This window comes from Sceloporus undulatus, chromosome 3, assembly GCF_019175285.1.
Source record: "Sceloporus undulatus isolate JIND9_A2432 ecotype Alabama chromosome 3, SceUnd_v1.1, whole genome shotgun sequence".
NCBI lineage: Eukaryota > Metazoa > Chordata > Lepidosauria > Squamata > Phrynosomatidae > Sceloporus > Sceloporus undulatus.
In genome coordinates, this window is record NC_056524.1 from 68883374 (window position 1) to 68955462 (window position 72089).

Here is a 72089-nt window from a genome sequence, read left to right on the forward strand (position 1 = left end):
ATTTGCCCTGAATCCTGCTATCCAGTTAGACTTTATAACTGCAAAATAAACCAATCCTGGACTAGATCAGAGGTGAATCCTACAGTTCTTTGATTTCCCCAATCAATAGTGCTACTTCATTTTGAACCCCTTCTTACTCCCCGAGTTTTAACTGCATACAATCTATTTTTCTATTTGTCCTTAAATAATATTTGTCCTAATAGTGAATATATAACATATACAACATTCTCTTTCTGCTTCTTCTTCTTCATCATCTTGATTGATTTGTCACAGATGGGGTATGGCAAAACTAAAAAAATCCTCAAACAGGGAACTGAGAAGCAGGCTTTGATGATACATCTTGATAAAGTATGGCTTGCACTGTGGTCCTCTTACAACCAGCCAGATGCGATCCTTAGAGCTGTTCAGGGCATGGATGAGGAACATGTGTGAGTAATGTCTATATGTCTGACTCTGACAAAGGGAAAAAAAAACGGCCACAGTTTGTTTATATCCTCTTAAATATAAGGCAGCTGGATCTTTTGGAATGGACTCCATATCTAACCATAAGAACAGCAGCATTCCAGACCTCTGGGTTCCTACAGTTGCATATTGATGACATTATTAATATCTGATTGCTGATGCAGTTTTGGAGAGAAACAATCTTTTGCTGGCATGTCCTTTTTTCCTTTATGAAAACCTCTCCAGACAACACAACACAATCCTATATATGTGTACATAGAAGAATATGTCCCATTGAAATCAATAGGATTGAACACTCTGTTAAGTGAATATAAGATTTCAGCTTTTCCAATTGCCTAACAAAAACCAAGCTGTAATTATTCTTAGAATACCTGGCTTGAAAGAAGGACCCCCCACCACAGTACTTTGTTCTGGGCTTTACTTGTTTATGTACTTTGCCTGTTGATGTGAAACAGGGGGCTTCCTGTTAGAGTCTGCACGTATAGCAAGGAGGCATGCTGGAAGGTACCGCAAGATAGCCTGGATCCCTGCCCAAGCCAAGTCTCAATTCAAAATATAAACTGGAATTTCCCTCCAATTTCCCCATTGTGATGTATTTGCACTTTCCAGAGATGTTGGGCAACCCTATCTGTATTTGAAAGTGGGTAAATGTCTATACTTAATTGGCTTTGTCTTATGTATGCCGCTCCATTGTTCTTAACTCCCAGACAATCTAAAAGTCATTATTAGTGCTCAGAGGTCATGGTAACATCTGCCATTTTGCACATGAGTTGCAAGCTTTGTACTTGACAGTTTAAGTACATGTTTTGGGCTTTTGAACCCTTCATACAACCATGACACCATGTTTTGCCTCACCCAGAGGCATCCTCTTCACTTCAGATGACAGGCCCTAAGTGAAGAAAAAGATTAAATATAGGCAAAGTGGCAAACCAAGAATTCACACCCAGGCACACACTCATACATGCACATAGAGACACATAAAGATGCAGAGACAGATGCAGAGAGAGATTCTCCAGGGTCTTCGTTTTGAATCCCCAACATGGCCATCTTCATCCCTATGTTCTCCAGCTATCCAGACTACGTAGACCAGGGGTCAGCAACCTACGGCCCGTGGGCCAGATCCGGCCCGGCGAGGCCTTGGGACCAGCTCCAGCTCGGTCCTGCCCCCGATTGCTGCCTCCGCTGCAGCTTCTGCGCCGCTCTGGGCGCCATTTTGAGTTCAGCCCCCCAGTTGTCTGAGGGACAGCAACCTGGGCCCTGGCTCAAAAAGGTTGCCTACCCCTGATGTAGACCCTTCATGCTGGAGAGTAAGAAAATCCATGTGTGTGTTGCAGAGACCACCAGAATAATCTATATTCAGTGCAAGCTGTTTCTCCAAGTAAGCAAGGGTAAAAATAGCACAGGTGCTAAAACCTTACTCCTAACCAATCTAAGGGGGCTAGAAGGGTGTAACTAATCTTAAGAGAATACAGTCTCTTAAACTTAGCTACACCCCTTTAAGAGGAATACCTTACTTTTCCTCTTTACCTCATTCTCACCTGGAGTCACCCTGGTTAATTGTCTGTTCTTAAAACCTTCAGCCATGAAGCTTCTGCAGGGAGTTAGTGCTTGTAGGAGTTTTTCTTTCAAATCAGTAAACTCAGTGCACTGCTCGTAAGATTTTTGTCCAGTATTTTGCTTAGTTTTTAATTAATTTCTCCTCCCCACCTTTCTGGTTCCATTAGATATTATTGTGTTCTTGGTTTCATTGCATGTTTATGTAGTTTTTATGTGGTGACTTTTTAGGCCATGAAGTACCATTCAAATACTTGTATAAAACAAATAAGTCAATGATAGAACAAATACATGGAAAGATGTGTATCAGTGAATAATATTCAAGAGCCACAAGACAGAGACTTTCTAAGGTGAGTGAATGTCTTCCCTTTCACTCTGAAATTTACAGAGTCATTTCTGGGAATCCCATCAACACCAGAATGTGCCTAAGGCATACTGGAGGCTTTACGGATGGCAAAATATAGCTCGCTCTTTCTTTATACTCAGTGTTTTCCAGTGTTTAATTTTGATGTCTTGTAAATAACAAAGGAAATGCCACACATAAAAGCTCAGAGAGAAACAGTGGTGCCAGCAATCAGCTGGGAACCATTGATATTCTGGGATATCAACTATGTTCATGCATGTTAAAAGAGCAACACATGAAACTAGACTCACTGTGCATTTGTTTCAGGACCAACCTTTTGTTCTCTTAAAGAGCACTTTTTTGTCTTTTTTTTTTTTTTACAGAATAATTTGAATTAAGATTTAACCAAAGTATTTTTAAACTTTGTTTATTTGGGCACAATAATGTCTTGAAGGGACTTTGATCAAATTTCTTCAAAGATTAACTGACACTCTCTAAAACTACATCAGTTTCTTTTTAAGCAGGTATTTGCTCAGCTCATAGCAGGGTGTTGAATTCTAATAGAGTTATACAGTTTCCTGGGCTTCGTCGTAGATTTCCTTAAGACATAACTGCTGACATCACAAAGTCTCTCAGATTCCTTCCCCTCCCTCTGGCTACTTCATTCAGGTAATTCCAACTCAAAACTCTTAGTAACTTGTTTTTGACTGACAGTGAGGATAGGAAGATTTAGGGTGGGGTGAAAAGGAAGGAGGGCTTTCAGAAGCATACATATATACATTACCTGAAGAACACGCCTTCAGTGAAGAACCAACTGGCTTGTCATGAGAGTCATTTCAAGAAAAGAATCTGAACCTTGCTCCTTTACAGGTAAGAGGAAATTATTGAGAGGAATGCATTGTTGCTTCATAATACTTGAAAAACTTTACACAGAAATGCAGAGCTGGCAAATTAAGACTTATGTTCAATAATGATTTGTTTAAAAAAATTCTTTTAAAGTTATGCAGAACACCATGGAGGGAAAGCGTATTGAGATCTGATTTTCTCTTTGGAAGAAGCACAAATGTAAGTAGTTCTTAATGGGAAGGCAAAAAAAAAGGGCTGTAATGCTTTCTTTTATTGATGTGAGGTGCAGCTGATATGCTTCTTGGTGCTGCTGCTGCTGGTGAAATCTAGGACTTCCCTATTCTTGGGGCACTGATTTTCCACCCAAATGTTTATTCTGCTCAAAAAATTCTGGTGCTCTTTTTATCTTTTCTTTTCACCCCTACCTTATTTAAAAAAAGTCAAATTAATGGTTGTATTTCTTAATTTGATCAGACCATTGTAAAGTTTCTATCCTAGTACAAGTAAATATTCAGCAACAGGTTTTGTACCAACTGTAATGATTTTTTTTCAAAAGAAAAGAAAAGAAAAGAAAACTTTAACATGGAGAACAAGATTATTTTACCTCTAAGCTCCAACTTGCTCTAATATTCCTGCTGTTATTTATCCTTTTAGAGTATATGCCTTAAAACAACTTATAGTTAAATTACTGTTTTCTACGTTTGCAAGTTCCTGACTTTTTTCCATGTAAAGCACAAAGATGCATGCAACACTTAATTTAAACTAATAATCTTTTTTCCTATTTGCCCTATTGTTAGTAATTATGCCCTTTTGTGTGCAAATATTTCAGAAAAAGTCTTTCAGAAAAAAATTAATATGTATATTTTAAGCCATCAACCTGAGTCAACTGGGGAAGGAGTATTTGTAAAGAGTACAGATCTCAATGTACCATCTACTTTTAGTTCTCATTCATTTCGATGGTAGAGTTGAATGAATGGGATTAAAGTTGTTCTGCAGTTATTACCCTGTTTTTTCTAATATATGTATAAAAGTGAGAAAGACTCACTAATCTGTGTTGTGGAAATAATGCACTTTGACACCACTTTAACTGCCAGGGCTCAATACTATGGAATTTTGGGATTTGTAGTTTTGAGAGAGTCTATCTTAGCCTTCTCTGCCAGAGAGCTGTGGTGCCACAACAAACTAAAATTCTAGGATTCTATAGCACTGAGTCATGGCAGTTAAAGTGGTATCAAACTGCATTATTTCTGCAGTGCAGATCAAACCTTATCAAGTTCAGTTTAATAATATAAAATTGTGTCAGTACGCTATAATCTTCTTGCATCAGTTTTGTTACCTGGGGATCAAACAAGGTCTAGAATAAATCAGATGGCCTATTTTTTTTTTAAATGTTTGATCTGAGACACACATGCAAGTGGATAGGTGTATTTTTGTGTCTGAGATCAGTTAAGTCCACGCATTCAGCTCTTCTGGATGGGCAAATGTGTAAGAGCCATCCTGTATATTACATAAGATAAGGTAGAAGGATGAGGTGGTAAGTTCCCCATTCTGCCCAAGACAACACCCTTCTCAAATTCTGCAGTGAGATAATGCAGAATTCTGCCATGCTATTTTGCTGCTTCATTCTGCATACCTATTATCTATTTATTTTAAAATGTTTATGCTCTATCTTTCAGAGGAATGATTTTCAAGGCAGTTTCTAACACATTAAAACAAAACAAAATTTTAAGAAAAATGGTCCTTGTTCCTTGTGGAGCAATTCTTCATTTGATGCTGAACCATAGCTCTCATAATCAGATTAAATATGATTAATAATCAAGGATGAAGTGTCACCTGGGAGACACTATTAGAATCAATCCATTGTGTGGCAGAATCAAGAATATGTTCCATTATTTTCAGAAAACCTATCCAGGGGTAGCCATGTTGGCTATATATAGCAGAGTACAGTAACTCCCAAAATCTACAAAACAATTATACCTTTTTGGGCCAACTAAAATGCACTTTGAAAACTTACAGCATATATATTGTGCATTTTGGTTGGTCCAGTAAAGGTATTAATGTTTCCCTTATTTTGTAATGTGTAAAATAGTTTCTGGTAAACAATATTTGGGCAGGGGGATGGAATTGTTCTTGAATTTCTAACTGAAAAATGCATTATTTCCAGCAAGAATGCAAACAACCAAAGTCTGTACAAGTTCTAGGATTTGGCCTGAACATACCCAGAAATGTGCAAGGTTCAGGCTTTCCAACCAATCCTGGTTAAAACAGGTTAAGACAGCACTTTTAAACTTGATCAGTCAAGCAAAGAAACAAGTCAGTGTGACAGTCATGAACTCAGAACTCAACAAACTTTTTTTTGTTTGCTTTGATTTTACTGATAGTGCTGTTTCTTACATTTTATTGCCTTGGAGATATTTAGTTAACACAGACAGCCTGTAGCCTCTGGTAACTTGTAGAGAGCTAAACCTCAAAGTGCCAGACTGTGTTGAGGTTCTGAGCCAAAAAACAACAGAGCTTAACTATTCTACTCACTGAACCTGTGAGTGTATTTTCAAATCAAGTTTGATTTAAAAAACAACAACATCAAAAACACAGATAAACTAGGCAATATCTGGGATTTTGATAATATTATTCACTGTCTGTTTTGCACAAAGGTGCAGAATGGTTCTGTATAAATATATAAAAGGACAAACATACTCTATACTAAAAAAATACATTTCTGTAGGAAATAGTTAATATCAAACTTTGCTGTTTCACAGAGTATGCTAAAATGTCAAGTGCATGAAAGCTGCTGTCCTGCTGTTCTGTTCTTAATCTACTGGAAAGCAAGAACACTCATGTATGAGTTACTACAGTCTCAAGCATAACTTTGAGGTCTGAGTAGGTGACTTGTGAGAATGCAGTCAGTCATAGGGTGGAGGGAACTGAAAAGAAATCATCATCAGATTCTCCTAGTTGCTCTGTAGCACAATGGCCTAAGAGGATTTGGGTTTAGGATAGGGCAAATATTTCTTAAACCAGAGATTCTCCCCCCCCACACACCAAGGGTCAGATTCTCTTGGACACTATCTATCAAGGGCTGCTTGCTGAAAATGGGTAGGACCAGAGCTAAAAGTAGGTCAACTTTTTTGGCCAATTTTTGCTCTCCCTCCACCTCTGAAAATAAGACTTGGAACATTATAGACTTGAAGACAAATAGTTCTCTTCTGTCTTGTACTCTCCAGTATCACACATGTGTGCTCCCATCAAATGTTTGGGAATGTGTGGAAGGAAATTGTTGTTGCATGCATACAGTCAGCCCTTCTTATACACGGATTTTTTATACACGGATTCAAGCATATACGGTTTGAAAATGTTCCAAAAAAGTTTAAATTTACCTTGATGTTCCATTTTTTATTAGGGACACCATTTTGCTATGTCATTGTACTTAATGGGACTTGAGCATACACGGATTTTGTTATACACGGGGGATCTTGGAACCAAACCCCAGCGTATAACAAGGATCCACTGTATTTGTCCACTCTAAGGTATTTAAGTTTTAAGTAGTTCTGCTGTTTCCTTCATCATTTAAATAGTCATTGGCAAAAGAAATTAATTTGGATTAGGGAACATGCTTTTTCCTTCCAGACCCAATAAACCATAACTTCCAACATTGCAAAGATGATAACTGGAACAACAGTCAAGCAACATCAGAGTATCATCAAGAGTTATTAATGAGGATGGACACATGTGCTAGGAATTGTTGCAGCAGTCTGCTTTTGTTCAACTACTTTGAATCCAGTTGGCAGCAGCTGAAGTAAGCCAAGGACAAAAAGGGAAAGTGGGAGGAGAGAGAAACTGGGACATTTTACAAGCAGCTTAAATAGTGGGACAACAAAGAATTAACTGAGATTCTTTTTGCCAAATTGGGACAGTTGGGCATATGATAAACTACCCACAAAAGGCCTTTTAAATTGGGAAGGAGGCAACCTGCTTAAGACTAGGAAACTGGAGCAAGTAAACTGGAGTTTGGACATGCCAATCCTGACCCCACTTTCCCTCATTCCATCAAATCTTAGAACTTTATCATATGGAGGGAAATCGGGATGTGGGGGTGGGTGGGTGGGAGTTTAAACGGACATTAGCCCGTGAAAATTACACGATCACATTAAAGATTTTCACACACATCATGATTAAAGAGGACTTATCCTGACAATAAACAGGTAATAATCCGTGAATGATTTGTTGCTGGTTATTATCTGTTTATTGCTGGGTTAAGTCCTGTTTAATCCAGACATCATGTGAAAATCTTCACCACAATCATGTGATTTTCATGGGTTAAAATCTGTTTAAACCCTCGCTTTTTCCTGATTTTCCCCTTGTGATAAAGTCGATAGGTACACTGCTCTGGGTGGGAGTTACAAGTGCAACAAGCTCTCCACCAAGTACTTAGCCTGAGCTGTGCAGCACCACCACTACATTATTCAAGGACTAGGCTTAGGGTTGCCATAACTATCTACCTCCAAACTGGGACAAATGTAAAAAATATAGGAGAAATGTAGGACAAAGTGTAGGATATATTTTGTAAATGGAGGAAACAAACAACTAAAAAACAAAAAAATTAATAAATTAAAAAGCATTAATAATAATAATAATAACAACTACTTTATTACAGCCATTTGGCCAGCACAAAAAAGCATTAATATAAATGCATGCTTCTTAGGCATGCTCAAAATGGAGGACATTTTGACATTCTTCCTGGTCCTGGATAGAAGTTTAGGATGTAGCTTTGTGTGTTGGACTAGGACTCTGGAGACCAGGGTTCATTTCCCAGGGTTCATTTCCCTGCCTATTGGGTGACCTCAAGCTCAAGCAAGTCACACGCTCTCAGCTTCCTCAGCAGAAAACACTAGCAAATCTCCCCTGAACAAACCTTGCCAAACAAACCCCAGGATAAGTTTGCTTTAGGGTCTCCATAAGGTGGAAAACAACTTGAAGGCAAACAATAACAAAAAATAACTGAGTACTGTACCTTTTACCTTTAAGTGCAGTGGAGGGTTGAGCATGGTGAAGTGGCCTAGGACAATGGGAGAACAGGGTTCAAATCCCAGCTCGGCCATGGAAAACCACTGGGTGACTTTGGGCAGCAAGTCACACTCTCTCAGCCTCTCAGGGGAAGGTAAAGGCAACGCCCCCTGAAGAAACGTGCCAGGGAAACTCTTTAGGGTTGCCATAAGTTGGAAAGGGGCTGAAGGCACCCAACAACAACAACAGAGGAGGAAGAAGGAGGGAGAAGAAAAATGAAGGAGAAGGAGCAAGAAGAAGAATAGGAAAAAGAAGATAAAAATAAGAGGAGGGGAAGAAGAAAAGGAGGAGGAAGAGGGGAAGAAGAAGAGGGGGAAGAAGAAGATGAGAAGGAAGGAGGAGAAAGAAGAAAAGTAGGAGAAAGAAAAGACGATAACAATAAGAGGAGGAGGAGGGGAAGAAGAAGAAGAGGAGGAAGAGGGGAAGAAGAAGGGGAGGAGGAGGAGGAAGAGGAGAAGGAAGAAGAAGAAGAGGAGGAGGAGGAGAAAGAAAGAGAGGAAGAGGGGAAAAAAGTAGAAGAGGAGGTAAAAGAGGCCCTAACCCCCCCCCCCCCACCACCACCAGCGAGAGGCCCATAGGCCTTTGCTCCATGGCTGCTGCTGCGCCAAAAGCACAGCAGCAGCCATGGAGGCCCCCAACACCCCTGAAGCAGTGAAGCCTAGAAAGAACTCTTGCCGGTTGCCGCTGACTGCCTCACCTTGACACCTCTTGCGTGCCCAGCGTGCGCTCTGCTGGAGGAGGAGAGGCTCAAGTTCCTCCTCTTCTTGAGGCTGGCCAATTGGGGGCAGGCAGACTGCAGGCCTGCCCCTTGCCAGCACTCACGGGGACCTGTGCTTGCCCTTGCCATTAGGCAAGGGTGAGAGGGAGCCAGGAGCCCTGGCCACCCGGGACAATCAAGGAAGCAGGATGGGACCGTGCCGCTTCCTTATAAACTGTAAAAGTCCCATCTTTTCCCGGGATATGGCAACCCTAATGGGCTTCTTACTTAGCACTTAACCTGAGTGATATAGCATGGAGGGGGAGGTATTTTTATATCACCATGCTTAGTCCCCTGTAATGATTCAGAACACTGTGAGCTCTTAGGCTTTCTGCTCTCTTTCTAGTTCAAAGAGGCATTCAAAAGATTTACACCAAGGCTGGGGAACATGGGGTCTTCTAGATGTTGGACAGCAACTACTGTCATCCCACGACAGCATAGTCAAAAGTGAGAGCTCATGGGATTCAGTCCAACAATGGGCCCTTTCACATCATGCAGTAGCATGATGAATCTGCTTTAACTGCCATGGTTTCATCAGACAGAATCCTGGGGTTTTTTTGGTCTTGTTATCATAGAATCATAAAGTTAGAAGAGACCACAAGGGTCATCCAATCCAACCCCCGACATGCAAGAATATACAATCAAGGCACCCACACCATTCAGCCTCTGTTTAAAAATCTCCAAAGAAGGAGGCTTCACCACTCTCCTAGCCAGTGTGCCTTCAAGCCATTTGTAGGGGTTTTATCACATGAAGCTCTTCCAAAAATGCTATAGAATTGCTATCGTTTCGTTCCTATCATACTTTGATAGTGCCTTATCAAACAAAAATCAGCTGAACTCCATAGCATGCAGCCATGGCAATTACAGAAAGAATCAGAGTGCTTAACTGTATAATGTGAAAGGGCCCAGTATATAGAGGACCATATGCCCGCTGCCACTGCTGGCTTATAAGAACTTGCAGAAGTACTCTTTCTTTCAGTCCCATTTATCATCACAAACGAGTGTTGTAAAGGTGGTAGATGCCCTAGAACAGTAGTTCTCCAACTGTGGGGTGGGACCCCAGGGGTTCCAAGAATTGGTCGGGGTGTTTGAAACTTGGAGGACCTGGTCCCACCTGCTGCTCCTCTGCTTCCCAAATCTTTTCTGTCCTGGAGGAAAAGAGAAAGGTGAGAAGGGCACTGGGAGCACCTGCTTCTGAGTATGGAGTAAAGGAAGAGGAAAACAGGGAAGGTTGCTGATTCATGGCCTCTGGCAGGGACCATCCTGAGATACTGCTTTTTCTTTCCTCATCCATCCTGTCACTGCTCTGGTTGTCAGGACCAGACACTGCTTCAGCATCAACCAGCACACCTACTCACTCCGGTGGCCTCTAGATACACACATGCACACACACACAAAGACTAAGTCACACCCTTACTCTGTTTTTTACATACATATGTGCTTGTGTACACTCACATATTTATAAGATAATGAATGTTTCTCTGTGACTGTGTGTCAGAGTAAATGAGTGTATGTGGGAGTAAATGAAAGAATGAAAGAGTATGACTGAGTGTGTACATTTGATGTATATGAGTGTGGCTGTGTGGGAGACAGTATGTATATGATTTACATGTGTTAAACATTTAACTAAAACTGGTATAATTTGAACTATGTTGTTTCTTTATAAAATGTTAAAATATGAATATATGTGAATGTGTGAATGAAAATATGCACACAAGGCAAACAAAACATTTTAATTAATTTACTACACATTGCTGTGCTTTTTGTACATCACGAGTGTGCCAATGGTGCACTCATGATGTACGCAATGCACCAAAAAAAGAACCTGGAAGGCCATGTGGTTTGGTGGCTGCGGCGTCCTTCTGCAGTTAAAATGGGAAACTCCAGTCTGCCATTTGGGGTCGGCCTGTGGTGCCCCTTAGTCAACTTTCTTTCAGAACAAGTTGGTAGATGAGCTTTGTTCAAAATGTGATAGATTGCCATATTTGGTGAGAAATTTTCTACTACCTGTGGAAAAGTCAAACGCAATTCTAGGCTGCATCAATAGACATATAGTGTCTAGATCAAGGCAAGTAACAATACAGTCAGCTCTTCTTTTCCACTGGCTTACCATCTGCATATTGGAACATCCACAAGTGGGCCTGCCTTGATCTTCTCAATGGCAGCACATGCCATGCCAACACAGTTGTGTACACATTACACCACCATTGAGGAGAACAGGACTTGAGGTCCCATGGAATTTGCCATCTGTGGTGTGTGTGTGTGTTGGAAACTGAACTCCTATGGAATGTACCCCTCTATTCTACTTTGGACAGGCCTCATCTGGAATACTGTGTCCAGTTCTGAGCACCACAATTCAAAAAAGATGTTGAGAAGCTAGAGCATGTCCAGAGGAGGGCAACCAAAATGGTGAAGGGTCTGGAAACCATGCCCTATGAGGAATGGCTTAGGGAGCTGGGCATGTTTAGCCTGGAGAAGAGAGGATTAAGAGGTGATATGATAGCCCTGCTTAAATATGTGAAGGAGTGTTATATTGAGGCTGGATCAAATTTGTTTTCTGCAGCTCCAGAGAATAGAACATGGAGCAATGAATTCAAATTACAGGAAAAGAGATTCTACCTAAACATTAAGAGGAACTTCCTGACAGTATAAGCTGTCTGACAGTGGAACACACTCCCTCAGAAGATGGGAGAATCTCCTTCTTTGGAGGTTTTTAAACAGAGGCTGGATGGCCGTCTGTCAAGGGTGCTTTAACTGTGTATTTCTGCATGGCTGAGGGATGGACTGAATGGGCATTGAGGTCTCTTCCAATTCTATGGTTTGATGATTCTATGACTGGCTGACTTGATCAAATAATCTGTAGCTTTTGTTCTTTATCCACCATAGTACCCAGCACCAAGGACCCTCTTTCCACTTCACTATCATGCTGCAGCCTATGGAACCCTGGGGTTTGGAGCACTCTGGTAAATTTAAATGACAGATTTTAGGATTTCATAAGATGTTGCCATGACAGTTAAAGTGGAATTGTGCAGTGTGAAAAAAAAAGCCCATTTTCTATGAATGAGATCTGTCTGAATGCATTCGTGTGACGGGACAGGAAGAATATGTGCAAAGAAGGTTTTAGCAGGTACAAGGGATGAAGAGGGAGGAAATTGGAGATAGAAAACTGCACTTCCTAAAATTCCTTCTTTTACACAAAGGTGTGGGGAAAAAACACAGTAGTTTTATGTCTCTTTGGTTCACTCCTGCTACTGCTGTATCACATACTTGCCCTATTTTTACATATAAGTATCCCTATTGGAACAGTAATTTCTCCTAAGAAATGTGAGACAGAGCATGTCATTGGGAAAAAAGGATCTGCTGTGAGGATTTTTCTATATTCATGTAACTTCTGTGCAAACAAGCAGGATTTATAACTACATGTGAATCTTGGAGAAATTATTTTTGGGCAGCTTCTAAAACCCACCACTTTAAGCATGCTGGCTTGAGTCTTCTGGGAGGTGTACTCCAAGAAAGTAACTTTTCCAAGCTCTTTCTACATGGATTGGATTCTGCCAGGATTGACTGTTCCAAATGATACAGAGAGGGAAGGTTGTGTGATTGTGTCCCTACTGTTCTCTTTCATGTAATTAGAATTGCACAGGGTGGGGTATTGGTTAATGGGGTGGTTGTTGCTTGTTATTACTTGTTATTGCTTTTACACACACACACACACACACAAATTAAAACTAAATCGCTTCAATGTATTGTCATTGTTGAACATTTACCACAGCCTGAATTTTCACTAGACACCAAAATGACTAAACTGAGACCATCATATATTGAATATGATATGACATGATTTAGTGGAAAAGACAATAATGATTGATGCAACTGAAGGTTAGACTCACCTAAATACAGTAAAGGCACCAGGTCCTGTCTGGCCTAAATACAGTAAAGGCACCAGGTCCTGTCTGATCTTGGAAGCTAAACAGGGTCAGCTCTAGTTAGTACTTGGACAGGAAACCTCCAATGAATACCACATGCTGAAGGCTATATTTTAGAGGAAGGAACTGGCAAAACCACCTCTGTATTCCTTGCCTAAGAAACCCCTATACGGTTCATGGAGTTGCCATGAGTTGACAGGTGACTTAAGAGGACACACAGACACAGTCACACACAAACACACACACGAAAAGGAAAAGAGGGTTTTCTTAATCAAGGAAGCCATAGCTGCCCCATGTTTCCAAGACCTGATTAGGGCTATTGATGAGGGATCATGGAAGTCTCTCATTCAAAGCTGCTGTTGTTGCTAATTGCCTTCAAGTCAACCCAATATATTTTTAAAATATGTTTTTATTGCCATTTAATCCAACATATATATTCACATATCAACATCAAACATAAAATATATACAACATGACATAAAACTTACATTTCATTCATTTTTATAAAAACACGTAACATAAAAGTTTGACTTCCTTCTACTAGGATCTCTTTTCCATTTCTTATTTTAATTTACTGTTTTATCTTAATATCTTTTGGTTGTGTAAACTGTACATTAATTTATATCCTTTTAGTTACATCATTTTAAATCATGATTATCAAGTTGAACCAATGTATGAGACCTTCATGTTGCCCTATCTTCAACTTCATTGCTTAGCTCCTGCAAACTCATGGCTGTGGCTTCTCTGATTGTGTCTAGCTATCTGGAATGCAGTCTTCCTCTTTTCCTAATGACCTCCACTTTACCAAGCATTATAGTCTTTTCTAGTAAGTCCTTTCTTCTTATGATATGACCAATATATGACAACCTCAGTTAAGTCATCTTTGCTTCCAGAGAGAGTTCAGGCCTGATTCATAGGGTTGCTGTAATTTGATTTGTTGATTTCTCCTTTGGTTCTTGGTTATTTGATTCTTTGATCCCATATAAGTTGTGTGTGGGGGTGGTGGTGGTGGAAATCACTGAGATAATTTTCAGTACATTTTGAAGCTTGACTTAGCAAGCACTCATTCAATGAATTTTATTGCATTCTGAATGTTCAGCCAACACAACTATGCTGTCACATCAGCATTAAGATTTAGTTCTCTCCACTGCTGCCCAACTCTCTTCCTCCAGCTGTTCATATCTCCACATCAACCATTATAGTATTTGGAAAAGACTAATATTTGTTGTTCTTTTGCAACAGGTGACTTTGAATAAACCAGTCACTTCCCACCTTCCTTAGGTCTGCAACAGTGAGTGAAACCGGTCATTAATTATTATTATTGTCATAGTACAATTCCCTGTTTCTGATTAAAGGAAAAACCTGTTGATCAAAAGTGAACAGTGCTGCATTATTTAGTGCAATAATTTCAGGATTCAAAGTTTGACATTCTCAAGACTGTTGAACTTCTGATTAGAGACAGGGCAGTAAAAGAACAGTAATAAAGATAAGATAATGTGGAATGTAAATAAACAAGCACTACCACACTGCTTCACTTGGTTGCACTTGATAATGTGGAGAGTTGGGTTTTTTGTTTTTTTTAAAAATTGTTTTCTGTTGAAAGGTAGCATTACAAAACTTTTTACAAAAGATGCTCATTTAGGCCTTGGTACTCAAATTATGTAACCAAAACCACACTCATACTTAGATTAGATGAATTCTCTGGAGGGAATTTTTGCTTTGTCCAGTTCATTGGACTTCTGTAGCAACTTTTTAAACCAACTGTTGTTTTCTCTAACTTCAGGCATTGATCATATGTGTCACAATAAGCATACATTTAACTGTTTTTCAATATGTTTTTTTTTCCAATATACTTTTCAATATGCAGTGGTTCAGTGGTTCACAGCTCTACACTGAGTGAACTTTGATAGTGAAAAAAAATGTTGAACACTGAAGTTCTCAATGACAGCATTCCCCATTCCCCAAACCCAGAAAAGGAAGTTGGGCATAGGAGCCATTGCACCCATTCCTAAAGAGAGGCAAGGCAGGACAATGAAGAGGGCAATGTGGATGTACACATCAACACAAGGGGACATATGACACATCTGCAATGGCTGCTTAATCTAAAGCATTATGCCCTGGATTGGCCCTGGGCCAACCATGGTGGTGATGATGCACACCAAGCTGAACCTGGTGCAATGCCATATTGTTGTGCACACAGGCCAGCTGGGCTGGCATTGCATGAGCCCTGCTGGTCCGTATCCTTGTTCTTCGTATCACTGCTACTGTAGCCTTGCAATGTGATCAATGAAGATTTTCACACAGTATCATTATATCGTTCCTTTAACGTCCCAAAGTGTAGTGGAATCGTCTTAACAGATAGACGATTCCAAAAGATTTTCACATGAAGCTGTTAGTGTTCTTAAAATGTTGATATATCAGAATTCAGCAATAAATGATTACAAAATGATTTCAAAACAGTTACATTCACACACTAGACACAGCAATGATTTAAGAACGATTTAAGAACACTAACAGCCTCATGTGAAAATCTTTTGGAATCGTCTATCTGTTAAGACGATTCCGTTACACTTTGGGACAATAAAGGAACAATATAACGATGCTGTGTGAAAATCTTCAATTAGAAGGGGGTCACTCTACCCTGTCCTTGTTGATCATACAGGTACCCTGTTCTGACCCCAACAGAAGCAGAGACAGCCAGACTCTTACAGGGAGCAATGGCCTGCTTTTCACTTCTTCACAAGCAGAGGTTCTATGTAAAGCCTGCCTGGCACACTGCCACTTCTCCTGAGGATAGAACTGTGTGGACAGACTTTTTCAGTCTTCTTCAAGAGTGTTCACTGATTAGGTTTTACATGGAGCTCCTACCTATGAGGAAGTGATGGTGGCTCTGAAAACAGGTAATTCCCTTTCCTTGCACTACTGAGTGCAGGGAAGGTGAATGGCACAGCTCTTTGTGTGTGGACAACAGATTGGGTAAAATCAAACCTGATCCAGCTGTCCACATATCAAAAGCACTGGAGGTTTCTGGGAAACAATGGGCTCTGCCATGACTTTGCTTAGTTTGGAGAAAGTTGGGTTAAGGGCCAAAAGCTGCAGTATCCTCCAGGATACATTTTTCTCCAGTGTAGACAAGCCTATAGATAAGGGTTCTTTGACTGCCAGTTCCCAAACTCATGGTGCCTTTTATCCCAACCAGTACAATGCAGTTGAAGGTATTGATTGATTTAGGTTGGAGTAGGAGTGTCTTTTAATCCACTGGATCTGAACAGCTTTGTTCTGTCTCTCTCTGTGTCTGCACCTGTCTGCCTGGCTAAAGCAAACTGAGTAAAGAGGTTTTAAGATGGGTGGGGTCAGTTTAAAAAGATTGGCCAGCCACATGATTGTGCAGGACAAGATAGCAGATCAAACTGCTTAGTGTCCTGAGGCCTTAAAAAAAAAAAGGATGGAAGAATTTTGTTAGGCTTGTTTTCACAAAGGCTGCTTAAAAGGAGAACCAGCCATATAACCTAAAATAAGAATTTAGCTTTTTTTTCTCAAGACTTTGAAGGAGATCACCTTGGACAGAATTTTCACTATTTTATCCCATCAGCCCATGCAAAAGGAACTGGGTACAGCCTGTTAACTAGGCAACAGTTTTGCCCTGAGGAAGCTGTTTTTCATTTTACACAAATTATGACTTTTCGGGCTGCCCTGCTTGTCTACTTTGAGCCCTTTTCATACTCTCCCTTTTCTTTCTTTTCTCATCTTTTAAAAAAGTACAGCAGGTGAATGGTTGCTTCAGGATATTCCAGGACAGGCAATTCATCCCTCCTCCTTTTTTGGCCAGAAAAAAACCAGTCCGGGGAATCTGGAGGAGTTGAGGTCCACAAAAAACAGTCTTAGAGAGCCACAGGGCTGCCTTTTGCTTCCTCTTCCTGCAGATCAGGGGTGGGCAATGTAGAGGGAGTGAGGCCAATTGCTGCACTGGCACACTTCGAATGGCCAGAAAAAATGTTGTATGTAATTTTTTTTCTTTTGATTTTGCATGGTTTTTGCCAATATGGAGGTCTTTTGGGGGTATTCATGGGACTTTAGGAATGCAAGTGGCAAAAACCCATTGCATTTTCCTGTGAGTTTGCATTGGTTGGGGGTCTGGAGGCAAAATCATTCCCCCAAATAATAATAATAATAATAATAATAATAATAATAATAATAATAATAAAAATATGTGGACTGATGTGTTGAGGGACTTCAGAGTGACTTTAGAGGATGCACTTTGAGAACCCAAGGGCTGCATGTGTCTCATGGGCCCCACTTTGTTGATCCCTGCATTAAACAATAGAGATTATCGCACTCTGGAATCCTGGTGGGAGAGACGCAGGATCTAAAAGACGAAAACGGGTGTTAGTGCATTTACCCATGTCCAGACTGTAGGCAACCCATACCCACTTGGACAGCCTGTCTGCAACCTGGCCCTCTCCTGTGGCTTTTTCAAGAATACGATTTTCCCACTCTTGAAAAAGTCATGGGAGAAGTCTGGATTTCAGAAAGGCTGCCCAAGTGGATACAGACTGTCTACAGCACAGACATGGGTAAATGTGATACCATCCATTTTCATCTTTTAGATCCCATGTTTCTCTCACTGGGATGTCTGACTGTAATTATCTCTTATCCCACTTCCACTGAAATCTTATTTCCCTAATCTTATTGGCTGCCATTCCCCACTTGTCTCCAGTGGTATTTCTGTATATTGCATCTGGCCTGAACATATAACATCACAACAGGCTTGGTGCATAACCTAGGACTCCTTCATTCAGGTTCTGCAAACTTGCCCTATTACTACAGTAATTCAACTTTTTTTCCCTAGCTTCTTGAGATGAAGGCAGAGCCCAGTAGCTTCAGCCACTTGACAAGGAGAAATCCTATTAGTGTCTTTTCTTCCTCAGCCATACATCACCTGTGATTCACTTTCGAGAACAGAATGTATGTTGCCACAAGGAAAGACACATTTTTAGAACTGGCTTGTCAGCTATGGCTGAAAAGTTTAAATCCAAGAAAATACACCCCCCGACACCACATGCATGAATCCTTATCTTATTCATTTTTATTTATTTTTTTGCTCAAATGCAGTCACACATTTTCTTTCTCTCACTCAGCACAATACATCATTCATTCCCTCATCTTCAATAGTATTGGCTCATGTAACAGGGATGGAGAGTCAGTGTAATATAGTGGTTTGAGTATTGGACTATGATTCTGAACCAGGATTTGAATCCCCATTCAGCCATTGAAACCACCAGGTGACCTTGAATAAGTAAAACTCTCAGCCTCAGAGGACAGAAAAGGCAAACTTCCGGTACAAATCTTGAAAAAAAAAACAAAAACCATGATACATTTTCCATAAGTCAGAAACAACTTGAAAGTGCACAGTAATAGAGGGATGGCCCATGACATTTCTCTGAATCAGGTGAAGGGCAAAATAGCACTTTCTGCCATTTCCATATAGAGAAATTGAATTAGGGTATCAACTGAATCATATTGTTCTTGGGACAAACTGGCCAGGATACTCTGTGGGCAGCCCAGAGTATCCTGGTCCTAGAGCTACCTTGACCTCTCCCCATTATCAGGCCCTCCATTCCGATGCCAGTTGGCTGTTGGCACACATGTCCTGCTCTGCCACCCAGTGTGCTGCTGCTGGTGAGTCACTCCTGATATCAGAACGAGGCACCCGCCATTGGTCTAATGGCTGGGTATCTTGTCTTATGTTAGAGCGAGCAATCCACTGCACCACAACTCTGGAGTGCAAGATGAGTTTCAAACAGCCACTTAGCATTGGAACAACCTACAGATCCCTGGTTTGTCGTAAGATTGCACAACCTATCCACTTTCTCTCTTGTATGCCTCCTTTGACTCCCAATTTCATGGTGACACTTGCACTGTCTTTGAGATTAGGTGACAGATGTTGTGTGATTTTGTAGGAAGGGAAGAATCTCTGCAAAAAAATTCTTGCCTCAAGACCAATCCTTTTGAAGTTCTGTCAGGAAAAAGTGAATTAGAGCAGTATTGGAAGTTTCTGGACTATATTTGTGTTGTTCTTATCTCCATATTTACACAGCATTTATGTGCTTACCTTCTGCTTGCTTGCTACATCTTCCAGAAGTGAGAAAGCTAATTAGATAAACCCACAAATGTCCAATTTAAGCCTCCCTCAGCATTTTACAATATCCATACAAACAGGAGAGAATGGTACTTGCCGCTCATTACAAATGCTATTCTTCACTATTCCTCTTTGGGATGCTCAAATAGTTGTTCATCTGATAGGTATCAGTTGGAAGACCAGCCAGAACATGACAGAGGGTAATGTTACTTTTTGCTTTTTCAAACATGTTAGCCTGAGAAGGTAGAAGCTGTCCAGGAGTTTAAAAAGAGGTGTGTGTGGGGAGGTGGTGGTGTGTGATGGAAAATGAGAATAGTGTAGTCATCTGAAAAGAGTGGCAATGAATGTGGGCATCTTCATTTAGGGTCCACAGCTTCCTCCATTTTGTCTCTTAGGCTTCAATTCACAAGGAAAGGAGAGCAGAGTGCTCTGTCTTTTGCAAAACGCAGACATCTATTAATATGTTTTTCATTAAAGAAAGGATGTGAGGTTGCAGCTGAAAGCTATCATTTCATTATACAATGGCCAATCATTTCCACCCTGTTGAACTTTACTGTTTTCACCTTCTTGTAAAACATCAGTGAACTCAAGAGTGTTATTGACATAGTATTGAAATGAAATAAGGAATCAATTGCACTCCTCCCATTTTATCATTATTTCAAGATCATTGTCACACTCTTTCCTCTTTGCTCTGTTTATTTCCAGACCTCATACCTAATGTCAAACAGAACAAGTTTCTTGTAGAATGAACTTAAATTCACCATTATAACCTGGACATCCATCTTAGCTAGGAAACACATTCAAGTTTCCAATTTGAAGTAACAGGTATATAACAAATTCCTCTGGAGGCCCTTCCTTCCTTTCTTCAAGAATGTTCAGAAATGGGGAAGAAAAAAAAGACGGGGCATTTTTCCATTAATTTCACGGAGAGCAAGATAACTTGGCACACTTACCAGGCATGTACTGGAATTTGGGTGTGTCTCGGAAAAAGCACAGACTTCAGTGGAAAACGTATATGGGTGTGTGTGTGTGAAAGTATTTTAAACCATAAATTGACCACATACATAGACTGGTGAGAAAAAATTATCATCCTCCAGAAAAGGACTATGAAATATTGCTAGCAGACAGGACTGAAATCAAAAAAGAGTTTCCTCCCAAGAAAGCACCATTGGCATTTTAGTAGTTCAGCTCTGAGGGGCGAAAGTTTACTACAGTACTTCTTAAAAAGGAAAAAAGAGACTATAGAGCGTTGAATATGTAAACAAAAAACAATGGCTAGAAATAGGGATGAACGAATCCATCTGTTTCCAGTCAGTGTCATTTTTGCACAGTCTCTCATTCATTTTTGTTCCATCTTGTTTCTATATTAATCTGTAATTTAAAAAATAAAATGAAATAAATCCACATCTACAAATGTATTTTTAAACCCACTCTCTCATTTTACAAAAATGTTTCTAAATATTACATTCTTTGAAAATAGGCATTTTGGTGGAGTTGTTTTTTTACCTTTTCAGTTGACTATTACATCAGGACATCTGAGAAGTGCAAAAATGGTTGGATAACTGAATTCTGAGCTGCACAGTAATTTGGATGGTGCAGTTCAGGTTGTTCATCTTGGAATTCACAAAAAGACAAAACTTCTCAGGCATCTATAATTAAAAGAAAGTGTCATTCCATTAAGGTGTAGTAAATACCTGTGAAGCATACAAGGTATAATAAGCAAATTTGAAAATAAGCACAGAGGATCAGAGAAATACTACTGCTGATATTTAAAATTAATATTTTAGTATTGACAGATTCCAACAATTCATTTTATACACATACACAATTTGTCATACTTCTTCCCTGTTGCTTGTGACATGAAGCACAAGAACAAACATTGCCTTGGTTTAGGCAGTAGATGGGCTGAAGTACTGGTGTCAGGGTACACAGCCACATATGAGGATGCTGGTATCAGTTGCAGCATCACTCTCCATCACCCAGGATGCTCTCTACAGGACATCCTTCTGAAATACTGGAGAGATCCAACTGTGTTCAATTTTCATGGGTGCCTAGCTTGTAAGGAAGAAAATGGTGAATAGACTGCTCCTTCTCCTCACTTAATTTATATCCCATCTTTTCCCCCAAATTGGGACTCAAGGCAGCTTACAAACAAACAAAAATTACAATTAAAAACATACAAAAAGTCAATGTTAGAACAAACAAACAAAAACTATAAACAACTGTGTATAGTAAGGTATACATCTAGAAATTTTAGTCAAACAATTGACCCCAAAAAACCTGAGTCTACTTATCCACATGTCAATGTAAGTACAGTGGGCCCTTCACATTTGCTGGGGTTAGGGGTGAAGGACCCCTGCGAATGTGGAAAAACCACAAATTAAAAAAAAACACTTTCTTTTTACCTAAGAGAACACCTCTCTAGGAATCTCCAGGTCCTCTAGTGCAGCTCTGTGATCAGCATCTGCCAGAAATTGATCAGAGAATTGTGCTGGAGGACCTACAAATGCCTAGAGAAGTGTTTTCTCTAGGAACTTCAAAGTTCTCCAGTACGGCTCTATGGTCAATGTCTGGCAGAGTTGTGCTGAAGGATGTAGATATTCTTAGAGAGACTATATTAATCAAAACTGCAAATAATAAAATCTGCAAAAGTCTAAGCTGCAAATGTGGAGGGCCAACTGTACTATACTTTAACTCTTACACAAAATCCTCTTGTGAAAGACAAGAGTGTAATCTGTCCTGAAAGCACTGATCACTCTCTACTCTCTTATCTATTCAGCCTTTAGGGTAAGCAAAACAGTTATGCCTGCTGGAATTTTTCAAGTTCTTTGGCATTATTTTCCTTGGCTTTATCGTCTAGATCCTTTGTCACATGCCCATAAAATTTACCCCTGACTTATCCATGGATGATATCAAAATCCATAATTTTGCCCCCCCCATGAGTCTACTTATAGTTGAGTATATACAGTATATTAAAAACATACAATCTAAAAAGATTTTTTTTAAACTTAAACAATACAGTACAATTTAAAAACAATATATCACATACAGCCCATTTATTAAAAGCCTTTGATTCTTAAAAGCCTGTTTGAATAAAAGGCTAAGGTTTACAAAGATACTTACAGCCACTAATTTTGTAAAGACAGCAAGGAAGGGGCCATTCTAACCTCCCTAGGGATGGAGGGACTTCCAAAATATAGGGGCAGCCACTGAGAAGGCCATCTGTCATGCTCACAACAACTATATCTGTGAAGGTGGTTGGACTGAGAGAACTGCCTCTCTTGTGATTCTTAGGGTTCAGGTAGTGTCATATGGGGAGATATAGTTTGTCAGACAGCCTGGACTTGAGCCATTTAGGGCTTTATAGGCCATAAGAAGCACTATGAATTGTGCCCAGAAACAGTCTTGCAACCAGTGGAGCTTTTGTTGAGCTGGGGAATTGTATGATCAATGTAGCCACCCCCATTTAACACTAGCTGCAGCTCTTTGTACCAACTGAAGTTTCCAAACACTTTTCAAAGGCATGCTCACAGATCATGTTACAGTAATCCAAATGTGATATAACCAGGACATATGTCACTGTGACTAGATCAAACATCTCCAGGAATGGGCGCAGTTGGTGCACAAGCTTTATGTTTACAGAAACACTCCTGGCCCCTCTTCAGAAACCTGGGCACAACTTGGATGTCTCTCAGTCATGGCCAGCTCACTTCCTATAAGTCTCTCTCTCTGTGTCTTTCTCTTTCTCTTTCTCTCTATCTCTGTTTCATACAAAAATGTGTGCTTTTACATGGCAAAACATGAGTACAAAAATACATATGAGGCATGCCGATTTGCATCTTTGGCATGTTCATTCTTTAAGAACACAAGCACAGTGATATGTCCCTTATTTCTGTATTATTTCAAGGATGAAGAGAGCAAAGTGTAGGCTGTGTACACTTAATGTTTCATCTCTTGCATATGTGCACATGTATGTCTAGCATACTCATGCCCAAGTATCAATATGCCTCATATGAAAAAGCCAGTATTCTATGTTTGTTTGTTTGTTTCTATCTCTGCAGCTAAAGTTGCTAGTCCAAATGAAGATGTTTAATATGGCAGAGTTAGATGAACACAGATTGTTTTCCATAAGCAATTGGCCATTGGTATGTGCTTTGTTATTATTTGGCTTCCTGTTAAATGACAAAACTCTAGTTAGGAAACAAAGAATGCCTTTGGGATAGTGCAGGAATTCACTGGGAATGTGACTGCTGGGTGGTTTTTTTACAGTTATTTTTTAAATAGCAGCTACAGTTGATCTTACATCACACGCTGCTTTGGAAATTCATGAGTTTTTAACATGTGGCACTGGGAGTTGCTCTTTGCTCTGAGATATTTGCACTGTTTTCTGGATTGTGTCTGGGAGGACCAGTTCACCAATTTTTGATGTTCCAATGGACAGAACACCAAATTCCTCAACTGCCAACGCTTCCTATTTATTTCAGTGGAAGACTGTGCTGCCCAGGCATAGAGGAATATGAATAATTTAGGTTTCCTTCCATTGAAATGAAATGGACAGTCTGCATTTGTGTAGGTTCTCTGTGTATATCCGAGCCCAGGCAAGTTTCTAGTTTCGCAGTGAGTTGTAACATGGTTGAGATGAGCATCAGAGTCCCACACAGCTGCAGCTGAAGCAAACTGTCAAGCACTTCCTACTTTCTGCTGTTCATTCTCATCCTTTTCTGATGATTTCAATTTGTGGAGCATGCCTATTGGTTATTACCAGCCATGATGGCCATCTGCTCTCTCCATTTCCATGAATGTTACTCACTGGAAGCAACAGAGAGAGAGGCCTATGCCTTTGTGTCCTGCTTCCTATAGACATCAGGTTGTCCATTGATGGAAACAGGTTGCTCAATTTAATAGACATTTGGTCTGTTCTGGGGGTGGCGTGGGGGGGGGGGGGCTCTTCTTATGTTTTGATGTTTTTACCTGCCCTTATTCTCAGGCCCAGAGAAGGTATACAATGCTAGCAGAAAGTCACAGAAACAGCAGCTACCAGAAACTCACATATGTTCCATTCCTGTTGTCTGACTGTGAATGAGCAAGTTACAAGGCTGAGGAAGAGGAACAGCAGCAAAACAAACTTGTTGCAAAGGCAGCATGGGAGAGGATAGGACCTTACTGAATGAAAGGAACTGCTGAGGTCATTTTGCTGTCAGGCCAGGGTGATCAGTTGTCCTCCTTTTCCAGGACATGCCCTCAATTTCAACCTTCTGTCCAGGAGGAATTCCAAAATGTCCTCCATTTTGAGCATGGCTATGAAGCATGACTTGAGAGTTATATGGGTTTTTTAGCTTTTATTTGGTCATGACCTACATTTTTCTTGAATGTTCAATCTTTTGTGGTGCCTTGTCATCCTTTCCAGTTAGGATGTCTGGTCACCCTGTGTCTGGCCCCCCATAGGCTGTGGCTATTAGTGGCAGGAACACTAGCTTTAGATTTGAGGAGGAATCTGTGGTGAATCCTTTACACATACCATTAATTCTATCCTAATATTTATTTATTTATGGATTTATGGACATAAATCAGGCATTAGGAATGGGTATACACAAAAACCAGTGGCAGAACATTTCAATCTCCCGGGGCATTCTATCTCAGACCTCAGAACAGCAGTCATTGAACAAAAGAACTACAAAGGTAGATTGGAAAGAGAAACAGCAGAACCACAAACTACAGTCCCTCAGCAATGGATTGAACAAAGACAATGGCTTCCTTACACACTACACACACTTCAACACTATCTAACCCCATCCTCATGGGGGTGCCCTACATTAATCTATTCCCCTCACCACAAGCTAGTCCCATTGCAAAACTAGATCTGTCAGTTCATCTCCATGCACAAAGACCAGTTTTCAATGTCTGTGCCCTAACAACCATAGTTAAAACTGGACCTGCAACTTCATTTCCATACACAAAGGATTTGTAATTTGAATTGACATCCTCACATAGCAATGGCATATATATGTCTGTGCCTGGCTTCCACTTTGTTGTTTTTGTGTGTCTCCAAGTCATTTTTGACTCATGGTGACCCTAAGGCAACCTTATCATAGATTTTCTTGGCAGGTTTCTTCATAGGGGGTTGATATTGCCATCCTCTGAGGCTGAGAGTGTGTGACTTGCCCAAGGTCACTCAGTGGGTTTTTTTTTATGCTCAAGCAGGGAATTAACACCTGATCTCCAGAATCTAACATTGATCCACTACACCATGCTGGCTACAAAAAGCATTTTTGATTTTCTATGCTCCTTGATAAAATCCTTATAACTTTTCTGTTCCCTTGTTGGCTTCTTTTTTAAATAATAAAGATAAGAAAATTGTTTAAATTTTGAGTAAGTGGGGGGATCCCCTTAAGGTTGATGACTGGTTGTGTAAGGTAATGAAAGTGACAAATCTGAGATTTTCAGCAAAGTTATAAATACAGTGGTTAAAAAGTAATATATGTGGGTTTGTTATTAACCAGAATGGAATGTGAAGTTGTGGGAGAAAGTTGACTTGCCAGGAGGACATTATAGCAAAGCAATTAAGGTTTAATACACACTTGGCTGGGGGTAACCCCCATTTTACATAGCAGGACTTATGTCTGATTAAATGTGGCTAGGACTGTACTACAAGAAAGTGAATTGCCCCTCTGAAGTCTCTAGTTCATTTCCCACTTCAGTTGCAAACAATGCTGCATCATTCCCTCCCTCTTTCTGTGACATGTGGGAAGAGATACTGGACAACTCTAAGTAATTGTTGGTGGTGGTTGCTGAGATAATGCATGTAATGGGATATGCACTCATAAGAAAATGATGGTGTAATACAAAATAGGCATGGCTGGTATTGCATCAGTATGACAAGCTGATTCAAGATCTTTTTCCAGGGATACTTCACAGGCAATAGCTCCATCCACTTAAGTGTGCAAAATGATGCAAACTGAATTAGTGGGGAGAGGATATGAGTCTGGCAAGCCTGAAGACGGTTCATGTGCCTATCTTCAAGAACTTCTGGTCACTTTAGGACCAGTTACATTATATTGCTATAGATCAATCTGGTGCATTCAGTCTGCCATAGATCAGTCTGGTGCATTCCAAATGTATTGTATCATAACCTCTGGCAGCTTCCAACCAGCATGGCCATTTTGGCTGTGGATGGCTGGGAGTTTGGGTCTATTCCAGTTGGGGAGCCCCACGTTTGGCAAAGCTGCCAAATATTCTAGTAGATATTCTAATTCATGATTAGAATGAGATTCCTAATGTCAGGCAATGCAGTAGGAAATACAGGCCCTTTGGGCTTGCCTGGAATGATGGTGTGGTAATACCAGTACAGAAAATAGACCAAGGATGTGCTAGTGAGACAGAGGTGAGACATGAAATGCATATTCTTGGGGAAATCTGGAGGTCTTAAAACTCAGAGTATGTAAAGAAAATGCATTTAATGTGTGGTGTTCCATTTTGGGTCAATAACTTTTGTCACTTTGCCTAACTACATCTGTTTGAATTAAACAAAGCACATCAATGAGCCTGTGCAATGGTTTCTTTAAGGTACCCTTTGAATCAATCTGTTAGCATCAAAATGAATTTCCAATATACCAAATATATCCCAGTTTTCTAAAGACTTTTATTTGACACGTGCTATAGTTCAGAAGTAATAATAAACATGTTAACAGGACTTGTTATCAAAAGCCATCATTTTATATGGTTCAGCCTTGAAAGAGAAGAGAAAAAAAATCCAATGAACTTTAACTATAACATGGGAAATGGTACTGCAAAGACGATAAAAAGGGTTGTTCTCTACAATTTGAACATATGGTTGAGCTTCTGCCATGTCTACCTCCTTTGCAAATGTTGAAGCAATGCTGATACAAAAAGAAGCAAGGTTTTAATAAAATCTTATAAATATGTATAGAAAATGTAGCAGCCCACCCAAAGCGTATTAGTTTCCTTCCACTACTCAGTTTTCTTCTGTCTGCACTGGCTTTTAAATGCCGTTCAAGATGCCAGTTATGATCCATAAAGCCCTAAATAGTATTGGAACAGGATATATGAAAGAGAATCTGCCAGTCCACTGTATTTTGTCCTACGCATCTTGTTACTGTTACAGGCAGGATTGTCTCAGGTCAAGAGCCATTTTGGTTCTGACATCTACATTGTGCAACTCTTTCCTAAAGAGATTTGGTTGACCCTCTTGCCTTTGGCTTTCAGTGAACTGTGAAGACTGCTGTGTAACACCAGGCATTTGATTTAGCTTGAGTCCCTCTGCTATTGATTATCTATTTTTTGTTCTTTTTAAAAGTTTTTTTAAATTGTATTTTATATATGTTATCCCCAGGGGGGTATTTGAAGATGAAAAGTCACATTCTATATGAGATTTCGCTTTTAATTTATTTTAATTTTAAAAATGAATGCATGTGGGTTGGTAGGTAGGTGCCTTCAAGTCATCTGTTGACTTATGGAGACCCCATGAATTTTACAGGGTTTTCTTAGTCAAGGAATATTCAGATGTGTTTTAGCCAATTGCTTCCTCTGACAAATAACCTCATGTTCAGTGGTGGTCTCCCATCCAAATACTAACCAGGGCAGACCCTGCCTAGCTTCCAAGATCAGACGGGACCTGGTAGATCCTTCTAAATAAATATGCAAATAGTAACTTTGTCACATAGTGGTTTGAATGTTGGACTATGACTCTGGTGATCAGGGTTTGGTTCTCAGCACGGCCATGAAACCCACTGTGTGAACTTAGGCAAATCTCAGAGGATGGCAATGGCAAACCCCCTCTGAAAAATCCCCTCAGGGTTGCCATAAGTTGGATATTACCTTGTATTCACAACCTGAATATTTCTTCAGTTCTGTATAATCTTTATAGGGCTTGTCCTCAGAACAAAATAAGTTTGCAAAACATTCATAAATAAGGAACTGACAACAAAACCCTCTAGTCTTCAAATATTCCTTTGAGTTTAGCAAAAATGACTTCCAGGTAGAATGGGCATGAGCTTGCTGCCTGAAGGTGAGAGAATGTAAATGGAGATTATCACACCCTTAAATTCCGCTGGGAGAGATGCGGGATCTAAAAGACAAAAATGGGTATTTAGGCAGCCTGTATCCACTCGAGCAGCCTGTTTGCAACCTGGACTTCTGCCACTGCTTTTTTAAGAATGGGTAAATCTCATTCTTGAAGGAGTTCATTGCAGAAACTGAATGTCTTTGATCTCCTAGACCCAGACTATCCTGACCAGCCTCTCTCAAACTGTTGAAAAGCAAGCACCCTCTACTCCTGTAGCCCACACATGACATTAGGGCACAACCTCCTTTGCTCCCATGCACTTTGTTTTGAGGGGGAAGTAGAAAAATCATGCAACTTGGACACCAGTATGGGCCTTTTTGTGGTATATCCCAAGTGAGTCTGTGCATTGGTGGAAGAGGAAGCACTTCCACTGGTCAGAGGCTGGAATTAGGTCTAAGAGCCTTATCGCATGACAAAAGGAAGCTGAGATGCCGCGAGAGAGATGAAGCTTTACAGTATCTTTGCCTCTCTGCATGACATCGTAGCACTTCTGTTCTCCTTCCCGAGGGTGACAGTTGTAAAAGCATGCCTTCTGTTGAACTGATTTTTCTAGACCAGCAAAAGACATGCTTTTGTGACCATCTTCCTTGGGAAGAAAATGGAAGTACTTTGCCAGCATGCAGAGAGGCAAGGAGAAAGCTGCTTTTCTCTCTCTGCATCTTGGCTTTCTTTTGTCATATGATAAGGCTTTTGCCACTAAATCTTTTGCCATTGGATCATAGTCACAACTGGCTCTACCATTAGGCAGAGTAAGGCCTCAAATGGCATATCTGGTAGGGGAGGAATAGTGACAGTGTTTAAGCTATTCTTCTTTAGCTCTGTGACCATTCCACTCTCTTAAAGGATGGAGCTATATGTGCTGTCCTGTAGCCCAAGTAACCTGTTGCTATTAGGTGTGGTTGAAGACCCTGCTCCATTGGCAGCATTGTGACAGAGTTCAATAACTGAGTGCAGTTTGTTTCTGTATGTGGAATGGGGGGATAAACCATTTTTGCCTAAGTAGCAAACTGTCTTTGTGATGGCCCTACTTATATGTTCTCATTCTTTCTATTCTCCTATGTTCTGATCTAGTAGCAGGGGTTCTTATTCATGACAAACATCCTTTGTTTTCATCATGCAAAAATTCAACGGATGAAATGTTTCTTGGCCTAGATATGCAATGATTGGGGAGATTTTGCTGCCAGAATGATACTTTTCCAGGCCACTGTGAAAGGCACAGGAAAGCAAGTCAACCCCAGTACAACTAGCCATTTTTAATCAATGTCTCTTTTGTTCTCTCTTTTGTTCAGCATTGCAGTAATACAAGCAGTGCATCTCCTTGTGCTAACAACATTAATAGGGATGAATAATGCATCACTCTAGATTTTTTCATTGCAACCCCTAACATTTTCCATTGTTATGCATAGGGTTGCCACATCTCAGGGTCTCGTCCTAAGTCTTCAGTTTTCATGGGTCATCTCCAGGTGGGACACAAGGGTGTTGAAAACTTCCAGCTTTGGTTGGCTTACTTCCAAATAAAAGGGAAAGACTGTATGTAAATCTCCAGCTCACCTCATAGAGAAGAAGAAGGAACAGCCCTTTATTACAATTTGATTTGGGAATAGACCCTTTCACTAAGATTTCTCTTTTAATTTTCCAAATGAGAAAATGTGATATGTCTAGGGTTGCCATAGGTCCAGACCTCCAAACCGGGACAAATGTAGGACAAAATTTTCAAATGTAGGACACAATTTTTGTGCCCTACATTTCAATAGGAGCCCCGGACCTGGGCCCCGCCCTCACTGCTGTGGCGACGGGGGCGGGGCTAAGGCGGGGAGGGAATACTCCTTTCAGGGAGGCTTTCCCCAGGCCTGGGCCCCACCCTCGCTGCTGTGGCGATGGGGGCGGGGCTAAGGCGGGGAGGGAATACTGCTCCCAGGGAGGCTTGCCCTCCTGGCCTTCGTCCCGCCCTTGCTGCTATGGCGACGGAGGCGGGGCTAAGGCGGGGAGGGAATACTCCTCCCAGCGAGGCTTGCTCTCCCGGACTTCGCCTTGCCCTCGCTGCTATGGCGATGGGGGCGGGGCTAAGGCGAGGAGGGAATACTCCTCCCAGGGAGGCTTTCCCCAGGCCTGGGCCCCACCCTCGCTGCTGTGGCAATGGGGACAGGGCTAAGGCGGGGAGGGAATACTCCCCTCAGCCCGGGGGCGGGCGAAATCCCGGGGGCGGGGCCAAACTGGGGCGGGACCATGCGGCCCCGCCCAAAACTGGGAAAGTCCCACCCACCAGCGGGATATGGCAACCCTAGATATGTCTCTCTCTCTCTCTCTCTCTCTCTGTGTGTGTGTGTGTGTGTGTGTGTGTGTGTGTGTGTGTTTGAATGATAAGGTGTGAACAAGCTTGGTTGGATCTTAGGCCAAAATGTTTGATGAGATCACCAGTGGCTGTGCCCAAGTCTCAGGTTTTGGCCCAGAAACCTCAGGGCCTGGGATGATCCTGATCTGCCAACCCTAATTTTGAAGCCTAGGTCTGCTGAGAATTCAAAGTCCAGCAATATCTAGTGTGTCATTTGATTTCTTCTTCTTCTTCTTCTTCTTCTTCTTCTTCTTATTATTATTATTATTATTATTATTATTATTATTAACTTTTATTTATAAAATTCTTCTGACTGAAAGGAATTTCTTCCACCTATAGACACTGGGGTAATATAATTATACATCTGGCAATGCATGAGACCCAATTCTCTGTGAGATAATTCCAGAGGATTAGGGGATGCTTCTGAATGATGCAGCTATGTGGGTGGGGATAGTTGTATGGATTTTCCCCAAGGAATAAGCAACAGTCACTAATTTTCAGTCCATGTAATGTAGCTTCTTGCTGATTACTAATACACAGAAATTGAAAGCCTGGAAATTTTACCTTTTTGGATTACAATTCACAGAATCTCACAGCCATCCATTCTGGAGAAAGAATGCTGGGAGCTGTAGTCTTTCAAATGACTTATCCAAGCTTTATAATCCTTTATATTCTGATTGTTTTAGATTCTAGTAAAAATATGGTACAGTATTTCTTTCTTCTTCATCAACTGATGAAGTTTTACATTTGATTTAGGAGTGGAAAGCAAAACATTTGGGGGGGGGAGTCAAGTGTTTACTAGTGAATGCACTGCAAAGTTGCATATTCTTACTATAAGAGAGTTAGAAGGTTTGTGCGTATGTGCCTTTAAGCCACCTGTTAACTTATGATGACCCCATAAATTGCACAGGGTTTCCTTAGGTGGTTTCTCAAGAGGTGGTTTTGCCAGTTCCTTCCTCTGAAATATAGCCTACAGCATCTGGTATTTATTGGTGGCCTCTCATCCAAGTATTAGAGGAAAAGGCCATTTCACAGAGGTAAGAGATGTATTGTTGTAGTCTTAAATTTATTTGTTGACTTATGGTCATCCCCTGAATTTTTAAAGGCAAGGAATGCCCAAAGGTGGTTTGCCATTACCTTCATCTAAAATATAGCCTACAGCACCTGGCATTTCTTTAAAGCTTCCCATCTAAATACTAACCAGGCCTGACCCTACTTAGCTTCTAAGATCATGCAGGATCTGGTGCTTTCAGGGTATTTAGCTACCAAATAAATGAGGTAATCACTACATGCTGCGAATTTAGATAAAGAACTGAAGTATCATGAATGCGGCAAGGCTATGAGAGATTATAACTGCATCTTGCAAATAATACCAGTATTTAGAACAGTCTTGTCCAGCCTTGTGGCCTCTAGATGTGCTCACTTGTATTAAGGACCTGGTAAACTGAGGACTTATCCTAAGGAGACGAGGGTGGTTACGAACAGATCTATACATTGCTCAGAAAGAAGTTTTTTTTAAGGCTTTTTAGAATAAAGACATATTTTAAGCTGTTCTGGAGGTCACTGCATGCATCTGTGATATGTCAGAGCATGTAAAGGATCAGTCAATATGCTAAAAAAGTGAGGAAGACTCATAGCATCATAAAGTTGGAAGAGACCACAAGGGCCATCCAGTCCAACCTGTTTCCTATTCCTTCCTCTTTTCTTACTACATACATCTTCAAAATAGTTGGTGTCTAAGTGAACCTCAACAGAGGGGAGAAAAAAGTGACTTAACCATGTCATTCATCATTTGTTGGATTGTTTTTGTTTTATGAATCAATAATGGATTTTGTCTCTTGTAATGCCACCTATCATTTATGCTATTCAAAATAGTAAAGTAGGTTATGAAGTAGAAGAGATTTAAACAAAAATCGCACTGCCTTCATGTGCTCTAAGAGCTCATTATCATCTGTCAGTGCAAGGTGTGAAAAACAAGCACTCAGAAATCTGGGATACAGAAGGTTTTCATTTGACCTGCATCTCCCAAACTACTGAACAGTTCTGAATGCTGTTATATTTTAGAATCTGTACTTTTCTGTGTCTTGTGGTACAGTAATAATAATAATAACAATAATAATAGGATTTATTTATATCCCGTCCAATCACTGGGAATCCGGGCGGCTTACAACAGTGGGGATAATACAAAGCAATAACAATAAACATGAAAATAATAAAACAATATAACATAGCAAAACATAGGTAATAATAATGATAATAATAATAATTTCATAACAATTCAATAATAACAAAGGATAACACAAAAGATTACATTCAAATCAAAAATTATCAAAAGGAAATCCCCATTTCCAACCCCTCATTCAAAAATTAATGAAGCAAATGCCAATAAACAATGAAATAACAAAACAAGTACAGCATAGCAAGCTACAAGATTATTAGCTCAAAAACTAAGTCAAATGTATATTAAGATGCATATTTTAGGATAAAATAGTTTAAACTTGCACATTTTGAGACAGTAATAGTGCAGAATGGGGTTGGACTGGATGACCCTTGTGGTCACTTCAAATTCTATTATTCTAATCTTTCAAACATTCATATGGTCTTTGGGATGGGGTCCTGGAGGCAGAAGGATGCATCCGATCTCTTTCTTAGGGAAAAGAAAGAGGGCCATCCATAGATAAAAAGATCAAATTCAGGTTCCCCAACCCAGTGTTTGCAGAAACAGACATCGTTCTCACTTTTTTGACATCAGAGCGGGTAAAAAAGGGATGCTGATGAAGGTGTGTGTGTGGCAAGGATGGTCTAGGAGAGCCAGTAGTTCCTGCATCCACAGTTCTCCTCGCCTCCAGCTACTCTACCAAACTGGCCAGTAACCTATGCTAGTTCTGGAGATAACAGAATCACACAGTTGGAAGGTGTAACGGTTATCCTTCTTTCCTTATTGCTGCCACCAATTTTGTAATGACTACCCTCTTTTTAAGGGCTGGCGGTAGGGTCTTTTCTTTATATAGTAGCGTGGAGCTGAGATGTATGACTGACAAGCTTTTATGTAAACCAAAATATAAACTTTATTAAACAAAACGGTTGAACAACTCTCCCTTGAACTGAATGATATGATGTCACAGCTAGTTCAGGCACAGGTTACTTAGTTACATTTATATTATTTGACTCGGCTACTGTCACTTTACTTTTCCCTAGATATCCCTCTATCACCTAGAGACTTTCCTGCCTCTCTTTAGACAGTTCGTTCTCTTAACTCAGCCACCAAGGCTAACCATATCCTGCAGGATATTACACTCCAGTCCCTCCCTCTCCTAGAGGTCTGGCAGTGCAACGGTAGGGAGCCCTTTCTACACAGACTCTACCCCTAACCGTCCTTCTCGAGCCCTGGAACCCTCCCTCTCAGGATTCCAGCCCCTAACTAACACATTCCCTCAGGAACTCCTGGACCTCAGTCCTCTCTCCCCAAGATTCTAAACCCTAACTGCCGTTCTAAACTGTCCCGGTTCCAACTGACTCCCCAACTGTCAGTTCGGAATCTTCAAAAGTTCTAGCCTACAGGCTATTGGCTGGCTCTCAGCTGCCTTCTGATTGGACAGCTAGGAGTGGACAGCTGGGAGTGCTCTCCATTACAGAAGGAACTGCCAGGGGCATGCAGAAATACATAACTACACCACGCCTGAAAGATGGGCTTCAAACATCTGTTGAAAAATCTCCAAAAAAGAGTCCACCATGCTCTAAGGAAATCCATTCCATAGTCAAACAGCCCTTATGGCCAAGAAAATATTCTTAATGTTTAGGTAGTATTTCTTTTTATAGATCAATTACCTCCCACTGATTTCAGTGGGAAAGAATGGTTTCACTCACAGGTGATGGACTCTTTTGAGCCCAAATACTGAATTCCATTTCAGAGGAGTGATGGGGTGCATGTGAGTATGTATTCCAGGAATGGGCAGGGCCAAAGGGTTAAAAAGGCAGGACCAAAAAAAACCAGCATATGTTAGTTTAAAGCTCTTGTGCCAGTAGGTAAAGCTTAGGAGAGTCATGCCATACTTCTAGAATGGAGGAAACAAACACTACAACATGTGAACAACATGTGAAGTTGAAGGTTTTCATGACCGGCATCCATAGTTTTTTGTGGGTTTTTCAGGCTATGTGGCCATGTTCTAGAAGAGTTTATTCCTGACATTTCACTACAGCCACTGATGCTGGCGAAACACCAGAAATAAACTCTTCTAGAACATGGCCACATAACCCAAAAACCCCACAAAAAACTCTACAACAGCTGAAAAGTCCCCAAGTGATGGTGTCACCGGGAGAAGGATATGGCCATCTAAGACTCCCCCAGATGGCTGGGTTGGGACCTCAAGGGAGCCAGAATTATTCCCAGGGCCTAGATTCACTTCCTCTGTCTTAAAGCACAGAAAACCCTCAGCTGGCAGGAGGGATGAACGAGTGAAAATGCTGTTCCTGGTTCCCTTCTGCCCTGCTGGCATCAACCCAGTAGGGCTTAAGATGTCTCTCTGAAATAAGGGTTAGGATTGCACTACAAGCCTGTGTGGCATAGTGGTTTGAATGTTGGACTATGACTCTGGAGACCAAGGTTCGATTCCCTGCTCCACCATGAAACTCACTGGGTGACCTTTGGCAAGTCACATGCTCTCAGCCTCAGGGGAAGGCAAGGGCAAATCTCCTTTCAACAAATCTTGGTAAGAAAACCCCATGATTGGTTTGCCTTAGAGTCACCATGGGAAGTCGGAAACAACTTGAAGGCACACAACAACAAACAACATTGCCCTGCTTAGAATAATTTTTTAAATTAAAAAAAAAAGTTAAAAAGTATTGGCTTTTTTTATTTTAGTTTTTTTTTTCTACAGAGAAGAAGGAAAAGCACCCACAAATCAAAGCAGAAACAGGATAGAATGAATTTGTGAATGAATCCATCTGAAACTAGGACTGGAAACAGACCAGATGACTCCATTCCCTGCAGCAGATTAGGCCAGCCATTCACTCTCCTTGATAAATGATTTTAATTGAAGGGTTAAAGAAATATACTGAGCTTGAACAGATCAATGGACTGGAGGGGGAAGCAGCAGGATAAGGCACTTCTCTCTATATAGCTCTTCATTAACTAGCGGAAGACTGTGCACAGTGAGCACCGAAGAGAAAAGAGAGACCAGAACATGGGGAAAAAAAACAGAGGATGCCAGGGGGCCCATCAAAAATGAAGGGGAACGGGAAGGCTGGAAACTAGAGTACGGAAAGGGGGATAAAAGGCTAGTGGTGATGCCTGCCTTTCCCTTCTTGGCTCTGCCCCTCAGTCATCATTACAGGGATCTGCATGAGACACTGATCACCCTAGGCTTGTTTCCTCCTCTGTAAGTAAAATGGGGATATTGATACTTGCCTTCTCCGCAGGTCTGTGGTCAGGATTTATTAATGTTTGCTTAGCACTTTGAAACTGTAAAATGATACAGAGCTGGAGTGCTCAGTATTGTTTCTGGAAGCACGTGTGGCTGATTTCTTTGTAACCTGCAGATTAAAATCTGGCACGTGGACCTGATTTAATGGAATAGAAAGTTTAGCCCTTTGGAGAGCCAAAGTCTGTTGAAACTGGATGTCTTTTTTAAAAAGCAAAGCAGCAGGTAATAGTCACACAGCATGAACTGGGGTGAGGGTGAGAGAGGGAGGTGGAAAATCACCCATCTCAGGTTTGGGTGTCTGGCTGTGCTAATGAAGATCTACTGAGAAGGTGTTTGAATTCAAGGAAGTTGGAAACCATATCCTGGCAAGAGAGAGTCCTAAGTAATTTGTAACTCCGGAAATGTCATTCATTAAAGGGGGAAAAAATCTGGACACACAGCAGGGGATGGGGAATTCCTCGTAGAAGCCTTTATCCCAAAAGCATTGTTAGAAATGTTAAACAGAATTGCAACAGATGTAAAAGTTTCTACAGCTTTTATTTAAAATTGAATTTGATCCCACAAGCGGGGAAATATCACAGCCAAGAAGCATCAAACATAAAAAAAAAAAAAGCCTGTATGGTCAATCAATAACAAGAGCCCTGTGCAAACCTTTGAAGAGGCATGGATTATGGCCGTAATCCTAGAGGCTTTGCTTGCTTGTAAATCTCACTCAGATCAATAGTTTTGTCTCATAGAAGAAATGGTTTATGATAGACTATGTCACATAAATCTATTGGCATAACTTAATACCTAAACTCACTTTCTAGGTAAATTACACTGCTATATACATGAGCGTTAACTGGCTATGAACCAAACAGAAGCCTTTCAAACTATAGAAGCATTCTTTGATTCCCAGTCAGGATCCTATTAAATTGCTATCTTTAGGAGCTGGAAAAAGGAATTGTTAGAAGATATTTATATCAGTGTGAGGAAGCACAGCTATTTTTAATGAGAAAGGTATCCAGTGTTTCTAAATAAATGTACCCAGTCTCTTGATCAAGATCTTTTCATTCAGGCAGGCCATTGGTACTTGGGCTGATTTATTACTGAAAGGCCTCCAAATGGCTGGTGTTGGCTTTGCCTTTTTTGTTTTTAATTGAGTTTTTAAAAAATGTTATGGATTGAATCATGATTTTGTTTGCACTCTGTATTTTATTGTCATTTGCCTCCTTGAGAGTCCTGTTTGGGGGGAAACGTGACATACAGTATATATAAAATAAATAGTCTGAGCCAGGGGTAGGCAATCTTTTTGAGCCGGGGGCCGGGTTGCTGTCCCTCAGACAACTGGGGGGCTGAACCCACAAAATAAATAATTAAATAATTTTTAAAAAATATTAAATATATAAATAAACCAGGACAAATGTAGGACAAAATTTTCAAATGGAAGACACTTTTTTAAAAAAATGGAGGACACGTGAAAAAATTTGCTGATTTTTTAAAAATGTTAATATAAATATGTGTTTCTGAGGCTTCTATAGACAATTGCTCCCCAAAGGCCCCAGCGGCAATTGGCGGCAGGACCGGGCTGGGGCCGGTCCCAAGGCCTCGCCAGGCCGCATCTGGCCCGCGGGCCGCAGGTTGCCTACCCCTGGTCTGAGCTACCTGCAATACAAACAACTGCATAACTTCATTAGTAGGACATAGATAGCATAAGCAACTGAGCTTCAGCCTACAAACTTTTAAGAAACAAAAACACAGACTCTCCAACTTTTCACAGTTGAAAATGGTGAGACATGTGGCCAAGCAACATCAGAGTGTGTTTAAGACTGCAAAAATTATTAATGAGAGGAAAACATATACAAACTAGTACAGGCTGCAATAGTTTACTTTTTGCCTGAGCTTATTGGGAAGGGCAAAATCCAACCCACTTCTCTCCCTGCTGCAAAGTATTTTTGCACTGTGAACTCAATTTTCTACTATTGAAATAAACTGTAGGGAAAGTGGAAGGGGAGAGAAACTAAGGTGCTTTATAGAGCACCCAAAAAGGGCGCTCTGCCAGCACCCGTGTTTGCCGCATGAGGGAGCCACAGCAGACAAACCGCGCAGCTCCCCTGTGCAGCAAGAAGAACCCGCAAAAAGTGGGTTCTTCTTGCAGCATCACAACCACACCACAACTTTTTTAGGCCCCCAGTACATACAAGGGGTGAGGCCTGATTGGACGCTGCGTCCTCGGCCAACCCCTAGTACGTACTGGGGGTGGAGCAAAGGCCCGTCTGTAACGGGCCAAAGACATTTTAAAAGAAGCTTTAAAAATGGGACAACAGGGGACTAATCAGGACAGCGCCTGCCATATTGCGACAGTTAGATGGTATGCAAACAACTAAAGACATCATGACACATCAGCCTTGAACTGGTTCATATGGGAATCTTCCATCTGGATTGGTCATGTGCAAGGTGGTGGTATGGGTGTTATTTATAGAATCATAGAGCTGGTCATCCAGTCCAACCCCCTGCAATGCAGGAACATCAATGCACCCCTGACAGAGGGCCATCCAACTTCTGTTTAAAAACCTCCAAAGAAGAAGACTCCACCACTCCATCACTCTCCAAGGGAGTGTGTTCCACGGTCAAACAGCTCTTACTGGCAGGAAGTTCTTCCTAACGCTGAGGTTGAATCTCTTTTCCTATTTGCTCCATGTCCTATTTTCTGGAATAGCAGAAAACAAGCTTGTTCCAGCATCAATATGACATCCCTTCAAATATTTAAGCAGGGCTATCATATCACCTATTAACCTACTCTTCTCCAGGCTAAACATACCCATCTCCCCAAGTCTCTCATCATAGGGCATGGTTTCCAGACCCTTCACCATTTTGGTTTCCCTTCTCTGGACATATTCCAGCTTGCCATCCTTTTTTAATCATGTTGCCCAGAACTGGATGAAGTATTCCAGGTGAGGCCTGATTAAAGCAGAAGCAGCACTATTACATCCCTTCATCTAGACACTATATTTCTATTGATGCAGCTAGGAATTGCATTAAGTTTAGCTTCCACATCACAATGCCAACTCATGTTTAAGTTGTGGTCTATTAGGACTGCGAGATCTCTTTCACATGTAGTCTTGTTAAGTCAGGTGTCCCCCATTCTCTATCTAGGGATTTCATTTTTTCTGTCTAAGTGAAGTACCTTACATTTCTCCCTGTTGAAATTCATTTTGTCAGTTTTGGTCCAACTTTCTAAACTATTAAGGTCATTTTAAAATTTAATCTTCAGTTCTGGGATACTAGCTACTCCTCCTGATTTGGTGTCATCTGCAGATTTGATAAACAAACCCTCTATTCTTTCATCCAAGTCATTGATAAAGATGTTGAATAGCACTGGGCCGAGAACAGAACCCTATGGCACTGCACTGATCACTTCTCTCCAAGATAAAGAGTCATTAATGAGTACCCTTTGGGTTTGACTGGTCAGCCAATTACAAATCCACCTAACAATTGCATTGTCGACTCTAGCCCATCTTTATTAGCTTGTTTGCAATAATATCATGGGGGACCTTGTCAAGGCCTTACTGAAATCAAGATATGCTATACCCACAGCTCTTAAAATCTCTACCAGAATATACTCGTAGCATTTTGCCAAACTATACTTCCCAAGCTTGCTTTACTATGATAGTTAAAACTGGTATGTAAGCTGGATATGTAACAGCACACATTTATTACACCATTTAGAGAACTAATAGGAATGTCGGATAATTCTGTATTAGTGTTTTATGGATCGTATTTTGTATTATTGTATCATTTTTATTGATGTAATCCTGCCTATTATTATTATTATTATTATTTAGTTTTCCTTTTTCTTCCTCCCTCTCCCTCTCTCCCCCCTTTTTTCCTCACATACACTTATTCCTGCTTCCCATTGATCCCTCTTCCAATGCTCATGCGTGCCAACCTTCAACCCAAAACTTAGAAAAATCACTTTTTTGAACTATAATTCCCATTATTCTCCAGTCATCATGGCTAGTGCCCATGCTCGTTGGGACATTCAGGGAGCTATAATAGAAAAAGTAATTTTTCTGATGTCTGTTCTAGTCCTTTCTTCCAGGCTTGTAGGAATCTATTCTGTTGTTTTATGCCCCAGGTCTTCATTGAAATCCCCCCACCCTGATCTGTTATTTATTCCTACCATGTGCATCCCTGAGGGATGAATACAAGCTAGGTAGATCCATACAAGTCCTTCCTCTGTGCAAGACCAGGGGAGCACTGAGTTTCTGCAAAAATAGAAATGTCCTCTGGCAAAAGGAATTCTTTTCCATCTCAACTCAAAACTCAGACCGGAGAACTCATTGGCCCACCACATCAGTGACATTGACAAGTCTAAGAAAATGGACTGCACATTTATAGGAGGAACTGGAATATCCAGTGTTACGACAGAGAACATTGGAATAAACAGAGCAGAGGTTTGGAAAGAATGCAATCTTTAATGCTTCCAGGCACAAGCCAGTCAAGTTGGAAGAGAGGAGGTGAGGGTTGCCTTTGAGGGCAGGTTTATTGCCTGCTTTATGCTCTTCCCTCCGATGCAGCCTGGATTGGTTACTGTAAATTATCATTCAACTGTGCATCCAATGGCCCAATGCGGCATTCTTGTTCTGGCAGTCCTCTCCCTAATTTGACAAAGAAGGCAGAGAAAAGAGGGGAAATGTTTCTTCAGGCCAAAGAATCCTACACAAATTTCTGTGGGCTTTAAAGATATAAACAACAGGAATTCAGGATCACATGAGAAGAGAGATGATGAAAGAAACAGAATGCAGGAAGTTGAGGGGGGGGGGGAGAGAAGGCCAGGATCGGATGGGATCCATTCCAGGATATGAAAGGAAGTGACTAAAACGATACGTGCATGTTACCTAATAAAGAAACACAAATGGAGAGAGGAAGACACCAAGGACTGGTGAGATGCTATTCTAATACTTATTTAATAGAGCAGGGCCCAGAAAAAACACAGCTTCATAGCACTGATCATAGAGAAAGAGACACTGCCTTGAAATACAGTGAAAAAACCAAAAATCACTGGACACCAGGAAGCAGTGGAAGTGTGACAGAGAGTTAGGGTGTTGTCCTTGCAGGTCATACAGGGATAAATTGGTGGGTTTGGTTCTTTGCTTATGTTAAGAGGCAGCCTAGGGCTATACTACCTGAGAAGCAATTTAGGAAAAATGTTTTGCCTTGTCATGGAAATTCACAAAACCTCATTAAATAGTTCAAAGAAGAACACACCTTAATTTGACCTGTTGAAGGCCAAAGGGGCCTGGGCCCCTCTCTGTCACAACCAGATCTTTTAAGAGTGCCTGATAAGATTTGGGATTAGAGTTCAAGCAGTGCAAGCAACACTGAGAGGAATTCTTGGTGGTTGCTTCTCAGGACTGGAACTCCCTTCTTCTTGAGAGACATATCTTCCTATGGCAATGTAAGACTTTTAAGAAACAATTAAGCTAGGAGTTGGGTGTAATGGATTCTTCTTTTGCTGTTATTTTTGTGTATCTGTTTTCCTATATGTGTATTGTGATATTTTAGTTCAAACAAATTTGCTTTTAGTGGTATGCCAAACATGGGTGTAGAGGGAAATTTTGAAATGCAGGAGTTAGAAGCTGATCGCACACAATATTTTCCCCATTATGGGAATGGGAATGGGACTCTCGGGACTGCGCATGACTGGGAAAAAATGGATTTTATCACACAGCAAATCATCCTCAAAATAGCCCCGTTCCATACCCCGGCACCAAGCCATCCCCATTCAGTGCTGAGGAGCATCATTTTGGTTGGTTGGAAGTCTTCCGGCCAACCAAAATGTGCGCCTCAGCACTGAATGGGGACAGCTTGATGCCAGGGGACAGAATGGAGCCATTTTGAGGGTGATTTGCTGTGCAATAAAATCTGCTTTCCCCGGTTACGCGTGGCCCTGAGAGCCCCCTTCCCGTTCCCATAACGTGGAAAATAATGTGTGCGATAAGCTTCTTAGTCATGATATCCCTCGTAGCATACCCTCCAACTGTCTTGATCTGGCAGGAGCAGTCTTGGTTAATCTTCCATTTTACCACTCCTTCAGGTGCTTTTAAAATGTTCCACTTATTCTCTCCTGCTGCTGCTACTTCCCCCCTTTGTCTTCTGCTTACTTCAATTGTTACAAACCAAGTTCAAAGCATAAAAGTGCTTTGCACTCTATTAACTCAGGTGAGGATAGAGGAACTGAAATCTTACCTTTCCCAGTAAGCTCAGGAAAAAGCAAACTACTGCATTCTCTTCTAGCTTGTGTGTTCTTATAAATAACATTTGCCACATTGACCAACCTCTGATATAGATGGTTACGATGGTTTTCATCTCTGAAATGTGTGTAGGCATGCCATAGCTACAAGGAGTATCCATAGCCATATCCAAACATTTCAACAATTCTGTCCAGTCTGCTCAAAATGGTGACCAATGTGCAATTCCTTAAACAGCCAACCATCTTCCCAAAATTTTAAAGTTGCAGAGCTGGGCAGGGCTCCTCCTGGCAGTTGTGGGGTGATCTCTACTCCCCTTCTACACCCAAGCTTGGGAAAAACACTCTGGGCTGTGTGGCAACTGCACAGCCCTCCTCCAACCACCATCTTGAGGGGGAGAGAGGCCAGACCTGGAAGACAAAGAGCCCTCCTCCAACCACCATCTTGAGGGGGAGAGAGGCCAGGCCTGGAAGACAAAGAGCCCTCCTCCAACCACCATCTTGAGGGGGAGAGAGGCCTTGCAATTTTTTGTATTGTTTTGCAATTTTACTGTATACCGCTATGATCATTGTGGAATAGCGGTCTATAAATAAAAATTATTATTATTATTATTATTATTATTATTACAACCAAGGCACCTGGAGAGTCTTGGGAGGCCTAAGTCAATGCAGTAAAACAAACTCCATCTCTGTTAGCAGCTTTCCTGGTCCATCTGTCACTCAGGAAAAAGGACCAGGCAGAGATATGCCATTGGTTATCACTGTTAGAAGTGCTTGATTCAGCATTTGGCATCTTGTGCATCAGTTGTACTACTACAGGGGAGAAGGATTCCTTTGGTTCTCTCCCCACCCACCACACTGTTTAGGCCAGAAGTTGCTATTTTTCAGGGAACAATCACAAATAATCCCAGTGTCAAGAGGCAAACTGTAACCTCCTCTTCTTGAGACAGTCACTTGTCTAAACAACCCAGACTAGTTCCACAATGGGCAGGGGTGCCTTTATCAGTTCCTGGGCTGCTTTTCAGAAGCAGGTTGGGGGTGGTAGTGGGATGAGCACTGAGAATAGTGTCTTTGGCTTTGGTCTTCACAAACCAACTCTTGCTTGAGTGGGAATATAGCAGAGTTTTGAAAAATGACTTTTTTTGGGTACTGTACTAGCTAGCATTGGTACTGGACACTGGAGCTCTAAAAGTCACTTTTTCAAGCTATGAAATACAGACAGTTCATGCCAAAAGTTCCTTATAGGCTCAGAAGCTTTTTTAGGTTGATGAAGCTGCTCCAACATTGCATATGCAAAGACTATCCTGGGCATTTACTACACATGCCAGTGAATCTCTTGCTTTCTCACCAGCAGGAATAAATTAAACTTTCAGTTTTGGTTTGTTCCACATTTCACACTTTTTAATGCTCAAGTACCTTTAGTTCCATTTATGAAGAAATTGGCAGACCCTGGAATGTTCTCTGGAAAAACAGATTGAATGATATTCTCACTCATCTTCACTAGCCAAATTGAGCACATTGAGTTCTTTTCTGTTTGGGGAGGCACTCATTGTACCTACCTGTCAAGCAGTTGTTAAAGATGAGGAGCCTGTCAGAATAAAATGATGGCAATCACAGCTGCCCTCTGTATGCATCCACAACTGCAACCATGGTTGGCACACACAGGACTTGATTCAAACCCACAGTACTCAGGCTCCTCTGCCTGAGGGGCGGGGAGTGTGTGCAACTGTCATTTGTAATTTCTCCCACATTATTTTTTTTTTAAATTGTACCTCACATTCTTTCTATCCTCCTAAGGAACAGAATTCCAAATCATTTTGGATAAGTTCCCCCCCCCCAAACAAATAAGCAATTCATTGAAAAGGGACACAAGAGTTCTACTTACACAGCAGATACAGAATAGTTTCTCTCACTCTGGAGCCCTCTGGATGGGTTGGTCTGCAGCTCCTATCATCTTCAAGCAACACAGAAATGGCCATACTTGCTGGTGTGTGTGTGATAACAGCTATAGTTCAACACCTCTGGAGGACCCCTAAATAGAGAGCTTTAAAAAGAATGTCACAACTAAATCTCATAATTGTTTTCTGTTGGCTATTTTAAACAAAGAAAAGATATGTTCTTTATTGCAATTGGGTATAAAGAACAAAAGAGAGCCAGTGTGGCATAGCATTTTGAGTGTTGGAGACCAGGGTTCTATACCTCGCTCGGACACTGGTCACATGCTCTCAGCCTCAGGGGAAGGCAGTGACAAATCCCCTTCTAATGAACACTGCCATGATAGTTTCACCTTAGAGTCACCATAAGTTGGAAACTACTTGAAGGCACACAACAACAATAATCAAAATAGATGATCCCTTCCAGCTATCTTGATTTGGCAGGGACAGTCCCAATTAATTCTTTCTTATTCCACTTCTTCAGCTGTTTTTAAAATGTGCCAGATTTTCTCTCCTCCTCCCACTTTCCCTCTTCATCCTCAGTTTACTTCAGTTGCTGCTGAGTGAATTTAAAGTGCAAAAGTAGTTTGCATTTAGGAGATTACTACACATGGCTTTTACACTATCATTAGACCCAGAAAAAAAGTGGTGTTGGTGATACCTATTGCATGATGTCACCTCTGACCTGTAGCTGCTGCATCCCCCAAATGCAGTTAGGGCACCCTTTTTCATTGATGGGGAAAGCCTGTCAATGAGCTTGCAATCGTGCTAGTTCCCAAGTTAGAATCATTGCTGTTGAGGCAGTTGTGCTATTGGGAGTCAACATGGTGTCAATGTTCCCTTTTCTCCTCTGTCCTCCCTCCACTCTAAAACTTAACTCACAGTAGCAGAGCTCCAGAACTGCACAAAAAAGTGGTGGTGGTGGTGATGATAACAACCACAATCCCAGAAAGCATGCTGGGTAGGGCATAGAGCAGGAAAGTGGAGTTAAGGAGAAGTCAGGAAGAGGGCATGATGGCTGCAGTTGTGCAAAGGAGTAACATATAGTGATGTAGCAAATACAAACAGATATAATTCAATTTTCATTGACAAGTGCAATTATGGCAAGAATGGGGCTCATGTGGTAAAGCCCTCAGTTAAATCAGCAAGTGGAAGAGGCTGGGTAGGGGCAGAACATATATCTTACCAGTAGACTCAAGCAAAAGCAAAGAATAGCTAGCTTGTGTTTTCTTTCTGATTAGTAAATTTTGCAATATTGACCACACTCTGATATTGCTTGATCACATGTGGCTTGTTTTTCTTTTGTGAAATTTTGGAATGTATTCTAGGTCCTCCTGATTCCCTGTGCTATACGTTCCTTGTTTAATGGATTTCCTTACAGTTGTTAGTTGCTTTATTTGCAGTTTTATGTCACACCTTAAAATGTATTTCCTTTTTCTTGTCTCTGAATTCACAGTGTGTCTGTATAGTATTTTCTCATGGACTGTCCCTCCTGCTGTCTTTACTGTTCTTATTCATGTCACTAAGACTTGTATCCCCACCCCTGTTTATTATCTTGACATGTTGCTTTGAGCATGTATATGCATGTTGATTTTACACTCACACAAATGTTTTTTTTACAGAGATGGTCAGAATGGTCCCCTTCCTTATTTTGAGTTTTGCAGTATTTTCTAGAGGAAATAAAAATAAATATTAATTTACCTTCAGTCTGCCAGCAGTTACTCAGTTATGAGTATAAACATAAATATTCCTCTACTGACAAACAGGAAAGTTGCATTAGTGAATAATTACATTGCTATCCTGGCCTGGCACACATCTCTACTACAAGTGCGTCTTTGGTTTCCAGAAATTTTCTTTTAAGTAGTTACAAGAGAGAATTGTATTTTTTTCCCCTGTGGTTCATAAAAACGAACCACTCATTAATGCTCTTTCTTGAAGCCAAACAATGGAACAAAACAATACCAGCAGTGCAAAGTGCCAGAATACAAAGGATGTAAGTTTTAGGTGGGTTTTTTTTCAAGAGCAGGAAGTTTTGTTATTGGAAACTCCTGTTAACATTGTATGGCCTTGCACTACGTAACTACTGTCTGGTCCTGGAAACAGTGTCCTTTTTTTGTCCCATCAAGCTGGCAAAGACAGACTCATTCTGCTTTCTGTGTGCTTTATTCAGTCTTGAATGTAGGCACACTTAATCTTCATCTGGACTGAGTGGGGATGCACAGTAAACAAACTTCAAGAAACTTGTGGTCTGGTGCCTTCTCTGTTTGCAGAGGGCAGGGCTGTAGTGCTAGAGAGCTGAATTAGTGAATGACCTTATTTTCTTCACTGATTTTTTGAAGCTGGACAGATCCATGATGTAGGCAGCCTTGCAGAGTTTTCAGGTGCAAATTATTTTATCATGAACTCTTTTCCTACATATTCATGAGCCTGCTTGCTTTCCTTTCCCCTCTAATATTTCTCAAGAAGGTCTTCATTTGTAAAAATTACAATTCAAATTTTTGTTTCAAAGATAACGTCTACCATTATTTTCAGGAGTGAAGCAACTACAGGATTAAAGTAGCAGTTAAAGCTAAATTGATGTAGCATTAATGAAATGCGATGCCTTTATATGTTTGCATCAGATTCAGCTTGTTAAAGACAGAGATATTCTTCCCTTACATTATAAATATGGGAACTATTTGCATATGGCATAGGGTTGATTGGGTAAAAACATTCTTCAGACGTCTGAGATGAGTTGTCTATATTGACATGGAAATCAAGGAAAAAATTAAATTCCCTTCAGCTCATGAAATTAAATGGCATGTTTCTGCTAACAGCTTTCAACTATACCAGCGTTTTGCCTATACAACTCAAGTGTAATTATAGTCCTGTTACCATATCTGTGTGATTGTTTTAAAATAACCACCCCACCTCTCTCTCTCTCTAGGTCTGAGGCTTTGACTATGGAAGCAACACACATCAATATGTCCCAAGCCCCGCTAGTGAATGGGGGCATCAGTGCCAAGCTTAAAAAAAGCAAACCCCGTGTGATGTCCAAAAGTGGTCACAGCAATGTGCGGATTGACAAAGTAGATGGCATTTACCTACTCTATCTCCAGGATCTGTGGACCACCGTTATTGACATGAAGTGGAGATATAAACTTACTTTGTTTGCTGCAACATTCATAATGACCTGGTTCCTTTTTGGAGTCATTTATTATGCCATTGCATTTCTTCATGGAGATCTAGAAGGTAGCAAGTTTCCTTCCAAACATATCCCCTGCGTCATGAAAGTTGACTCATTAACTGGGGCATTTCTCTTCTCTTTGGAGTCCCAGACAACCATTGGTTATGGCTTCCGGTACATCACTGAGGAGTGCCCTCATGCCATTATTCTCCTAGTAACCCAATTGGTTGTCACAACATTAATTGAAATCTTCATCACTGGGACGTTCCTGGCCAAAATTGCTAGACCCAAGAAAAGAGCAGAGACCATAAAGTTCAGTCATTGTGCTGTTGTAACCAAACACAATGATAATCTTTGCCTTGTGATTCGAGTGGCAAATATGAGAAAGAGTCTTCTGATCCAATGCCAGCTGACTGGAAAACTTCTTCAGACTTATGAAACCAAAGAAGGAGAGAGGATTCTACTTAACCAAGCCAGTGTCAAATTCCACGTTGACTCCGCCTCAGAAAGTCCTTTCTTGATTTTACCTCTGACTTTTTATCATATATTGGATGAGAATAGCCCTTTAAAAGATCTTACTCCTCAGAGTCTAAAAGAAAAAGATTTTGAGCTTGTTGTCCTCTTGAATGCCACAGTAGAGTCAACAAGTGCAGTTTGTCAGAGCCGAACATCATATATTCCAGAAGAGATCTTCTGGGGTTTTGAATTTATGCCTGTGATTTCCCTCTCTCAGAATGGAAAATATGTTGCTGATTTTAGTCAGTTTGAGCTGATCAGAAGAAGTGCAGATTTTACCTTATACAGTACAGACTGTGAAAAGCAAAAACTAGAAGAGCAATATCGAAAGGAAGACCAGAGAGAGAGAGAACGCAGAGCATTGTTGTTGCAGCAAAGCAATGTTTGATCTCTTGTCCATTATAAACTGTAACAAAAGTTTGGATACTAAGCTGCATGGTTTCTTCTTCCTTAAAGTGGAAAGGGAGCAAATTCATACTTAAAGAGCTGTGAGGTGGAAAGTATCCATCCTTTTATCAGGGGGGGCAGCTTTTTGGGATGGGAGCCCACATTGGATCCCCCTGATCCCACTAAGAGCCACATTGCAACCTCAGTTGATGCTAAAATTTAACAGCAATTGCAGTGGCTTTTTATGTGCAGAATGGCGGAGCACTCTGTCATAGCACAAAGTCCATAGTTCAAAGTGTCTCCTAACTTTAAAAAAGGCAAAAACAAACAGGGGAAGTAGAGGCACAAAAATAGTTTGGGAGCCACAGATGACCATGTTGCATTATCCTGCACCTGTTTTTATCAGTATGTATAATTAATCAAGTGTAGTTCTTACTTAAATGATGGAGCTGGCCAGTCCTGGATAGTACTTGGATGGGAGACTGCCAATGAATACCAGATGCTGTAGGCTATATTCCAGAGGAAGGAACTGGCAAAATCACCTCTGACTATGCTTTGCCTTAGAAAACCCTGTGAAATTCATACAGATGCCATAAGACAACAGGTGACTTGAAGACATTCATGCTGTCAGAATGAAGGTGATACCATGTAGAAAGTATACCTAGAAAGGAGACACAGACTGAGTGAGACTGTTGGTCCACTACTGTTGATTGACTACTGATGCTTGACTGGGAGAGCAGTATTGGGTTTCAGACAGGAGTCTTTCCCAGTTCTACAAGCATCTACCAATGATTAAACCTGGGTCATATTGCTTGTAAAACCAACACTTCACCATTGACACATGGCCTTTCCATGTCTCTTAACAGTCTTCCACTTGGCAGCTTTCACAGCAGACAATGTTCAATTATGGTCAATATATGGAGACTGATACATTGAACAAATTCTTCAAATATTTATTTGACATAGTTTAGATCTTAAGTAGGATGATTAAAGAGCTGGTTATGAAACATATTTTTTTTGTATGTAATTGTAAGGATGGGAGTGTTTGGCAGAGTAGGAGGGATTCCTAGCATTGAGCCAGGGCTGTTAAAGCAGTCTCAAACTGGATTATTTCTGCAGTATAGAGTGGACCCTAGTCTAGTTGGAATGAACAACTGGAATTAAGCCAAAGTAAAAATAAAAAATAAAGAATGTAGTTTTAAAGAATTCTACTAACAACATTGTTTCTTATATGAAGTGTATAAAATATTAATTTGCTTTGCTTTATACAATTGTTTAATATTCTCAAATAAAAGTGCCTGAAACATTTACTGTCAGATATTCATGTGTTTAATACTATTGAGCTATCTTTTTAATAGGCCAGGATCCTCTTGGTGACATATGCTGGAATAATTTGGGGTTATAATTTGGAGTGAACAGGCAGCTCCAGCTCCAGCAGGGCTAGCCTGAAGGAAGAGGCTCATCCCTCCATAACTGTCATCCTCCGGCCTGCAAGGGAGTGAACAGGCAGGCCCAGCTCCACCAGGGCTAGCCTGAAGAAGAAGAGCCCTCCCTCCAGTCCACCTGCCTTGGTCCAGGCCTCAGAGGGAGAGAAGAACCACTTGACCTCATGCCCTTTCCCACCACTATTACCTTCTCCTTTTGTGTCATGTCTTTTAGATTGTAAGCCTGAGGGCAGGGAACCGTCTAATTCAAAATAATAATTGTAAGCTGCTCTGATAACCATTAGGGCTGAAGGGCGGGGTATAAATATCATAAATAAATGAATGAATAAATAAAATAAGTTAAGTACTTTCTCAGATGTTGAACAAGGAGTTAGCAAATACCTTCTTGTTCAGTGCTTTCCTCCGATCTGTATAGTGAGAGATAGCATTGCCCCAGACCAAATGCCATTATTTGTCCCAAAAGATGCATTAGGAGAACTCTGTCATGCTGTATAACCACGATGGTAGAGCTTTGCATTCTCTTGGCATTAAATAGAGCAATCATTGTTCAGCTTAAGAAAATGTACCTTCACTATACAAAGTGGACAAATACTGGCATTAAAAGCCAACAAATGAAACAGCCATAACGGTGCTCTGCTAATAGGCAAATCAGTAGCTGAAAGGGAAAATAGGATAACATTTAATTGTGTGTTATTCAGCTTTTTGAGTAGATTAAACTTACTCATTTTCTTCTGAGGTGTTGCTTTCAAACATGTTGGGCCTGCAAATAAGGCACCAGCATCCTTTTTGATGTATTTGAAGCCCAATTTAAATGTAGCAATGGATGTTAGTTTTTTTTAAGCTACTTGTGTGAAGTCCTGGCCATGTGTTCAGCTGTCTTAAGCATCCATACAGTTAGTACAGTTGGGATTTTTGATAAATGGTCTGGCACAACAATAAGTCATGTCATAAAGAGAGTAATCTATAGTTTAGTTGTGGTTCCAAATGTGTGGTAACGTGTACAGGTAATTTCTTTAAGCAAGCCTTGCATCCCTTTCTGGGAGAAAGGTGGCATATGAATAAAATATATATTTTTAAAAAGGTAGTGGTGTGAATGTTAGACTATGACCAGGTTTCAAATCCTTGTTCTGCCATGGAAATCCACTGGCTGAAGTCACACACTCTCAGCCTCAGAGGAAAGCAAAGGCAACCCCCATCTGAACAAATCTTGCCAAAATAAATCTGATAGGATCACCATACATCAGAAATTATTTATGGACACACAACAGCAACAAAAACCTAATATTAAACTTGGTTGGAAGGAACAAAAAAAAAATGCAGTGCAGTGAAGCAGTCTGAACACATTCAGATCTAAAACTGGGGAAGGAGAGGTGTGAACCCTGCCAGTTTAGAAAATGAGGTTGTCATAAAATAAAACCATACAATGTAAAGCAAAAATGGAATACTCCCTGAAGAAGAACAAAAGCTAATCCTACAGACAGGAAACAAAACATGTCAGTGGAAGGCTATTGTAGAAGTCTTCTAACAGCTAGTTTTGTATAGGCAGTGAGTGTTTAAACAAAAACACCAAAACCCAAAGAGGACATTTGATTCTTCTCACTGCCATCACCAAAGCCGAAGTGGCTATTATGATGGCCTTTTCAACCCTGCCACTGCATTGCACAAAAATAAGTAGTTTTTGTGTAGACATTGACAAAATTAAGTGATAGTAAATAAAATACTGAAGCTGTTTGCTTGCAGCTAATAGTTTATCAAAATATTTCAAGTGTGTAACACCATGTTGTTATTCATAGAAAAATAGTTAATTGAGGGCTTCTCCAGATTGACCCCAAACCTCAGGAACTGGTGAGAGTTATAGCTGTAGTTATAGGATTTAAAAAAATATATATCTGTGCCATATTTTTTTCTGTCCTGGCATTTTATATCTGTGTGATTTTTTTTTAGTATTGACAGCCACTTTTTAAATCACTACAGTGCATTTTTTTCTTTCTGTCTCAGGAGTTTCCAATACAGGGCAAGGTAAATGTCACACATTGTTTCAGTGTCTCCCACTGCAGTTTTAAGCAGTCCTACTGATAATGTTTGGGATGGGGGTATGGCCTTTGCCATGGAGATTTTCATAGGAGCATAGAGTTGGAAGAGACTGCAAGGGCCATCCAGTCCAACCCCCTGCCATGCAGAAAATCCAAATCAAAGCATCCCCAACACATGGCCATCCAGCCTCTGTTTAAAGACCTCCAAGGAAGGAGACTCTATCACCCTCCGAGGGAGTGCATTCCACTGTCGAACAGCCCTTACTGTCAGGAAGTTCCTCCTAATGTTGAGGTGGAATCTCTTTTTCTGGAGCTTGCATCCATTGCTCCGCATCCTAGTCCCTGGAGCAGCAGAAAACAAGCTTGCTCCCTCCTCAATATGACATCTCTTCAAGTATTTAAACAGGGCTATCATATCACCTCTTAACCTTCTCTTCTCCAGGCTAAACACCCCCAACTCTCTAAGTCTTTCCTCATAGGGCATGGTTTCCAAACCTTCACCATTTTGGTTGCCCTCCTTTGGACATGCTCCAGTTTCTCATCATTCTTTTTAAATTGTGGTGCCCAGAACTGGACACAATATTCCAGGTGGGGCCTGACCAGAGCAGAATACAGTGGTACTATTACTTCCCTTGATCTAGCCACTATACTTCTGTTGATACAGACTAAAATTGCATTGGCTTTTTTAGCTGCTGCATTGCACTGTTGACTCATGTTCAATTTGTGGTCTACTTGAACTCCCAGATCCCTTTCACAAGTAGTCTCATTCAGCCAGCTGTCACCCATCCTATATCTGTGCATTTCATTCTTTCGCCCTAAGTGCAGTACCTTACATTTCTCTGTGTTGAAATTAATTTTGTTATCTTTGGCCCAGCTTTCTAATCTATTAAGGTAGTTTTGAATTTTGATCCTGTCCTCTGGGTTATTAGCTACTCCTCCTAGTTTGGTGTCATCTGCAAATTTGATGAGTATGCCCCCAATTCTTCCTTCATTATATTTCCAGTTGCCAGTGTCGACATTTCATATTTTTTTGCCCTCCTCTTTTTTAGAATTACACTATCATGACTGTTACAATTTTTTAAAAATGGTGTGAGGCAAAGGACGTGGATATTGAGTCAGCCAGCCAGCCAGCCAGCCAGCCAGTCAGTCACATTATTTATTCCTCACCTTTACCCAAAACTCGGACTTAGGGAGTTCTTTATCATCTTTCACTGGAGTTTTTTGGCAGTGGGAGGAGATGAAGCAGGACCTAACAGCCCTATTACTCACATCTTCAAGGAATTAATTGATGCTGTGGTGGGGATGGAGGGAAACCATGCCCATCCCACAGCTTACCTCACTTCAAGTGCCATGGTGGATTTCCACTGATCACTGATGTTTCTTTCCCTCCTTCTTGTATAATTTTACTTCTAAAGTGATATAGCACTTTAGCAATATGACTGTTAAAAATAAATAAATATGTGATACAAGAAGGTAGATATGGGGAAGGAGCATGATGGGGGAAGTGTTCATTTCATGGAGGGGATGACAGGGGGATGGAGGAAAACCATGCTGGCATCACAGCTTAATGAAACTTCAAAGAGGAGAAAAGAGCAGCTAAAATGTATAGATGGCAGGCAGCACTAAGCTACACTATGATCAGCCAAAAATCTAGTATAGAGCACAACTGGAAGTGGATACAGAAACAACCATTACAAGGCATGAAATTCTGAAACATCCTAAACATTGGACTGGGACTATTGGGCAGTTTGGAGAAGACCTGAAGTGACTCATCCCTGGTCATCTGAGTGCGTATTGCTAGCTTGTAGTACAACTGCATTAAAACAAACCACTATGTGTTTTTAAACAAAACCTATGGAAAGTCAAGCATTTGATTACATCGTACAGTGTAGAAGGGACAAATGTTTTTGCTAGCTGTTCTATGGTATCAGGTCTATTATTCTTTTTCATGGGTTTTTACAACCTCCCTATAAATTTATCTTAATAGTGCCTGTAAAAACTGCATTGTTCTTCTGCTTGCCACTGGTGGTGGTAATATAAATGATAAATCATGAAAAGGGGAGAGAATACAGCCCCCTTGGCTTTGCTTAAATAATATGGATTTTTATATGTTCTCGAAAATCAAAATGACACCATTAAATCACCAAGTGGATATTCCTTTCCTGAAAAAACAAACCATTCCCAATTCCTTCCACAAAATTTCTACTTGGAACGTATGTTTATGTTTAAGTCAGCTTTGTCAGGGAGGTACATACATACCTGTTGAAATTTTAGAATGAGCAATTTTAAAAAGGAAAACAGAGTAGTCAATTGAATATATTGAAATTCCAGGGGAGAGCTCTTTGGGAAGAAGTTTGTATAAAGCTTGCAAAACAATGAAAAGGAAATCTTTTATTAAGAACTGATATGAAAGAGTCTGGCAACATCTGACAATGGAAAAAAATGAAACATTTGTTGAGACTTTTTTTTTTTTTAAAAAGACAAGATAGAAGTCCTCCTCCTCCTCATTATATTTATCTATTTTCCTATCTTTGCCCCAGTCTGGAATTCGGACAGCTTACAACAGTTGAAATAAACATAGCTAAAATTTTACTTAATAAAAAAAAAAATTGTAATTAAACCACCAACAAAATTAAAACCTAGCCATTAAAAAGAAAATAAAGTAGAGAGACAATGTAACACATTATGCCAGGTCCATTCCCCTTGAATGGACACATTCATCATCCAAACAAAGATGTGACATAGACATCATCAATATGCCCAATATAGAAATCAAATAGGCTACATAGAAGCAGTAGATGGTGGAAGCTCAATTACCTCTTCAAAACAATACCAGGAACAGATTGTGGCAGAAGCCGTGAATCACTAATATAAAAAATCTGAGTAAATATAAAGAAGAACAATAAACGATCATGCTAAAATACAATCTGAAAAGCTTCCCCATAGAATTTAAAGTTAGTATAACAAAATATAGATTTACACTATCAAGCTTCATTGACCAGTAGCCAGAAGAACTCCGGAACAAAGCCAAGGACATTGTAAGGAAGGAATGTAAAAAAAGACATTATCTGGATGGATGACAGATAAAACTCTTCAAGCAGTTAAGGACAGGCAAGAAGCAAATATAAAAGTTTATAGAATTAGGGCTAGAACCCTGAATGCAACTATTCAGCAACTTGTGCACAGGGACAAAGACAACTACTATAATAATCAATGCACAGAAACAAAATATGACAACAAAAAAGAAGAAGAGACCTCTTCCACAAGATCCAAGAAATTAAAGAGAAATTTAGAACAAGAGTAAGGATGCTATACAACCAGCAGGAGAACACGTTACATGACCAAAAAGAAGCAGAACTCCTGTTGCAATTCCCCCTTGAACTGGAGATTGCTCACACATGGGAGGATGGAAATATCGCACAGCTACTTCACAAGTGACAGAGGAACAGACCCTGTGAACTATAGTACTTAGTTGCTGCCCAGCAATTAAAGTCCGGGGACTTTCATGGTTCATGTGTATCCCATACTAGAGCATACATAGGGGTCATGAATACCAAACAAATCCATAACTCTAGGTTACATAATTCCTCAGCAAGTTTCTGGCCATTACTTTTATCCCATTTGCTTACAGTGTCTGAGATGTGCTTACACATGTAGTGACATTTAACATGTAGAACTTTCAACAGAATGTTACATTTTAGAGTTTGGTTCATTTTTCTAGCCAGCTAGTCATATTCATCCATAAGGGTGGGAAACATCTTTCAGCCTAAGGGATGAATTTAAATCAGAAAAGTTCTTGAGGTCCACATTCCAATGGTGGGCATGGCAGAAGAAACTGGGGAGGGGGGCGGTGTTACTAGTGTATTTTGATCCACATGAGAAGTATTTCAATCTTAAAAAATGGAGGAAAAGAAATGTGCAGAAGCCACCAAAGGTTGGTGTCAATGAGGAGGCATGAGCATCTGAATCCCAAGAGGACTGAGTTCAGCTTCAGGGCCATGAATCTCCCAATCTCATGTACCATTTATTTTGCCTAAGCAAGAATTGTCCAGCGTCATGGCTGCTGAATTTACTTATTGTAAATTCATCCATCTTTGTTTTCTTCCCCTCCTCCTCCTCCTCCTCCTCAAGATTTTTCATACTTTCACAAATCTTAGCAGTTCTTGTAGGAAACCTGCTACCTCTGTCCTGACCACCCACTGTGCCATTTTATCAACCTAGAGATCAGGGAGATCTGCAATTATACCCAGAAAAAAGTGTTTTGGCAATAGTTATTGCATGATGCCACCTCCAATCCATAATTGCTGTGTCCTCCATCCACTATGAGGATGTCCCTTTTCATTGATGGAGGAAACCTGTCAATGAGTTCTCAATTGAGCAAGTCCTCAGGTGTAAAATATAACTCCCAGGACAGTTGTATTTGGCAGTCATATGGTGTCAGTGTTCCCTCCTCTTCCCCTACCTCTTGCTATTCCCAAACAGCCCGATTGCCTTTATTTATTTTTTCCTATTTTTCTTTTTTAAAAACCTTTTTTACTTATATCACTGTAGAAGAACCCCAGAACTGCATGAGTTAAAATAAAAATTAAAATAAAATAAAATAAAAAAATACCAAAAGGCATGCTGGGTATAAGGCATAAGGCAGGCAGGAAGAGATAAAGGAGACTCAGGAAGAGAGTGCAATGGTAGCAATACACCAGTCACAACTAGAGCACGACTGGTGTGACACTCGACTCTTATCTGATAGAACTCGTCATAGGAAATTTCTTCATACCTATAGAGAGGCGATACAGACAGCACAGAGATCTTTCTCCTCTGCACATATCGCATCTGCGGAGTCCCCTCCAGTAGAGCTGTTTAGGGTGGTAAGGGAACTAACACAGGTTCCACCTGTGCAGAACCCTTTGCTTAACCCAACAACGGCCTGCTGTGATGTTTTTAACAAATACTTCACAGATAAAATCTCTCAAATAACAGCCAACCTGGATGCCGGGATTGCAGCAGAATCGACTGATGAGGTGTGCAGTGAACCTGTTGTTGAGGTTAAACTGGATCAGTTTGAGCTTGTGAATACCGATGATGTGGACAAGATCCTTGGAAATGTGAAGAAGATGACATGTCCCCTCGATCCCTGCCCATCATGGCTGGCCGTCCGGGGGGGGGGGGGGGTGATGCCTTAATGGCATTTCTTAGAGATGTCATCAATGCATCCCTTAGAGAAGGTTGTGTTCCAACTTGCTTAAAAGAGGTAGTTGTTAGACCGCTCCTGAAAAAAACCTTCCCTGGACCCCCTGGATATGAAGAACTACAGGCCTGTATCCCATCTTCCATTTTAGACCAAGGTGATCGAGAGGGCTGTCGCCCTTCAACTCCAAGTCATCTTGGAGGAAACCGATTATCTAGACCCATTTCAAACCGGCTTCAGGACAGGATATGGGGTAGAGACGGCCATGGTTGCTCTGGATGACGATCTTTGTCTAGGCATTCACAGAGGAAGCGTGATCCTGTTGGTGCTTCTAGACCTCTCAGTGGCCTTCGATACAATAGATCATAACATCCTCTTGGAACGCCTGGGAGAGTTAGGAATCGGTGGCACTGCACTCTAGTGGTTCCGGTCCTTCCTCTCGGGCAGATTCCAGAGGGTGATGCTCGGGGACAGTTGCTCCTCGAAAACGGAGCTTAAATGTGGTGTCCCTCAAGACGCCATACTGTCCCCGATGCTATTCAACATTTATATGAAGCCGCTGGGAGAAATCATTCGCAGACATGGGGCAGGGTGTTAGCAGTACTCTGATGACACCCAAATATATTTTTCCATGTCCTGATCAGCAGCTATGACAACAGATGGCATTTCTCCCCTCAATCAGTGTCTTGATGTGGTAATGGGCTGGATCCAGACAAAAAGGAGGTACTTACAGTAGGGCCCACCAAACCAGGTATAGGGTTGCAACCTCCAGTCCTAGATGGGGTCACGCTCTCCACAAAGGACTGTGTTCACAGTCTGGGGGTACTCCTAGATCCGTTGCTTCACATGAGAAATTAGGTGAATGAGACAATCAGGAGCGCCTGCTATCAGCTCCGGCTGATATGCCAGCTGCGCCCTTTTCTGGAAGTAAAGGACCTAGAAACTGTGGTACATTCACTGGTAACTTCACGACTTGATTTCTGTAATGCGCTCTACATGGGGCTACCCTTATGCCTAGTCTAGAAACTTCAACTAGTACAAGATATGGCAGCCAGGCTGGTCGCTGGAAAAACTAGGAGTGACTGAATAACACCCGTCCTGAAATCTCTTCACTGGCTGCCTATTAGTTTCCGAGAACAATACAAGGTGCTGGTTATAACCTTTGAAGCCCTACATGGCTTGAGCACATCCTAATTGAGGGATCGCCTGCTCCCACATAATCCGCCCTGCACCCTCAGGTCCTCTGTGAGGAATCTATTGCAGCCTTTAAAAAACAGACTAACTGCTACCTTCCAGAGGGCCTTCTCTGCAATTGCTCCCAAAGTATGGAACAGTGTACTGGACGAGATCCGTCAAATTGCCAGCTTAGACAGCTTTAAAAAAGCTGTCATGGATCTCTTCCAGCAGGCCTTTCCTGAATAAAAGTGCCCGGCCACAGAATGACTGCCCCTCACATCATGTATTAGCCCACCATTCTGTCCGTGTGTGTGTGTGTGTGTGTGTGTGTGTGTGTGTGTATAATTCTGTTTTAATAGATATTTTAAGTGTAACATGTTTAATCCTGTTTTAAGGGGGGAATTTGGGACACAATGTTGTCAATGTGGATTTTAATGTGTTGTGAGCTGCTTTGATTGTCTCATCACAGAAAAGCTGGATACAAATAAAAGTTTTATTATTTATTATTATTTACTATTCTGAAGTTGTGACACGTTGGGGTGCTGAACATGGTATGTTTCCATTTTTTTAATTGACTTGCTTGCAGCGAGACTAGGTCTTGTGTGATAAAGTCCCAGCTCTCAGAGAACTGAGTCTGCAATTGTTATGTACAAATTACACTAATACTGCAGCACATCAGGTTACAGAAAATAGAAACATCGGGGAAAGATAACCCAATGAAAAGTATTTCTTTGATTAGATCATATTTTCCTGTGTTTCTTTTGTTACTGTCTGGAATGCTATGGCTATTTTTTGCTTCATGTTATGCTCTGGAGGATAAAAATAAAAGTTTTTAAAAAGAAAGACCAAAGAGAGAGAGAGGGGGGGGGGGGATGGAAAATGACACATGGATCCAAAGCAAAGATTTATGCCCCCACCTTCTAGGTCTACTTCTTTCCCCTGTATCCATCTAAACATGTTTAGCAGCATACACACACTGGATGCATTAAAAGCCCACCTATATGGCTGAGTGTTCAGCAGAGATCCTGGAAGGGAAAGAGTTATTAAAATATCTCAGATTTTTAAGCACTCCTACACACCACAGTTCATACTGTATAGCAAATAGGAATAAAAACTTGAAAGCACATGGAGGAAGGGTGGAGAAATACTTTCCTTCTCTAGGAAGTTATTAAGCATGTAAAAATGAGGCAGCCAACTGGCTCAGTTTCCCTTGCCTTTCTTCTTTCACCACATTACTTCAATGGCCCCTGGTACTCAAAGGGGCAGTACTGCAATGTCTGACACAGATGAATGGGTCTCATGCTGGCAGTGGTAAAATTCTCTGGAAGCTGGGAATATCATTGTTCCTCTCTTCCAAAAAATACCTTTGAGATAAAGCCTTGTGGAAAACACTGAAAAAGCTGTAAAATGTTTATAGGCATCTTGCTCAGCTCCTCAGAATTATAGAATCCTTGATCTGGTAATTAGATTTTTCAAATGTTTGCTTTGAATGAGACTGTTACTGAAGGTACATTTTTTTCTGTCTATTCTCCACCCCTCCCTTTTCTTCCACATTGAACTTGTAAACCTGGATTCTCAGATATAACTGGGGCTGCTGCCACATTGCAGAATTAATACAGTTTCGCGCTGCTTTAACTGTCTTGACTCCATCATTTAGAATCCTGGAATCTTTAGTTTATTGTGGCATCAGAGCTATCTGACAGAGAAGGTTAAAAGTCTGACAAATCTACAAATCCATAGCATTGAACCATAGCAGCTAAAGCAGTGTCGAACTGTATTAATTTTGCAGCATAGACGCAGCTTGGGATGGTGGAATGGGAAAAAAGGAACCAAATGTTTGCTCAGCTGGATACTAACTATATTGTTCAATAACTTGTCACAGTTTGCCTCCTACAATATTATATCTAGCATAAGAGATTTAAAATATTAACACATAATATTGTTACTGCAAGTTTCTCAATGGACGGTGTTTCCCAAACAGCATTATAATGCTTTGCAAAGGGATGATGATAATAATAATAATAATAATAATAATAATAATAATAATAATAATAATAAATTTGATTTGTATTTCCTGCCTCTCCCTGCAAATCGAGGTGGGATTACAAGAGAGTATAAAATCAACAATAAAATACAAGATACAGTATTATCTAAAAATACAATCAGTAGAACAAACAACAAAACTACTACCGATCACTAAAATGACCAAATCGTCATGTATTTTCCATGCTATCAAAGTCAGAAGTGGGAGTAGGCCTGCTGGAAGAGATCCGTCTTAAGTGCCTTCTTAAAGGCTTCTAAGGTGGTAATCTCTTCCTGTAAGTTGTTCCACAGTTTAGAGGCCATGGCTGTAAATGCTTTATGGAAAGTTGTCATTAGTCTATTTTTCATATATTCCAATAATTTCTTCCTTGATGTTCTGAGAGTGCGGGGCGGATTGTGCAGGGAGAGACGTCTCCTTAAGTAACTCAGGTCCAAGCCATGTAGGGCTTTAAAGGTAATGACCAACACTTTGTATTGCGCCTGGAAGCTGATCGGCAGCCAATGAAGAGATTTTAATATTGGAGTAATATGGTCTGATCTTGATGTTCCTGTGACCTGCCTGGATGCAGCGTTTTGGATCGACTGCAGCTTTCGAACTTGGTACAAAGGTAGCCCCATGTAGAGCGCATTACAGAAATCTAAACGAGAGGTTACCAGTGCATGTACCATTGCTTCAAGGTCCCTCTGGGCCAGGTAGGGGTGCAGTTGGCGTATCAACCGAAGCTGGTATCAAGCACTCCTGGCCATCGCCTCCACCTGAGATAACAACTGTAGAGACGAGTCCAGGAGCACTCCAAAACGGCAAACTTCATCCTTTAGGGGAAGTGTGACCCTGTCCATTTGATGATATGGATGATAACCTTTTTGACATGTTTTTCGACTTTTAAAAAAATGACTTTTTTGGGCAAGATTTTTTAAGGGATGCCAGGCCCTTTGGAAGGTACATGGAAATCCAAAGGCCACATGATTTCTACTCTTGTTCTTTTGCTCCCCAAAGTGTATGCTTTTGGCTGAAATGTTCACATGGGGTGGAGTTGGTTCAATTCTATCCCTGCTTTAGAGTAAAGAAAAACACAAAAGGGAGCAGTATGCTGTACAACATATGCAAAATAAAATGTAACATAAAAATGAATGTATATGAATGTATAATCCAAGAACTGTCCTTTGAAGCAAACCAATATTCCACCTAGACATCTAGAATCATAGAGTTGGAAGAGACCACAAGGGCCATCCAGTCCAATCCACTGCCATGCAAGAAGAACCAATCAAAGAACTACTGACAGATGGCCATCCAGGCTCTGTTTAAAGACCTCCAAGGAAGGAGACTCCACCACTCTCCAAGGCAGCATGTTCCACTGTTGAACAGCTCTTACTGTCAGGAAGTTCTTCCTAATGTTTAGATAGAAACTTTTTTCTGTGTCCTAGTCTCTGGAGCAATAGAAAACAAGCTTGCCCTATCATCAATATGAAAAGTAATCTTTTCACAATCTGGCCAGATCATTGTGGATGACATCAGCCTACTGCAGCATGATGGCCTTGCATGTGAGCACTTTCCCCTTCCTTTCTCTGCTTCTTTTCAGCCAGTATTGAACCATGCATGGACTGAATAGGTCGCCTTAAGCACCTTATGCCTCCTTGCACATGTATATAAAGAATATTTATGGTGAACTTAAGCACACAGTTCAGTCAAGACGTGGCCATGTGAACATATTAACACGGCAACAACAAAGGCAGGGAGGAATAACAGCCTCATATCAATGATTGAGCCATAACAAATTTATGTTCAGAGGCAAGTGAGCAGAATGTGCTTGATTACTACCTGTTGGCATCTCTACAAGGAAACAGCAAAATGTATGAAGTTAACAACAGTATGTTATTAGCTTTTAAAACTAGTTATCTGCAACATGATGGGAATGGAGTTCACTGTATTTTATCACTGGGAATTTTTTTTAATCATTAGCTACAGTGACTAGTATGGAGATACGGGTTTCATAGGGAATTCTAACTAGCATTAAATCAGCCAATCACTTTTTAAAAGATTATGCAAACTCACAGTAAAAAAATCACAGCCTATCGTTCCTGTTTTCCATAAAGCATAAAAATAACACTGTGACATTTATTTTCCTTTGTTTATGTTCTAACTCCTCTACAGTGTGTGTGTTGTGAAGATGTACTAAGATACTGATATGAGTCTCCTTGGCATTGAACTGTGTGTTCTGTCCAGCCTTTGCAAAGGAAAGGGACCAGTCGTCTTGGAATCAACTGCCAATGGGTGTGTTCCTACCATTGAAAGAAAGAAACAGGTGAGAGTGAAACTGGACAAGAAGAAAGGATATTCTTACTTTGCAGATGGAGTTGTTTAGGTAGTGACTGGAGTTTACCAGTCAAAACAATGTTTATAGGCTTCTAGTTCCAGTTTAGACATTTTTCAGGATATGCCACACAAAATTAAATATGTGAGTCCATGTTGTCAGTAGGATGACAGGTTATGGGTGGGAATCATGTTGCCCTCTGGATGTTCCTGTCATCAAGCTACCTTCTTTCACCATCCAGCCAGGAATAGCCTAAAATACTTCATTTGAAAATATTTTATAACAAACTTTCTCTAGCTGCATAGTGTGAGGCAGTTTGTCCACCTCTTCTTCTTCTGCTTCAGCCATGTAGAAGCTGATTGCTGATGAAGGTAGCTGGCCAGGAATGGTAGGAATTCACCCATTGGCCGTTGATTCCAAGATGACTGGTGCCTTTCCTTTGCAAAGGCTGGACAGAACACACATTTCAATCCCAAGGAGACTCATGCTTCTGCCTCTTCTTTCAGCAGCTTTAGGACAGATAGATTCTTCTCTGACAGGAAAGTGGTGGGGATCATATATTCAGTCACCCTTGGATTCATATATACAACCATGTATACGTATACATTGATTATATACAGTCACCCTTGGATTTATATATACAGTGATGCTTGCATTCAACCAAGCATGGTCCCAAAATATTTACCAAAAATATTAATAATCTAAAAAAGCCAACTTTGATTTCCCCATTTTATATAAGGGATGCCATTTTACTACACCATTGTATATAACTGTACTTCAGCATTTACAGATTTGCTATCTGTGGAGGGATCTTGGAACCAAACCCCAGAGGCTCACTGTATATGTTTTTTTTAAATCACCAGCAGAATTAATTTATCACACATCTTGGCAGCAATTAATCTTGGACAGAATTAATTTATTACACATCTCTGGAAGTGACCCAGCCACAGTTAGCACCTGGTCAGTGGACTGAGCAGTCACACAAGTCGCCTGCTTTTTGCACTATGGCGAAAGCACAGTTTGCATTTCTAAATTATTTGCAAGCACTGGCTGCCTTTCTGTTAGTGATGTACATAGGTTTACATCTAGCATACACCTGTGTATATCTTTTCTTGGTTCTTGTAGCAACAGAAATTCTCTTTTTCTTCTACACATTAACCAAACCTGCCTGACAACCCATCTTCTTCCTACACCTTCCCTGCTCCATGGCCATGTAACAGCTGGTGGAGAGTGAGGGATAACTGATTATTATCTGGCTGTATAACTATAGCCAGATACACAATGGTAAAGGCAACATCCAGGACCTCCTGGGGGTCCTCTGTAGATCCTGTAAGATGACATTGGAGTTGTGTGTCTGTCAGAAGGCACATAACCAGATATGTTTCATCCATCTCCTGTTCTCCACCAGTATCTACATGGATGTGCAGAGGAATGGTGCAGGAGGAACGAAGGTGAGTCCTGGAGGAATGGGGGAAATGTTCTGTAGTTCTGCTGTGGCAGAACTTTATCTCCCAATGCTAGTTCTTACCCACCATTTAAAAATTTCAATTTATATAGATCAATTAGCACATGCAAACTCGGCAACTCTATGTCCTCTTTGGTCTCTTTCCCTCATTATGGTCACCTCTTTAACTTAGTGAGAAGCTATTTGGCTTCACTATGTTTGAATGTTTTGAAATTTGAGGGAGTACGCAATTTGAGGGTGTAGTTGTTTTGGCAGTGGAACGTAGCAATTACTTATCCTCCAACAGCTTGGATTTGATGGGAATAGTCCTGAATAATCCTCTTGTCATCCCATTTTTTCAGCTACTTTTAAATTGTTTCAGTATCTCTTTCCTCCTTTCACTTTCTCCCTTTGTCTTCTACTTAGTTCCATTGCTGCAAAATGAGTTCAAAGTGCAAAAGTAGTTTGCATTCAGTTAACTCAGAAGGAGATTAGAAGAGAGGAGGGGATAGAATCTTCATCTTCCCTGTAGATTCAGAAAAAAAGCAAACTGCTGAAGCCTCTCCTGTGCTCTTCTGCATTAACAGCTTTTGCCATCTTGACCACACTCCATGCTTGGCCACATGTATCACTATTTCATCTGTGAAATGTTGGAATGTATGAAAAGAAAATGCAGATACTGAATATATGCCACAAGGAGTAAACATGTCCTTTTGCTTAACTGGAGAGCTTTAAAAGTTACAGGCTATGTTGACTATTCATAATGCCTAGGCACAGCAATTGTTTAAGCAACTTGACTGATGTAGTGACCTCATCTATTGTTATTATTATGATTATTAAACTTTATTTATATAAGGCTGTAAATTTACACATCTATGAGTGAAGATGAAATCTCAGTAAACACACTTTCATTTGACCTTTGTAAGTCTCTTATGATGCCTAGAAACAGACATACTGCTTACTTACCACTGGATTATTGGCTACTAGGTTCTTCCAGTAACCTCTCTGTGTTTGTTTAAAATTCATTGTCCACTCTTCTTTCTGAACTCTTGGGCACGTTACAAACCGCCATTTAGTACGCGCTCTGCCTGTACTAGGGTTAGAAAGGGGGCGTGCTAGGGTTAGAAAGGGTCTTACCTTCCTAACCGGCCCTGTTCCTAGTACGCGCAGAGCATGTAGTAAATGGCGGCGCCCGTCCACATGGGTGCCGCCATCTTTATGTCTCGGATGCACAGCGTCCGAATGTGGCGCGGCAGAAGTGACGCCGCAAGTGCACGCCTTGTGCCTTGCGCCTCGGGGCGCCACTTCCGGGTGCCAAGAAGAAGCGCCATTTCGGCGCTTTTTTAGCTGCGCTGGGAAGCCTTGCAGTCTGGCCGCTGGGGCTTCTCGGTGCAGCTAATGATGGCGGTGGCAGACTGCCCGCTTTTGGGCGGTCTGTAAAGCACCTTTATTCCTATGATCAAGCCCTACATTCTATAGTTATGGAACAGATCAATATCCAGGTGTTACTATGAGCCCAATATGTGAGAGCAGATGTGTTTAGTTATGTTGTTGTTGTGTGCTTTCAAGTCATTTCTGAATTATGGTGACCCTAAAGCAACCCTATCCTGGGTTTTTTTTTTTTGTCAAGATTCATCTAGATGAGGTTTGCTATTGCCTTCACCTGAGACTGAAAGCATGTGGCTTGCCCAAGGTTGTCCAGGGAATTTCATGGCTGAGCTGGGAATCAAGTTTAAATATGATCCTTTTGGTGTATTGATTTGGGTGTTGCATTAGGACTCCAGGAAACCGGGATTTGAATCCATGGGCAGCCATGGAATGCCACTGGGTGACCTTGGGCAAGTTGCACTCTTTCAGTCTCAGAGGAAGGCAATGACAAACCTCCTCTGAATAAATCTTGCTAAGAAAACCTCAGAAGACAGTTGCCATAAGGAATCTACACATAATAATAGCAACAAAATGTGGCTCATCGCTTCTTAGTATTTTAGAAAGCTGCATTTGATGCTATGCACACACAGAGATTAAAAACAGCTTTGTCAATTTTGGATTGTCACTAAAATTACCTAGTTTCCACCTTCTAAGACTCATTGTGAGACAAATAGCATCAGTTAGCCTTAGAAATTTACAAGACAGAATCTTGCAAACATTTACAAAATGTGTACAATCACAAATACATGCAAATATGTTGTAAACAGTGATGAAAATGTACAAAAATGTATACATTAGGAATAGCATATAAGGAAATGTGTATATTATGGAAAGTGCATGAGGAAAATATGTATGAGTTTCCAGAAAATGCTTAAAGAATTTCCATGGAGGGAAAAAAACAGTCTTGCAACCTTATATGAACAAAGAGTGGGACAGGAATGCATATGGGATTTGGAGAAACAGAAGGAAATCAAGGCTAAGAGTTTATAGGCCCTTCACATTTGACAGAATGAGTCTTTCTTTTCCACGGTGGTATTCATACCTGAATACTAAGAAATAGAGAGGTAGCCTTCAGAAACGTTTGCCACATTAGTCTGAAAATTCTTTCATTCATTCTTACGAGCTGACCTTCAACCAGGATAATTTGGATCTCAGGGGTTGACTCTGACTCACCAGGCAATTAGGAGGAGGATTTGTTCTGACCTGAACTGTGCACATATTGTTTAGCCATGTGCTGAGGAGTTCGAAGAAATGCTGAGAGCCCACACCTCTTGTTACATCAGTAGACAGCAAGCCTCCTTACGCAAAAGGTTGGAGGACCTGCCTTACTACAAACAAATCTGCTTACAATCATTTCTAAAAGTAGATTTTATTCCTGTAACTGCCGAGCACAGTGCTTTGCAAATTGTTTACAGCTGAGTAGATATATATTGGTGTTGCAGCTGCTGAATGATCACCCTTTTTGCTAGCCTCAGGGTTGGCTAATAGTCCAGGGTGATCAGCTCATATTTCAACAGTGGAAACTAATGAGGATCCCCAGATAACTGGGGTCTCTATCAAGCATTTGGACATGAAACAAGATACCCATCAGAGGCTGGAGAAATCCTCTCACGCTCAGGAAGAGAAGAGTTAGTTTGAATAGCAGAAGCAAAGGCAATGAGAGGGCTCTTCTAGACTGGTCTCAAGAAGTGTGAGTTGTTGTGATACAACGCCTTGGGTTTTGCTCTTGTTGTCATTTCTGTGTTTACTTATCCCATTCTTTTTATGGGCTGTTTGTAGCTCATTCTTGGCTCTGAACTAAAAGTACAGTTGGCCCTTCTTATACACGGATTTCTTATGCATGGATTCAAGCATCCACAGTTTGAAAATGTTCAAAAAAGTATAAATTTCAAATATCAAACCTTGATTTTCCATTTTTATAAGGGACATCATTTTGCTATGTCATTATATTTAATGGGATTTGAGCATCCACAGATTTTGTTATCCACAGGCTACCAAACCCCAGCATATAACAAGGGTCCACTCTACAACATCAAATATTGCAATCTCCTGATACATTTGCCCTATCTCGAGAAGGTAACATTTTCTAGATGCAGCTGGAACTGGAGCAGAAGACTTGTGGTGATCCACTAAGAGTTTTCTGTTCCTATGCCCTTATTTGTAAGTAAAACAAATAGCATTCATGAAAATAATAATTTAAACAAAAAAACTGTAGTAGTGCCCCTGGAAAGTCCCACCAGAAAGGAAGCAGGGTGCATGTGTAAGAGTACATTCAGTGTGAATGAGCAGTGTTCCTCCATGCATTGTACCTTTAAACAGAGGCTGGATGGCCATCTATCAGGGGTGCTTTGATTGTGATTTCCTGCATGGCAGGGGGTTGAACTGGATGGCCCTTGTGGTCTCTTCCAATTCTATGATTCTACCTTATAATCAAATGCTGGAATGGGGAACCTCCCACTTATTATCCTTCAGGGGTTCCATGACCCCATCCAGACCACCCAGCTTTCACCCATCTTCCCTTTTCCAGCACCAAGAAAGAGGAAAGAGCTTATCTCTGCAGGAAACTGAAGATAAGCCCTTTCCTCTTCCACGGTTCTGGGACTGAGGAAGGATTTATCTCTGGTCTGTTGCATGTTGGAGATAAGCACTTTTCCACAGTTTTGGAGCTCCTTTTGCGGCCGGGGAAGGGGCGTACTATGAGCCCTGGCGTGGCGTGACGATGTCATGTCCGCACTGTCCCGTATAGAGGTGGCACAGTCATGATGTCGTAATGGCGGCGGCCATGTGGAATGGCCGCTGCCATTTTGTGAGCGCTCCGCGTGTGCTAGGATTGGGGGCGTCCGGAAAGGATGCCCCTTTCTAACCCTAGCACGCGCGGAGTGCACACTTTTAGGCCCGTTTGTTACGGGCCTTAGTGATGTGGTAGGAAAAGGACTTATTTTCAATTTACAACAATGTGTGCATGCATCCATTTTAATGTGAAAAGGGGGTACATGTCAACAGTGACTAGGATTGTCAGGTCAGGAGCAGCCCAGGCTCAGAGATTTTAGGGCTAGATCTTGAGACCTAAGGACAGTGCCTGGCAGTGTCACGGGGGTGGTTTCTGGTTATCTCATTAAGCTTAATACATTTGACACCAACCTTTGTTGGTCAGCACATATCAATGAATAGATATATTAGGTTTTCGAAGGTTTGAATTGAAGGGAAGGGTGGGTGGAGGAGAAACCTTTCCTAGCTGTTTTTAAGGAGCTGTAGTCCAAGCAAGGAAAACTTTCCAAGCTATATTTTGAACAGAAAAACATCCAGGCTTTCCCAACTCTGTTTAAATAAATAAATAATAAAACTTTTATTTACAGTATACCCTGCTTTTCAGCTACAGAAGTAATCAAAGTGGCTTACATGATTAACAGATAGTCAATATACACTACATACATTCTGTACAATACTATATCTAACCCCCTCCACTTCTGTAAGTGCTGCTTTTAACAACATATGTGAATTATAGTCTAACCAAAGAGAATTGTCCAAGACCTGCTTGGAAGAGAAAAAAAACAAACTTTTCCTAGCTCTGTTTTAACACTTTCCCGGGCACAGCTTTTAACAATATGTGGGAGGTGCAATCCAACCAAGAAAGCTATTTCAAGAAAAGAATGTTAAAAAAAGATTAATAAGCAGCTCACTTGCTGACCATGTTTTTTTTCTTTTCTCCCCCCCCCCCTCCATTCAGATTATAGAATCCTTCCTCATCCCTGAAATAATAATCAGCACAGTCATAATAATGCTAGTAATAAGAATAAAGAAGAGATGTGGCAGAAGCAGTCAAAGGATACAATGCAAAATCAGACTGAATCATCTCAATAAGGCTTCATGGAAAACTTATGAATATCACAATTCAGATATATGCACCAACCACAGAGGAAGTATAGGAAGAAAAGAAAGATGAGGGAGTACAGGAAGAAACCGAAAACACACAAGCACAGGGCATCAAGCTGATAATTGGAGACGGGAATGCAAAAGTTGGAAGCAAAGAAGAATAAAAAACAGTAGGCAGGTTTGATTTAGGAAAAAGAGATGAAGCAGGTGAGTATCTGATAGATTTATGTGATACCAACAACCTATTTATTCCAAACATATTTTTCATACAACCAGAAAAAAGGCTATAAACATGGACATCACTAGATGGCCAACACAAAACCAAACAGATTATATTATCAGAAGTAAAAAAAAAAAAAAAAGATTGAAGGCTTTTGTGGCTGGCATCCATAGTTTTTTGTGGGGTTTTTCTGTGGTTTCAGAGAAGTAGAAAGAGGAAGGCTGCATGCTAGATGGTTGGACTCTGTTAAGGACATCACCGATATGAAAGTACAGGAACTAAGCAGAATAGTGGAGGACAGGGGATCTTAGAAATGTCTCATCCACAGGTTGCCAGTGTCGAGATTGACTCGAGGGCAGTAAATAACAACAAAATAAGCATAAAACATGGGAGGAGAGATGATGATCAAGAAGAAGAGAAGAACTGCAGATCAACATGAAAATCAAGAAAAACAGAACAATCCTATCTGTGCATTCCTATTCAAAAGAAGCTCTATTGTGTTTAATAGGATTTAACAGCTTTAAAATGCTGATAATCTAACATATCCTTATTATTGTCATAAGGTTTTGTGGCGAGAAGAAAAATGGGAAAAGGTTGGGGGCCTACTCCCATGTCAAATATCCCAACAGATCCAAGGTCATTATACCCATGGCCAGTTCACATGGCTAGACAATAATGTCCTAAAAGCTTAAAGGACCTGTAGTCATTGGGGAACAGTGTCATGCTTGTGTGGATTTTTGTTCCTGGCTGTGACAAACATTAAAGGCTCAAGCTACATATGTGTTGAAGAAATAACATCTGTCTTGACACCAGTACACCTTCATGTCCATCAGGAAGAAAAAGCTATATGCAAGGAGATCATGTGGGCAGGAACTTGAAAAGACTGAAAACTCTTGGGATCCTTAGGAGCAGCCAGGAGGAGCTGTAGGACCCCTGCTTTTCCCTGTGAGGAAGCATGGCACTGTTGATCTCAATGCAGTTGCATCCCTGTGATCTCTTGAAAGGACAGATAATTTGCATAGCAAGGTTTCTGAGCGACTGATACGTGTACAAAAGAGTCAGGAAATTTGGGAACGACCTCCCAACAGGAGGAGGAATGCTTCTCTGGAGGTGGAGGAGACACCACCACACTTTGATCTACCCCCTGAAGGAGGAGGAGATGGCCATTCTCTGTTGAATGGTAGGGCAGGTCTTGCTTAACATTTCTGTTAGAATGAAGGTTCTATACAGTATTTCTGATGCAAGCATAAGGCTTGTTTGTGGAGCAGATGGTTTTTGTCCACATGACTACATCCACTTGGACACAGCTGGGATCATGACAAAGCAATGATCCAAATAGCCTGTTTTCTCTCTTTCTCTGTCTAAAGAAGATGGATTACTGTAATTGGTTTAAGTGAATGTGTCACATAGAGATTAGCAGGTTCCAAACACTTAATTTCATCTGAAGCATGCATATATACCTCCCTTGAAAGGCAGATACTCTTGAAACACATCAGGAATAAACGACACAGTCTGTTCTTTTAGAGCTGTCTTCAGAGGTGTAGCTATAGGAGAGTGGGAAATTCTGTCCCTCAATTAAAATTTTCCTTCTCAAATTTCTAGCACTGCAGAGAGTGAGACATTGAAAAAAAATCAAATTTATTAGTACTCTTGTATTTGCTGTGTTGTTAATCCCTTGGCAATTTTATCACACATTTTCTTTGGCTGTCTAAAACTTTATTTCTAAATCCTCAGCTGCTGTTTTAAACTACTGCAATGCTAGAAATTTGGAGACTGAATGGCATTTTCATTGGGAGGCAGAATTCTAATTTTGGGAGAAGCTGTCAATGCCATAATCTCTCTTCCCCCCTCCCACAGTAGTTATACCTCGATCTGTCGTATGTTTTTCATAGCCAGATTTTACAACTTCTGCATATTCCATGTTGTCTAAAGCTCCTTGGAATACAGTGGCTTGCATCCTATTGGTTATTCTCAAGCAATGGAGATGCCTTTAATTAACTTTTCAATGGTGAGTCCCACTGATTCAGTGAGTCAGTTCTAGTTGAGACTAACAGTAGAATTCAAGACAGTGAAAGGTGCTCTAGGGAGGAAAAAAGATGGGAGGAAAATGTTTAAATTATTTAATTCATGTTGTTCCAGTCAGAGTAGCACACATAGCCCCTCCATTTTGTTCTCATAAGATTGTTGTGAGGCAGTTTAGCCTGAGAGACAGTGATGGGGCTCAGTGAAATACATAGATGAATCAGAAACTGAATGTGGAGTTTAGACAACCACTGTGTTGAATTGAGAGGTTATACATTGTTTGTTTCTTTCATAGAATCATAGAATCGTAGAGTTGGAAGAGACCACAAGGGCATCCAGTCCAACCCCCTGCCATGCAGGAAATCACAATCAAAGCATCCCCGACAGATGGCCAACCAGCCTCTGTTTAAAGACCTCCAAGGAAGGAGACTCTATCACCCTCCGAGGGAGTGCATTCCACTGTCGAACAGCCCTTACTGTCAGGAAGTTCCTCCTAATGTTCAGGTGGAATCTCTTTTCCTGTAGCTTGCATCCATTGTTCCAGGTTCTGTTCTCTGGAGCAGCAGAAAATAAGCTTGCTCCCTCCTCAACATGACATCCCTTCAAATATTTAAACAGGGCTATCACGTCACCTCTTAATCTTCTTTTCTCCAGGCTAAACATCCCCAGCTCCCTAAGTCGTTCCTCATAGGGCATGGTTTCCAGACCCTTCACTATTTTACTCGCCCTCCTTTTGACATGCTCC

At 40.8% G+C, this 72089-nt stretch overlaps 1 protein-coding gene across 9 annotated transcripts; it reads left to right on the forward strand.

Moving 5' to 3' along the window:
- The first annotated feature begins 2922 nt into the window (after positions 1-2922).
- KCNJ15 (potassium inwardly rectifying channel subfamily J member 15) lies at positions 2923-50604 on the forward strand. 9 transcript variants are annotated; one of them, XM_042456173.1, is made up of 4 exons: positions 3206-3229; positions 3359-3424; positions 11913-11989; positions 47021-50604. In XM_042456173.1, the coding sequence occupies exon 4, from the start codon at positions 47037-47039 to the stop codon at positions 48162-48164; it is 1128 nt and encodes a 375-aa protein (XP_042312107.1). In that variant the 5' UTR covers positions 3206-3229; positions 3359-3424; positions 11913-11989; positions 47021-47036; the 3' UTR covers positions 48165-50604. The 9 variants fall into 9 exon arrangements, with proteins under 9 accessions (XP_042312099.1, XP_042312101.1, XP_042312100.1 ...); XM_042456165.1 differs by lacking the exons at positions 3206-3229; positions 11913-11989 and adding an exon at positions 2923-3028; XM_042456164.1 differs by lacking the exon at positions 11913-11989 and having other exon boundaries at positions 3047-3229.
- Positions 50605-72089: the final 21485 nt, after the last annotated feature.

What these genes read in the sequence shown, in the direction of transcription:
- KCNJ15 (XM_042456172.1), top strand. Translation starts at nt 35,792, where the DNA reads ATGCCTGCCTTTCCCTTCTTGGCTCTGCCCCTCAGTCATCATTACAGG. An exon ending in CTAGGCTTGTTTCCTCCTCT is followed by an intron (nt 35,884 to 47,020) that starts GTAAGTAAAATG and finishes CTCTCTCTCTAG; the next exon opens with GTCTGAGGCTTTGACTATGG.